The sequence below is a fragment of the Ranitomeya variabilis genome, chromosome 3, assembly GCF_051348905.1.
Source record: "Ranitomeya variabilis isolate aRanVar5 chromosome 3, aRanVar5.hap1, whole genome shotgun sequence".
Lineage (NCBI taxonomy): Eukaryota > Metazoa > Chordata > Amphibia > Anura > Dendrobatidae > Ranitomeya > Ranitomeya variabilis.
The window spans coordinates 49,501,131-49,573,219 of NC_135234.1; the positions used below are offsets into that span (position 1 = coordinate 49,501,131).

The 72,089-nt window shown below is 44.8% G+C and overlaps 1 protein-coding gene across 4 annotated transcripts; it reads left to right on the top strand.

Annotated features, from left to right (window-relative positions):
* Positions 1 to 3,623: 3,623 nt before the first annotated feature.
* C3H21orf91 (chromosome 3 C21orf91 homolog) lies at positions 3,624 to 46,740 on the top strand. Of its 4 annotated transcripts, none has more exons than XM_077294021.1 (5): positions 3,624 to 3,975; positions 14,201 to 14,334; positions 35,757 to 36,260; positions 41,154 to 41,216; positions 43,639 to 46,740. In XM_077294021.1, exons 2-5 carry the CDS (start codon positions 14,208 to 14,210, stop codon positions 43,785 to 43,787), a joined length of 843 nt encoding a protein of 280 aa, XP_077150136.1. In that variant the 5' UTR covers positions 3,624 to 3,975; positions 14,201 to 14,207; the 3' UTR covers positions 43,788 to 46,740. The 4 variants fall into 4 exon arrangements, with proteins under 4 accessions (XP_077150136.1, XP_077150134.1, XP_077150133.1 ...); XM_077294019.1 differs by having other exon boundaries at positions 3,626 to 3,900; XM_077294018.1 differs by lacking the exon at positions 3,624 to 3,975 and adding an exon at positions 4,028 to 4,164.
* Positions 46,741 to 72,089: the final 25,349 nt, after the last annotated feature.

A 72,089-nucleotide genomic window follows, 5' to 3' on the forward strand; every position in this document is an offset into this window, starting at 1 on the left:
ATAACATTTCCTCTGAAGGAGCAAAGTATTTGCTGGGGAAAAAAGAGGCTCTGTCACTTTTCTTACTATGATCAAATTATCCCCAACATCAGATTCATTAACCAAAATAATAAATACTACTCAAAATAATCATAACCACATATAACCCCCTTTGTAACTTAATACCAAAAAGAGAGTCGAAGAGTATTTATGTTAAAATTCTAACAAAATTTATTTAATCAAAAATGATAAAATTAGAAGTACAGAGTGACACTAAGAGCAGGATTATAGGGGATAAGAAATTCTATCTATATAAGGATAGCGATATTAGATTACTTATATTATATAGCAATACACTGATAACATGCTAGAAATTGGTCCCATCAGGGGTCCTGGAGCATTTTGTCACAACCAATATAGCTAATTGCAGAAATAGCAACATCTCCTATAAAGGTAAATGTAATTCATCAGTCAAATCTGAAAATAGAAGGATAGTGCTGCATATATAAGCAAAAAATAAAGTGCAATAGTGCGTACTACTTATATGAATCATAAGTGCTCAAGTGCAGAAGTAACTGACACATAATAAATAGTATAACTTACATAGAATATAGATGGTAAGTAATGAATCCCCGCCTGCCGCCTCAACGCGCGTTTCGCCGATCTTCTTCAGGAGGCATGGTTTGCTGACTTTTCTTACTATGCATAAACACATGTACCTTTGTTATCCAGCCCTCTGGAAAGTCTTTTCTTGCCTTAACTACCTGTCCAATCTATATACAGTACCTTTGTCTAAGCACAATAGACATCCTCGTTAGTACTGCCAGGATCTCTTACTTCAGAAAGGAGCTGCCTGCATTTTAATTAGGATTGTCACTTCACAACTAGTACTAGTCTATTTCAAGAGGCTCAGACTGTCAGCTATTTGTTTCCTTACTGGAAATCTGTGTGAGAGGGAAGGAGGGAGGGGGTGAAAGCTCAGAGATTTTCATATTTTCTGACACTGGCAAATAGTGCTGCAATTTCACCTAATGAGATTCAAGCTTAGGACTCCATACTTTGGTGTGGTGACCGTTATCGGTTACCACAGCTCACACCATTCACTTCATTAGCTGTGGAGTCATGGTAGCAGCACCTAGGTGGAGGAGTCGGGGGTCAGACCCCCACACATGTGATATGGATGCCCTATGAATAAAGCTATATGGGGGCACCACGGTTAATGGGATACCACCAGGACCTACAAATTGGTACACTAACTGGTGAAAAAACAGACTAGGTCCTATAAATGGGGATCACCACAATTCAGATAAGGCATAAATACAAACACATCTTTATTGAGTGACACATGAAAATGACAAACACAGTTAAAAACATTTAAAAAACATGATAATACAATAGCCCCTAATACGGCTGTAACCCACCAAGGACTCTATAATAGGACTAAATAATGCTATATATTGAGTAACCGGCCAAACTGGCCCTGCTGAGAAGTGACTGAGCCCTAAAACAAGGCACTCCCCTGGACAAAATGCAATAATACAGAGTATAAATGACAGATGAAAGCATAAACAAAATAATTATACTTGTACTAAAGTGCCTGCGGGAATGACCCCGGCTAGTGTAGCTCTTATCCCTAGGTCCAAAGTGAAGGACCACACTGCACTACTTGGCCTGAAAATACAGAGCAAGTGAGCTCATAGATATATAATTTAGAAGGTGCCTAGAGCCATAAACAAGCATGACGGTCACAGATATAGAACCCACAGATAACCAAGAGAAACAGCCTGGGAGAGTGGCATGTGAAAAATATATAAAAGCAACAGGGGGAACAGAGGCAGTCAAAAATAGTAACTACCTACTACCTAGAGGCATGTAATGCCTAACCTGTACACCCTCAGATGAGTCCTGATACAGGCTATGAAGGGCCCATGCAGGCAACATGTGAGACAAGGTAGTAGAGGTATACTACCTAAAGGCATACAATGCCTGAACAGTTCAGCCTCCAATAAGAGTCCTAGTGTGGGTTACAGAGAGACCCAACGCGTGTCGCCACCTGCAAGGGTGGCTTCGTCAGGGGTCAATCTGATATGGATGCCCTACCGTAAGGATAGCTCAGTCCTGGAACGCCCCATTAAATATTCCCAATCTGACTCCTGCCAATGGTTTCAGCTAGGGCCGGCCCCAGGTTTATGCAGGTCCCTTTGTCCCCCTTTAACCCCTCTTTGCTTTTAAAGGCAAAACCCTCCAAGAAATGTCCAGGCGTCTTCCGAACCATCCCATTGACTTGTGTTATAAGGTACAGAGCGTCATCCGTGCAGAAGACGGCAGAATGGACCCGTCGCTTCCTATAACCCCTCAGCATTTCCTGAAGATGTGTCCAGCGAGTCGTTATTACATAGAAATAGTTATGTTCATTCTTTTAACCCCTTAGTGACAGCCAATACGTCTTTTAACTGACCTGAGATACAAGAGAATAGCCTCCCCATACAGGTGACAATCCAGCAGCTGTCGGCTGTCAACTATAGCTGACAACTTGCTGCATCAGCCATCATCAGTGTTTGCACCGTCCATATCTGTTTAACCCCTTAGATGCTGCTGTCAATAGAGACAACATCATTATAAATGGTTAACAGAGTGTGGGGGCTTCCTCTTTATCCAAATTGGTGCCCTCAGATCATGATTGTGTGGTCCTGATGTTTGCGATGGCAATTCATGACCAAATAGTGGCCTAAGAATCTAACAGCTGTAGTAATCTGTTCAGAAGTTAGAGACATTTAGGTGATAAAAATATACATTTTCATTTCTGTCATGCCACTTTGCATTAATTTCTGTAACGCACCTGAAGAGTTAATAAACTACCTGACTGCAGTTTTCAATACGTCTGGGGGTGCTGATTTAAAAATGATATCACGCTGGGGGTTTACCAATATATGAGACCCCTAAAGTCACTTCAAACATGGATAAGTTTCTAAAAAAATAAATTTTGTAAATTTTCTTGAAAAATTGAAAAATTGCTGCTTCATTTTCAATCCTCCTAAAATGCTACCAAAATAAAAGAACATTTTACAAATGGTGCTGATGTAAAGCCGACATGTGGGAAATGTTATTTATTAATGGTTTGCTGTGGTTTTACCATCTGGATTAAAGGGATAATCATTCAAATTTTGAAAATTGCTAATTTTTTAACATTTTTCTAAAATTTTTGATATTTTTTATAAATAAACACAAAACATATTGATCTAAATTTACTATTATCATAAAGTATAATGTGTCATGAAAAAACAATCTCAAAATCACTGGGATTTGTTGAAGCGTTGCAGAGTTATTACCACATAAAGTGACACTGGTCAGATTTCAAAAATTTGGCTCCGTCACTAAGGGGTTAAAGGTTTTTTGGATTATTTAGACAATTTCCGCAGCGGAATTCACCTGAAAAAGACATCAGCCATGCCATGTGAAACCAACGGAGCTTGTTCACACATGGCAGGTTTCTGGTTGTTTTTTTTTTCCTTCCAGAGAAAAAACGCACAAGGAAAACAGTGATGAGACATAAAAGTAAAATGCCCACTCGCGCACTGACACATGGGATATCTCTGTTTTGTTACAAATGCGGACGGGCGAATAAAAAAAAAAAAAAAAAAAGTTTAAACGCAGAAAAGGCACGCGGGCGGGCTCAGAACACACGTGGAGCACATGTTCACTAGAGAAGGGGCGGGGCAGTGACGCAATTTTACTACACCTGCGAGAGCCAATCAGCTGGCGGAGGCGTGGCTACGGCGGTTCCCTGTTTTCATTGTCTCTTTCCGTTCGGCTTCGCACAACGTCTCTTTCTGTGACGTAAAGGACAGCGTGTACTTTCCTCGGGAATATACACAAGCGGACTGTACCACACACCATGGCGGATGCGGACAGCCAGCTGAGGTAAACCTCCCGCCGTCTGAAAGCAATATTAATATTTAGAGACGCGATCTATCTGCTTCACGTTGAACTAAACAGGTATTTCCTCTGTAACTTAAGAGGATATCGCCACTCTCTCCCCCTCTGCTGTGTAATGGTTTCGTCTTCGTGTTGTGTGATTGGACTGAACCATAATTGTTCCCTAGTGGGGGAGAGACGCGCGCGCCTTCTGACTTTTCCCACGGCCCTCGCTGTTTCTTCGCCCCGTATGACCACGTATCCGTCACGGTAAATGCGCTAACGTGTTATCCCGGGCTCCGCTGTTACTTATGTTGTGCGCAGTTTGCCCTCAGATGTGTCCGCTGTTGGTATGATCCAGGAGAGTGAGTGGGTGACTTGGTCGGGGATGTCCATGCTGCTTCATCAGTTGTGGAGGAGAAGGCTGCAGGCAGGAGGGAGCTGGTATCCGGTTACAGGTCGGTGTGTTGTGTGACCTGTTGTTACTGGTGTGTTGTCTATGAGCTGGGGACCCTTATGGGCTGGATTCTTCCTTCCTGCCCATTATGGTGCTTTCTCTGTAGTTCTGTGTCTTCCTGTTTGGATACATTGTATCTTTCTCCTCTATGTGGTGACTGTACTGACACAGGGGGTAGATGTGAGAGGCAGGAGCCGTGGCCCCCGGGGGCCCTGAGTCCCCCCAGTGTAGTCTCAGCTTGTCTCTGAGACTTTCTTAGTGGAACTTGGCAAGTTTCCCCATAAAGTGAACTTGTCTGTCGCTCTGTGCCATCTGTACACCTCCCCTCCCCCTCCAATGGTAAAGTTATTGTTGGGCACGGTGGGCAATTTTTTTTTGTTTGATCCTGTCCCTTTAAAAACTCTTAAAATATCGCCCTGGGGCCACGTGACGCTGTGATGTTTCCTGACTTTGTTCAGCCACACAATAGACCGCGCTTTGTTACTGTAAAGGAGCTTCTTCTATCTTTGCTGTTCCATCATGTTCCACCGTTCTGTATCACCGTCCCTAACCCACAATCATCGGTGTTATCTGCCATTACTGCCACAGGCTGGCTGCTCTAGCTGTAAAGAAGCCTTTCCTATTCAGCTGCCTGTAATCAGTGCCCCCTGGTCCTTAGAAAGGTCCTTGGAAGGACTAATCCTGTGCCGTCCTTTGTACTGACCACACATATATTTATACATGTACCTGAGATCCCCTCTGAGACGTCTTTTTTCTAAGCTAAACAAGCCCCATTTTTCATCATACGAGAGACCTCCATCCCTTCTAATAATCTATGTAATAATAATAATTTTTATTTCTATAGCACCAACATATTCCGCAGCACTTTACAATTTTAGAGGAGACTTGGGACAGACAATAGACATTACACAGTAACAGATGACTCGGATGCCAAAAGGAGTGAGGGCCCTGATCACAAGCTCCAGTCTGTGAGTTGCCACCTTTGAACTGACTCTAATTTCTGAATATCCTTTTTAAAATGTGGGGACCAAAACTGGATCCTATATTCTAGATGTGGCCTCACTACTGATGTATAAAGGGGTAACAATACGTTGGGATCACAGGATTTTCTCTTTTTATACACCCTAAAATCTTGTGTGCTTGTGCAGCTGCTGCCTGACATTGAGTGCTGCTGCTCAGATTACTTGTAACAAGAAGTCCTCCTCCTGTTCTGTATCCTCTGCCATGTAGAAAATAATCTGTCTTGGTCCAGTAATTCTAAGTAATTAAGGGCATTGCATTGTCTGTAGCTCCCCCGGAGACTGCATAAGGTCAATAGATCCTGTTCTGGTCAGTGAGGGGCCTGCACTATGTGCTCTGTGTGTCTGGCTGTGCTGGTGGGTGTCTGACTTTCGGGGACCTTCACCGATCCTAAGAACGGACCCCATTTTAATGTAGCTATAGCCCGGCGTTCACACCACTGCTCCATTAATTCTGTATGTGGCAGTACCGTATAGAATACCGGTAAGTAGAGCGGTGGTGCTACTGCCCAGTCACTGCTCGATTGTGACAGGGCTCAGAGCCCCCTTCTTGGGATCTATGAGGGTGTGACCCCTCATCTCGGTACATCCAGTAAGCGGTGGAAAAATATTGGTAATTTTACAAAGTTCTCATTTATTTCATGGACAGGTGGTAACTTGCATTGGAAATATCTCTGTACATACACCATGTGCAGTGCCAACTGGGCGCTATGGCGTTTGGTCACTGACCCCTGCTCTGGTGGGTGGGGGTCCTGGAGATGGGGGTCTGCATCTGTACATGCTTATGATGGTCTCTGCTGTTTCTAATTGTGTTTGTGCCATATATTGGGGTCAGTACATGACGTGCGGTAATGCGGTGGCACATGTGACGGTGGATCGCGTAGAGCGACTTCTGCTAATTGCTTTCATAACGTTGTGTCAGAGTTGTCGGCGAGCTTGGGTTGTGCTGTTACATTATGTCTTATCTGAGTCAGAGGCAGAACCATGTGCACCGAGTGATCTCATGTGTATGTATTGTACAAGTGCGCTGCCAGTGTGCAACTACAAGTCCCAGCGTGTCCTGGCAGCCTGAGCTTTCCGGTGCATGCTGAGAGCAGCTTCACATTGGTGACAAGACTCTCCTGACCTCTATAGATACGTGACCCACCATAAGTCAGTCATCTCCCCCAGGCTCAGGGTCACGGTTCATTACTGCTCAGGACTTGTCGGAGGCTGTCTCAGCTCTGCTAGCATTTTACACTTGATTATTTCTCCAATGAGCTGTTTGAACTTGCAAATTACCGTATACCCTACTGCCCCGAGCTTGCAAATTACCGTATACCCTACTGCCCCGAGCTTGCAAATTACCGTATACCCTACTGCCCTGAGCTTGCAAATTACCGTATACCCTACTGCCCTGAGCTTGCAAATTACCGTATACCCTACTGCCCCGAGCTTGCAAATTACCGTATACCCTACTGCCCCGAGCTTGCAAATTACCGTATACCCTACTGCCCCGAGCTTGCAAATTACCGTATACCCTACTGCCCCGAGCTTGCAAATTACCGTATACCCTACTGCCCTGAGCTTGCAAATTACCGTATACCCTACTGCCCCGAGCTTGCAAATTACCGTATACCCTACTGCCCCGAGCTTGCAAATTACCGTATACCCTACTGCCCCGAGCTTGCAAATTACCGTATACCCTACTGCCCTGAGCTTGCAAATTACCGTATACCCTACTGCCCTGAGCTTGCAAATTACCGTATACTCTACTGCCCCGAACTTGCAAATTACCGTATACCCTACTGCCCGATCCCGGGCCTCATCTCCACAAGAACCTTGGTAAATTCCAGCCTGAGGTTCTCTACTTCTAATAACTGCTGTTACCCCGAATCACATATATCCAGAGTGCGTATAGATGGCGGTTATTTGGGGCGATCATTAAAGCAGATATTACATAATCTAAAGATTATCTTTCTTATACATTGAGTCCCATCATCGGCCAACAACGCAGACTTGAAGGTTTCGGTTGTCGCACATGGCTCCTCTATGGCACTTGGCGTATGGTTTCTGGAAGGTATTATTCGCGTGACCTTCTAGTGGCCATAATTTCTCATCTAACGGACACATGTCAGGGCCCAGTCGCAGGACCCATTATCCAAACTAATCAGACCTATAGTTGGGCTCCTGAGACCTGTGCGCAGGGTGATTGGACCCGTAATGTGGACTAGAAAACATGTCCGCTGCGTGGTCTTGTGAGTTAGCCCTGGGGCTCCTTGTTTTTTTGTGGAACTCCTTGCAGCATGACGTATCAATGAAGATACTAGATAGATAGGATTCTACAGGCACATAATATGGGATTCGTGGGACCCAAATACTTTTTTTTACATGCATGGAAGTTTTTTTGAGAATGATCTAAGTGACATATAAAAGCTGTAAGGCCTCGTACATGTTATGCTAACGTCGTCCGAGCCCACTGATATGGATAGATTTGGTCAAGAATCTAAAGGTCCATTTACATGGACACCAGCGGCACGATACAACCGACGATCATTAAACCTTTCCTGGATGGCGGTCATTTAAATGCGATCAGCTTGGTTTGCGTTCAGCAGTGTGAGTCTTGGTTACACAGTAGATTCACCGCTGAGAACTATGGTAAAAGATCACTTCCTGGCCACACTCCGACTAGACTTGCGCAGTGTGACTCAATTCACTTTGCATTGAGCATGGCTGCACACGTCTAGTCAGACTGTGGCCCGAATTATGCAGATCGCATGCTTGTAGTCGCAGGACTGCTGGCAGCGGAGTATTCTGACAGAGCACAATTCCCACACTGTGAGGCTTCAAGTCTGCACTCAGACCTTTATCACAAACCTGGACAACCCTCTTTAATGATTATGGGGCCCCCAACAGAGTTAAGGATGTCTGATTTCAGATGTCCAAGTCTTTTGTGAAGTCAAAACAGAAGAAAGACCCCCAGATCTGGAGAAAAGGACCGTTTTGCTTTGCGCTACCAACAATGATTTCCAACAGCACTTTTCAAGTAAATGCAAATAAAGAGAAAATAACCAGCTCCCCCTCCAGTGAGTGAGGAGTCAATATACACCGCACACTCTCTTGAGTAAATATGCAAAAAAGTGTTTTTATTAACGAAACATTAGTGGGAGCAAAACTAGATTATACAGATGGTGAGAAGCGACCAGAAACTAAGTGATGCTTCCACCCTCCCGAGTCTTAATCAGGCGGTTGCTTGATCCATAAGTACGGGTAGACAAATAGAGGAAGGAGTCCCAGAAAAATGATGTACGTGCTGCTGGTTAAGGCTAAGCGCCTATGAAATAAGTGAATTATCCAATGGATTGGGGGGAGCTGTGTGCCTGCTGTGACTGTGGCGCTTATCTCCCCCACTGTATATGTAGCACCCGGGCACGCATGGTATGGCGACAGAGGCTGTAGGGCCTCTTGCTAAAGAATCTGACTGCCTCCGTGAGCCCCTGAAAAGGCTCTTCACACGGAGAAACGTGTGCTTTATTTGCAAGAAGCAGATTTTTCTTACCTCTGTCCAATTCCTCTGAATGCCACTTGCAGAAATCCATGTGCTTTTTAGGGAATTGAAACGGTCCGTCACAAGGAACTAATTTTCGGTCGTGGTAAACGTGATGTTGCTGTTATCAAAGGCCTCACCCCACATCTGATGCCTCCTGGATAGAGAAGTTGTTGGCCAAGAGAGCAGTAAATGGTTAAAAGAAAAGGGAATACATGAAATAAATGCAAGAATAGTAAGTAAATCAAAGAAACAAAGGGGTTTATACAGTACAATGAATGGAGACCTCCTACTGGCACCAGACAGGAATAAGTGCCCCCCTGGTCTGGTTCTGTGTCCTCCTCACTAATGCCGGGGGCTGCTGGCTGTGCTGGGAACTACCCCAGTCTAGTTCCATTGTGAGCCATTATATTAGCATCTGAGAGCCCTGGTGGGCAGAAAACCTGTGAAATGCACCTCCAACCCTTTATATTTGAGATCAGTAGGGGGTCTCTGAGGTGTGACTCCTTCCCACCTGAATGTTACCTTAGGGTACTGTCACACAGTGCAATTTTGAACGCTACGACGGTACGATTCGTGACGTTCTAGCGATATCGTTACGATATCACAGTGTCTGACACGCAGCAGCGATCAGGGACCCTGCTGAGAATCGTACGTCGTAGCAGATCGTTTGAAACTTTCTTTCGTCGCTGGATCTCCCGCTGTCATCGCTGGATCGTTGTGTGTGACAGCGATCCAGCGATGCGTTCGCTGGTAACCAGGGTAAACATCGGGTTACTAAGCGCAGGGCCGCGCTTAGTAACCCGATGTTTACCGTGGTTACCAGCGTAAAAGTAAAAAAAAAAAAAACGTACATACTCACCATCTGATGTCTGTCAGGTCCCTTGCAGTCTGCTTCCCGCTCTGACTGTGAGCGCCGGCCGGAAAGTGAGAGCAGATCACAGCGGTGACATCACCGCTGCGCTCTGCTCTCACTGTACGGCGGCGCTGTCAGAGCAGGAAGCAGACGGCAAGGGACCTGACAGACATCAGATGGTGAGTATGTACTGTTTGTTTTTTTTACTTTTACGCTGGTAACCACGGTAAACCTGGTTACCTGGGGACTTCGGCATCGCTCCAGCGCCGTGATTGCAAAGTGTGACCGCAGTCTACGACGCTGGAGCGATACTCATACGACGCTGCGACGTCACGGATCGTGCCGTCGTAGCGACGAAAATTGCACGGTGTGACAGTACCCTTACTCTGGGGCCAAAGTCTATATTTTCTGTAATGTAAAGGGAATGAATGAAAGCCATACAATACCTCCTAGGCCCTCTATACAGCAGTGATGCTTGAAGGTTTGTGAACCCCAAACTGTCAGAATCTCCTACAAGTCCTAAAAGTAGATTGAGAACACAATCATAGGAGGCAAAAATATTAGACTTTGTCATTTCTTTTTATTGAGAAAAATGATTATAACATGTTGGCGAGTTTAAAAAAAAATTTGTGAAATTTTGCTTTCAGTATCGGGTGTGCCCCCCAACCTTTATACACCCTTGTGCATGTTGATGTTTCCTGCACATCAGCTCTGAGGAATTTTAGCCCTTTCTTCCCTATAAAACAGATAATAATAATAATTAATAATAAAAATTATTATTTCTATAGCGCCAACCTATTCTGCAGCACTTTACATTTTAGAGGGGACTTGTACAGACAATAAAAGACATTACAGCGTAACAACAATCACATAAACAGATACCAGGAGGAGTGAGGGCCCTGCTCGGAAGCTTACAATCTAGGAGGAAATAGGGGAGAAACGAGAGGTGGATGGTAACAATTGCTTCCATTGTTCGGTCCAGCCATTATGTAAGAATCTGGTGTTCATGTAAAGCTGCATGAACCAGTTACCAACCAGTATGTGTTAAAGTACAGACATGGAGCTATTAAATGCCTAAAGCATGTGAGAACAGATGATATGAGGAACCTGCTTATGAAGAAAATTTTGAATGGGCAACACAGGGATCGTTAAATAAATGTTCAGGCGGTAGGCCAGTCTGAAGAAATGCGTTTTTTAGGTCACACTGAAAATTGTGGGTATTGGGGATTAATCGTATGCACCTGGGTAGTGCATTCCAAAGAATTGGCGAAGCACGTGCAAAGTCTTGGAGATGGGAGTGGGAGGTTCTGATTATTGAGGATGCTAACCTCAGGTCATTAGCAGAACGGAGAGCATGGGTAGGGGGGTATACTGAGACCAGGGAGGAGATGTAGGGTGGTGCTGAGCCATGGAGTGCTTTGCGGGTGAGCGTGATAAGTTTATATTGAACTCCGGAGTGGGTGGGTAACCAGTGTAATGACTGGCACAGGGTAGAGGCATCGGTGTAACTATTGGTGAGGAATATAATCCTGGCAGCAGCATTCAGGACAGATTGGAGCGGGGACAGTTTGGTAAGAGGGAGGCCGATTAGTAGAGAGTTAGGCTAGGGTCACATTGCGTTAGGGCAATCCGTTAAGCGCATAGCGCTAGTGGATTGCGCTAACGCAATGCTTCTCTAGGGTCCGCGTTCGGCGTCCCCGCTAGCGCAGATCCCCGATCTGCACTAGCGAGGAACGGACCTCGGGCGCGCCGCGGACGCTGCAATCAGCGTCTGAGGTCCGTCACTGAAATGACGGCACATCGCTAGCGCACGCCCAATGTGGGCGGGCGCTAGCGACGCGTTCACCATTACAGGCTATGGCGGCATTAACGGACTACGTTAACACCGCGTTATGCCGCGGTGTAACGTAGTCCGTTAAACGCGGTCACAGAACGCAATGTGACCCTAGCCTTACAATAGTCCAGACGAGAATGAATGAGTGAAACAGTAAGAGTTTTTGCAGAGTCAAAAGTAAGAAAAAGGCGAATTCTAGAAATGTTTTTGTGGTGCTGATAACAAGAGCGAGCCAGTGATCGGATGTGGGGGGTGAATGAAAGCTCGGAATCAAGTATGACCCCAAGGCAGCGGGCATGTTGCTTTGGAGTAATGTTGGAACCGCACACGGAGATGGCAATGTCAGGCAAAGGTAGGTTAATAGAGGGAGAGAACACGAGGAGTTCAGTTTTTGACAGGTTCCGTTTCAGATAGAGGGAGGACATGATGCTGGAGACAGCGGTGGTGCCAGGAGTAAAGGTGTATAATTGGGTGTCATCAGCATAGAGATGGTACTGGAAACCAAATCTACTGATTGTCCAATAGGGGCAGTATACAAAGAGAAGAGGAGGGGCCTAGAGCTGATCCTTGAGGAACCACAACAGGGGGAGATGATAGGAGGAGGAGCCGGCAAGAGATGCCATGAAGGAGCGGTCAGAGAGATAGGAGGAGAACCAGGAGAGAACGGTGTCCTTGAGGCCGATGGAGCGGAGCATAGTGAGGAGGAGCTGATGATCCACAGTGTTGAATGCTGCGGAGAGATCCAGGAGAATCAGCATGGAGTAGTGACTAGTGATGAGCGAGTATACTTGTTGCTTGGGTTTTCTTGAGCACGCTCAGGTGGTCTCCAAGTATTTTAGTGCTCGGAGATATAGTTTTCATCACCTCAGCAGCTGAATGATTTACGACTGCTGGGCAGCCTGAATACATGTGGGAATTCCCTAACAAACAGGCTGAATACATGTGAGGAATGCCTATCTGGCAGCCGAAAATCATGCAACTGAGGCGATGAAAACTATATCTCTGAGCAATAACAAATACTTGGAGGTCACCAGAGCGTGCTGGGGAAAACCCGAGCAACGAGTCCACTCCCTCATCACTAGTAGTGACCATTAGATGTAGCTGTTAATAGATCATTAGAGGCTTTAGTGAGGGCAGTTTCAGTGGAGGGTCAAGAAGAGAGTGCATGTCCCACTCCAGATGATTGATTGAGTCGCTACCATATGTATGCATGGGGACAGACCTGTCAATCACCTGGAGCAGGGGGGAGCCAATCGGAGACTTTGCCAAACTATTCAGGTCTACCCTTGTAGTCCTCGGCTCTTCAAACTGTTTTCTCTGAACCATACGGTACCTGGCTACAGTCATGTGCCCAGTCTGATTCCTGCTGCCTGTGGTCCCGGAATCTAGTGACACCTAGTGCTTTGGGCCATTATCTTGCTGCACGACCCACGAGATTTAGGTCATGGACAGAAGTCCTGACATTTTGATTTTAGAATTTGCTGATGAAAGTCAAATCTCATTATTCCACCCATGATGGCTGCTGTCCTGGCCCAGGTGCAGCAAAAGGGTCCAAAACTCTATACTACCAGCGCAGTGTTTTATAGACAGTATGAGGTTTTTGTGATGGTGTTTTATTTCTCCAAATGTAACGCTTTTCATTTTATCCAAAAAGTTCTATTTCAGTCTCAATCTGTCCACAAAACATTTGTTCCAGTAGCCTTCTGGCTTGTTCAAGTAATCTTTAGCAAACTGCGGACTGAGAGCAATGTTCTTTTTAGAAAACTGCTTTCTTTTTGTAGAAGTGCACGCACCCCATCGTTTTTCAGTGTCTGGACTTATGGATTAGCTAATGTGAAAGAGGCCTTTAGTTGCTTAGGGCTAACCTTGAGTTCCTTTGTGACCTCTCTCACCATTATACGCTTTGGACTTGGCGTGATCCATCTTGGTTGATCACTGCAGGGGGGCTATAATGTTCTTCAGTTTTCTCTAATTATACACAATCTATCTGGCCTCTGCCTGGCAAAGATGTTTTGTAAATTTTGATTCCATTGTTTGCGCATTTGGCTATATTAGAAAATTTTTAGTGCATGGTTTCAATTATAAAAAAAAAAAAAAGAAATACTTTTGGCGTCCTTTTAGACATGTGAGTTAGGCTACGTTCACATTAGCGTTAAGCTAATGTGCGTCGGGTTTGCGTCGGCGACGCAGCGGCGACGCATGCGTCATGCGCCCCCTATACTTAACATGGGGGACGCATGCGTTTTTTTTTGTTGCGTTGTGCCACACATGCGTCTTTTTTGCCGCAAGCGTCGGACCAAGAAAACGCAACAAGTTGCATTTTTCTTGCGTCCGATTTTCGGCAAAAACCGACGCATGCGTCGCAAAAACGCAGCGTTTTGCGTGCGTTTTGCCGCGTTTTTGCGTGCGTTGTGCGTTGCGTCGCCGACGCAGCGGCGCACAACGCTAGTGTGAACGTAGCCTTAGCGCTTTGTATTGAGTCTATTGATTGCTGCTGCACTTGGGCGGACGTCCGCCTTAAGTATCGTTATATTTTTGTATTTCTACCTAACCTTGTAAAGGACACCCTTGTTTTCTGGCTATTATTTATTCCTATGTGACTTTTCTGTCTCAGGGGCACCATGACTGAAGAGGAGCAGTTTGTGAACATTGACTTGAATGACGACACTGTATGCAGCATCTGCAAGCTGGGCACTGACACCGAGACCCTGTCATTCTGCCACATCTGCTTCGAGCTGAGCATCGAGGGTAAGACTGACTTGTCTGGTTTAGTTTGCATAATATGGTATGGATGAGCTGTGAAGAGATGTGTGTGTCCTATGAGTGGAGTATTCCAGGGCCCCGTTTTCAGGATCTGTGGGGGTCCTGGAGGCCAGACCCCATGCGATCAGCGAGTTATGGTCTGTCCTGTGGATAGGGGATGACTTTTGTTAATTGTAACGGCATTGTCCTATTTCTCGTATTGATGAGCTCCATGTGGCGGTATATTTTTGCCTGATCTCCTGTGCCCTAGTTCTCGCCAAGTCTCGGGGCAGTAAATTCCTTAGTATAGCAGCAGGCCTGTGCAGGGATATTAGAGGACAATCCACCACTGGGATTTCTCACTATATCCCAGAATGTGTGCAGTCATTGATTTCTGTAGGCTCAGCAATAACTCGTCAGAATGTTTCCTTCTCTCTGGAAAAGGCCAAATCTTCAATGTGTGATCAGGACGGGTCTGACCCCTGGGAGCCGAGCGATCAGCAGAATAAAAGGGCAGCGGCCTCTTCACTGTTTGTCCGGGCTCAGCGCTGTGACCGGCAGAGCGACGCACACACAATGCTGCTATGTATGAAGAAGGCCCAACATCCAGCCCCCCCACCAAAAAAAAATGCAGGGGTAAACCCAGCCTGTGCTTCATTTATTATCTTCACTCTGAGGCTGTGTGCACACGTTCCAGATTTTTCACGATAAAACCGCGAAAAAAAAACACATCCATTAAGCATCCTATTAAAGAATGCAATCCGCAATTTTTGTGCATATGTTGTGTTTTTTTTCCGCGATAAAAACGCAGCATGTTCATTAATTTTGTGGATTTTTCGCGGATTTCACGCTATTTAATGCATTGGGAAGCTCTGGAAAAAAACACGAAAAAACTGTAGAAAAACGCGCAAAAAAAAGCGCATGCGGACTTCCTGCGGAGAGAGTCCGGTTTTGTTCAGGAAATTTCTGCAAATAATCCTGACGTGTGCACATAGCCTTAAGCTGACCTCATGTAAATATTTAATCCTGGGTGTTAATATTTAATGGTTGCAGCTCCTCTCCCAGTGCCTGCTGTGTAGGCAGACTGTGACAGCGCAGTTTTGGAGCAGATCCTTCCATATTTGGGGGGTATGACGAGCACCACGTTCACACTGTACGCCCCATGAAAACCACAGGCGCTCTAGAAAGTGCTGAACCCAAGATTCATCCCAAATTTTGTACCCCTGTGGCTATGAGTCAGCTGATGTAAAGCTGTATTTGGCAGGATGCCTTGATGATTGAGGGGTATTCCTCCTGAAAAAGCGCTGCTGGAATGGAACATGGTGCACAGCAATGGAAAAATGACTTTGCGGCGCACACGTTTCGCCTTGCGCTCCTTGTACCCGCTGCCGGAGTCCTGCAGCCGGAAAACGTATCATTGTTTGGGTTTGTTCCACTCAGAAGTATAGAAAGTGCTTTTTTGAAAAAGTTTCTTCTAGGAAAAATCGTCTATATGACGCCATGTGCCGCTGTAATGCTGGGGTCAGATTTCATCCATGTTCTCATTTGTGGGTCCATTTTTTATTTTTTAAATGTCCACGTGGCGTCTGATTTTATACATCAATAGTTTAAAATGAGCCCAATCAAATAGTGTCCTAGGGCAGGAATGGCACTGGATCCATAACATTGGATGATGCATGTTGTGGTGTTTTTATTTGTTTTTTTGTTTTGTTTTTTTCCGGCCAGAACTTGAGAACTGCAGTGTTATTTTTTTAAATCTGCAACATTTCAATTTTTCAGCAATTTTTTTTTTTTTTTTTTAACTGAGAAATTAGAAAAAAACAACAGTTTTTGGAGAATTAACACTAGAACTACTAAACTCGTGACCCCCATTAGAACTACTGAATGTAGTCATTTTGACTACTGACTTGTTTTCGTTTATTTTTTGAGTTTCATTTGTGGTTATTTATTAATATTTTTAATGTATTATTGTGAGATCCAACAGTAAGGGTACTGTCACACAGTGCAATTACGATCGCTACGACGGTACGATTCGTGACGTTCTAGCGATATCGTTACGATATCGCAGTGTCTGACACGCAGCAGCGATCAGGGACCCTGCTGAGAATCGTACGTCGTAGCAGATCGTTTGAAACTTTCTTTCGTCGCTGGATCTCCCGCTGTCATCGCTGGATCGTTGTGTGTGACAGCGATCCAGCGATGCGTTCGCTGGTAACCAGGGTAAACATCGGGTTACTAAGCGCAGGGCCGCGCTTAGTAACCCGATGTTTACCGTGGTTACCAGCGTAAAAGTAAAAAAAAAAACAAACCGTACATACTCACCATGTGATGTCCGTCAGGTCCCTTGCAGTCTGCTTCCCGCTCTGACTGTGAGCGCCGGCCGGAAAGTGAGAGCAGATCACAGCGGTGATCACCGCTGCGCTCTGCTCTCACTGTACGGCTGCACTCAGTTAGAGCAGGAAGCAGACTGCAAGGGACCTGACGGACATCACATGGTGAGTATGTACGGTTTTTGTTTTTTTTTACTTTTATGCTGGTAACCACGGTAAACATCGGGTTACTAAGCGCGGCCCTGCGCTTAGTAACCCGATGTTTACCCTGGTTACCAGCGAACCTCGGCATCGCTCCAGCGCCGTGATTGCACAGTGTGACCGCAGTCTACGACGCTGGAGCGATACTCATACGACGCTGCGACGTCACGGATCGTGCCGTCGTAGCGACGAAAATTGCACGGTGTGACAGTACCCTAATGCTTTGGAATTTTTTTTTTTGCAGATTTTTCATATTTTTCTACAGGAAATAACAAAAGTAAACTAAGTAAAACAATAATTAAAGACGTATAATGTTCGTTCATTTTTTACTGGACCTATAAAAGTCTTGATGTTTTAGCTAATTTATACATTTTTTCGCAGAATTATACTGTATGTGAACATGGTTGATCATAAACAAAAGAAAAATGAAGAAAAACACGTAATTTGTATCGTTTTCGCGTCATAAACCATTACATTGCATTATTGCTATATTCATGCATATTGCCCATTTGCAGATAAAAAAAATATTCTTTCTAGCTGTAAACTATAACTACCGTATATACTCGAGTATAAGCCGAGATTTTCAGCCCAAATTTTTGGGCTGAAAGTGCCCCTCTCGGCTTATACTCGAGTCATGATCGGTGGTGGGGTCGGCGGGTGAGCACTGTCATATACTTACCTAGTCCCGGCGATCCTGGCGCTCCCCCTGCCTGTCACACTGTCTTCGGTGCCGCAGCCTCTTCCCCTGAGCGGTCACGTGGGACCGCTCATTAGAGAAATGAATAGGCGGCTCCACCTCCCATAGGGGCGGAGCCGCCTATTCATTTCTCTAATGAAGCGGTGCCGGTGACCGCTGATAGAGAAAGAGGCTGCGGCACCGAAGACAGGCAGGGGGAAGGAGCGGGACGCCGGGAGCAGGTAAGTATGTCATATTCACCTGTCCTCGTTCCACACGCCGGGCGCCGCGCCATCTTCCCGGCGTCTCTCTCTGCACTGACTGTTCAGGCAGAGGGCGCGATGACGCATATAGTGTGCGCGCCGCCCTCTGCCTGATCAGTCAGTGCGGAGAGACGCCGGGAAGATGGCGCCGAGGAGCTGCAAGCAAGAGAGGTGAGTATGTGTTTTATTTTTTTTTATTGCAGCACAGCTATGGGGCAATAATGGACGGTGCAGAGCACTATATGGCACAGCTATGGGGCAACGGTGCAGAGCACTGTATGGCACAGCTATGGGGCAGTGGTGCAGAGCACTATATGGCACAGCTATGGGGCAATGGTGCAGAGCACTATATGGCACAGCTATGGGGCAACGGTGCAGAGCACTATATGGCACAGCTATGGGGCAACGGTGCAGAGCACTATATGGCACAGCTATGGGGCAACGGTGCAGAGCACTATATGGCACAGCTATGGGGCAACGGTGCAGAGCACTATATGGCACAGCTATGGGGCAACGGTGCAGAGCACTATATGGCACAGCTATGGGGCAACGGTGCAGAGCACTATATGGCACAGCTATGGGGCAACGGTGCAGAGCACTATATGGCACAGCTATGGGGCAACGGTGCAGAGCACTATATGGCACAGCTATGGGGCAACGGTGCAGAGCACTATATGGCACAGCTATGGGGCAACGGTGCAGAGCACTATATGGCACAGCTATGGGGCAACGGTGCAGAGCACTATATGGCACAGCTATGGGGCAACGGTGCAGAGCACTATATGGCACAGCTATGGGGCAACGGTGCAGAGCACTATATGGCACAGCTATGGGGCAACGGTGCAGAGCACTATATGGCACAGCTATGGGGCAACGGTGCAGAGCACTATATGGCACAGCTATGGGGCAACGGTGCAGAGCACTATATGGCACAGCTATGGGGCAACGGTGCAGAGCACTATATGGCACAGCTATGGGGCAACGGTGCAGAGCACTATATGGCACAGCTATGGGGCAACGGTGCAGAGCACTATATGGCACAGCTATGGGGCAACGGTGCAGAGCACTATATGGCACAGCTATGGGGCAACGGTGCAGAGCATTATATATGTGGCACAGCTATGGGGCAACGGTGCAGAGCATTATATATGTGGCACAGCTATGGGGCAACGGTGCAGAGCATTATATATGTGGCACAGCTATGGGGCAACGGTGTAGAGCATTATATACAGGTCCTTCTCAAAAAATTAGCATATAGTGTTAAATTTCATTATTTACCATAATGTAATGATTACAATTAAACTTTCATATATTATAGATTCATTATCCACCAACTGAAATTTGTCAGGTCTTTTATTGTTTTAATACTGATGATTTTGGCATACAACTCCTGATAACCCAAAAAACCTGTCTCAATAAATTAGCATATTTCACCCGTCCAATCAAATAAAAGTGTTTTTTAATAACAAACAAAAAAACCATCAAATAATAATGTTCAGTTATGCACTCAATACTTGGTCGGGAATCCTTTGGCAGAAATGACTGCTTCAATGCGGCGTGGCATGGAGGCAATCAGCCTGTGACACTGCTGAGATGTTATGGAGGCCCAGGATGCTTCAATAGCGGCCTTAAGCTCATCCAGAGTGTTGGGTCTTGCGTCTCTCAACTTTCTCTTCACAATATCCCACAGATTCTCTATGGGGTTCAGGTCAGGAGAGTTGGCAGGCCAATTGAGCACAGTAATACCATGGTCAGTAAACCATTTACCAGTGGTTTTGGCACTGTGAGCAGGTGCCAGGTCGTGCTGAAAAATGAAAACTTCATCTCCATAAAGCATTTCAGCCGATGGAAGCATGAAGTGCTCCAAAATCTCCTGATAGCTAGCTGCATTGACCCTGCCCTTGATGAAACACAGTGGACCAACACCAGCAGCTGACATGGCACCCCACACCATCACTGACTGTGGGTACTTGACACTGGACTTCAGGCATTTTGGCATTTCCTTCTCCCCAGTCTTCCTCCAGACTCTGGCACCTTGATTTCCGAATGACATGCAAAATTTGCTTTCATCAGAAAAAAGTACTTGGGACCACTTAGCAACAGTCCAGTGCTGCTTCTCTGTAGCCCAGGTCAGGCGCTTCTGCCGCTGTTTATGGTTCAAAAGTGGCTTTACCTGGGGAATGCGGCACCTGTAGCCCATTTCCTGCACACGCCTGTGCACGGTGGCTCTGCCAAGGTCTGGAATCGGTCCTTCTCCACAATCTTCCTCAGGGTCCGGTCACCTCTTCTCGTTGTACAGCGTTTTCTGTCACATTGTTTCCTTCCAACAGACTTACCATTGAGGTGCCTTGATACAGCACTCTGGGAACAGCCTATTTGTTGAGAAATTTCTTTCTGGGTCTTACCCTCTTGCTTGAGGGTGTCAATGATGGCCTTCTTGACATCTGTCAGGTCGCTAGTCTTACCCATGATGGGGGTTTTGAGTAATGAACCAGGCAGGGAGTTTTTAAAAGCCTCAGGTATCTTTTGCATGTGTTTAGAGTTAATTAGTTGATTCAGAAGATTAGGGTAATAGGTCGTTTAGAGAACCTTTTCTTGATATGCTAATTTATTGAGACAGGTTTTTTGGGTTATCAGGAGTTGCAGAGCATTGTATATATGGCACAGCTTTATATGGAGCATCTATGGGGCCATAATGAACGGTATGGAGTATCTATTTTTAATTTTGAAATTCACCGGTAGCTGCTGCATTTTCCACCCTAGGCTTATACTCGAGTCAATAAGTTTTCCCAGTTTTTTGTGGCAAAATTAGGGGGGTCGGCTTATAATCGGGTCGGCTTATACTCGAGTATATACGGTAATAACATCAAGCTGTATGCAAATATAGTTTGTCCCCCCCCAAAAAAATTGCTGCTTCACACTATACAGTACAAAATAATTGAATAATATGACAATAAAATGTTGTATCTGCTATATACTTGTATGAGTTTTTTGAGCTCTTATGTCTGCATGTGTTCGCTTTGTCTCTTCAGCTGAACTGAAAGTAAACTTACTATCCAGACTACTGTCTACTGCTAGGACCAGAGAAAAACAACACCCTTCTTTAGCATAAGATAAGAGCCTACAGTATTTCAAACAAACTCTTTTCAGTTCAGCATTACACAGTATGCATGAGACAGGGATTGGATTATAACCAAATTGGATTATGTAACCCATGCTTTACACTACACCTCTTCTCTCTGAGGTCAGTGCTATGGTAGGTGACATTGGATAAGGCTACTTTCACACTTGCGCCGTTCGACGCACATCGCAATGCACCGTTTTGGAGAAAAAACGCATCCTGCAAAGTTGCCTGCAGGATGCGTTTTTTCTCCATAGACTTTCATTAGCGGCGCATTGCGACGGATTGCCACACGTCGCATCCGTCGTGCGACGGATGCGTTGTGTTTTGGCGGACCGTCGGCACCAAAAAACGTTCCATGTAACGTTTTTTTGTGCGTCATGTCCGCCATTTTTGACCATGCATGCAATGCATGCATTTTCGCATGCACGGCCGAAACTCCACCCCCTCCTCCCCGCAACTCACAATGGGGCAGCGGATGCATTGAAAAACTGCATCTGCTACCCCCGTTGTGATTTTATTTCACAGGTTGCGTCGGTATGTCGGCCCCACGCACTGCAATGGGTCCGTACTGACGCTAGTGTGAAAGTACCCTAACACAAGGAAAATGTGAAAAGTTGCCATCTGAATTGAACTACATCTATATGAACATCAGGGTAAATAAGATACAGTGAAAAAATTATGCACAAAACTTTACAGCAACATTTAGTGACAAAAGGACAGCAAAATATAGTAGGTAGTCAAAATGACTACCTTTAGTAGTTAAGGTAAATTTTGAAAAAAACCGCGCAATTTTTTCACCAAAATTATTTATTGTCACAAAATCTTTTTTAACATCCTATTCTAGGAAAAGTCACCGAGTCTCAAGCCGGAATTCCGAAAAATGTAGTCACAGAAGAGAAATAAAAAATGAAAGTAGTCAAATTGACTATACCAGTAGTTCTAGTGTTAAAAAACCAAAGCAAAAACTGTACTAAGAGTGTAATGTGGACAAAGCAAACACGTAGTCTGCACCCAGAAATCTCTGCAAGAAACTGACATAAAATGGGTGTTGTGAATACTGCGGTTTCCCATCTCCAAGATCACATCCCAATACATAGTAGGTATAATAATATTAATATTCACAGATACCTCCAATTAGAAATGTAGCATAGTCCTTCTGATTCGCTATGTTGCTTACCCCATGTGCAGGGCATTGTAGTAACTTACCTATCCATGGCTACGGTCACTGATATAGTGACCGATCATTAGATGTTAGTGGCTGTAACCATGGATACCTAACTAACTGCAATGCCCTGCACACGGGGTAATTGACGTAGCAAATCAGAAGAACTATACTACATTTCTAATTGGTGGTATTTGCTAATATTATTATGCGTACTACATATTGGACAGTATTTTGGAGATGGGAATACACCTTTTAATGCCAAGATGGGAAGTTATCGTGTACCTGACTGTTTCAGCAAGAGCAGCAGGAGGCAAGTATGCATTTTTTTTAATTTTTTTATTTTATATCCTCTTATGCAGAATTTTGGCATCATAAAGGATTTTTTTTTTTATCTTAACCTTTTAATATTTATTCGACACCTGCCAATCTTAAGTGTTACCCCAGTTTCACACATCCAAGTTTCATGTGACGTGGTTGGGTTTGGAAATCCTGGTCTGTATATGAAATGTGAACGAGGGCATAGTTATTCCCAAACATTGACAATAATCACCTTCCAGACCTCTATGACCCTCATCGATCCCGAGAACGGGGCACTGAAATGTCCTGTTGGCATGGAGTGGTGGCCATGTGCTTCTGCTCCGTTCATTGTCTATGGGACTGGCACTGACATCTGAGTCCTGTACTCGGCTAATCCTGCCGGCAGTCAGAGGGTGCATGGAGCGGAAATCAGTAAGTCGTAACCTATCGTGTGCTGGGCGACCTCTTTTTAGGCTGCGTTCACAAGTTGCAGATTTTGCCAAAAGTGCAGCAAACCTAAAATGTAACACACAAACGCATTGTACAACTTCAGTATAGCGAGTATGTCCGCAGATGGCGGTGAGGGGCCCGTGTGTGGGGCATGTAACGTTCCTGTTGTGGCGCCATTTGCCGGATCCTGGGCTAGGACACATTAGACTCTGCGTTCGTTCGCCTCCTATTTTGTACGATGTGGAGGAATGTCGCCGTCCTCGGCCTCACGTCTCCAGATCTGTGTAATCGGGTGTATAATGGGAAATTAGCAGCGAGGGGGACGTTCTGCCGATCCGACCTAATGAGCTGCGAGAAGACCCCCTGTGGAAATGGAGGCGCTGTTATCTGCTGGATGTACGGCGGCCTTGTTTCTGTTTCCGAGATAACATTTACCATCGCACATTAACGCTCTGATGTTTCCACATTCGGGTCTGTTTTGTTTCACTTGGTGGATATTTATTTTGTTTTTTTGTTATTTTTGTGTTTGGGGGAGAAATATTTTCTTTACAGCTCGGGCTCCCTGCAGAATCTGATGCTTTTGTGGGTCAGTCCATTCTCTTACCAGCTAGTCTTCTAATTTATTAATCCGGTTTGGTATCTAGCACTATGGTAGTTGCCAATATATCCACGACCAGTCTCATCCATGCAGAGGAGTCCTGGGAAACCTTGCAGTATCCAATATGGCAGCTGTGACTGAGGCTATATTCAGTCACACAACTTTCCCAGACACGTGAATTGCAGGCCTATTTTACAGTATATGGAGAAAATGTGAAACGCGTCGCTCGGGACTGTTGCTGTTGCGTAGATCATATACCCATCATGCAATGCTCCGGGACCCCCATGGGGGGTACTCATCACTAGTTTTCCAATGTGTGCTGATATTGTCACATTATCGCCCGAGTCTGCGCCCTTTATTCTACTCATCACCTGTGAATCCAGATCAGCAGTGACACCTGTCCCCCATAGAAAGCAAGAATTCATTAGATCTTCCTCATCTGCAAGGGGACATTACAAATTAAGACTTGACATGAGCGCGGAGGGGTGCAGTCTTGAGGAACGGAGCCTCGTCTTCCTAACCAGGGACTTCAGGTCGTAACGCAGAGATGGAAGCGGCAGGAGAAAGTTTCCCTTTATGGCATCATAAGCGTTTTATGGCTGATTCCTCACCGGCCCGGCACTGCACAGATGCTGCCGCCTCACCTGAGTGCTCATGCGTCCCTGATGGTGACGGCGCTCAGCATGCTCATTTACAGCAAGTGACAAGAGGCTCGTCAAGACAGACATTGTGTTTCCTAAATCTCAAGCTGGATTTTTACCAAAGCAGTTGAACTCCTTAATGCGCAATTCACATTTTTATTGTTCCCTACACTAAAAATTGAAGGAAAAAAAAAAACTGCAGCAAAATGAACTAAAAATCTCCCTGCTTATGTGAAATGTGGATTGCTATAAGAATATATGATATAATGCTGAAGGTGTTTTCTGAGATTCAGATAAATCTAGGACGCCGCACTGGTGTGCCTACGTTCACACCACCCAACGATCGTGCAGTTTTTTGCAAATGATGTCCTTCACCACAGTTCCATAATCTACTTATTGTCCGCCATTTCTTCTGAAAGATCATCCAAGCTGGATAACGTTTCATACAGATTGTTAACTTATGATCCTTCAATATAAACTTTAACTCACAGTGAAAACTTTTATAGTAACCGTACCAACCATGACTTCAAAAAATGGTTCACATGCAGTAAACCATGTTTCCTTTTGGGAAAAATATATTTTTTTTTCATAACCCAATGAGATCCATGTGGAGGAGAGGAGGCAAGCAATGTAGAAAGACTTCCCAAGTCCCTATGGCGAAGACTAATTGGGCTCCTTTTTATATTGAAACCCTGGAGACCTGGTCATCAGGGCTTTGGAGTCCGACTCCTCAATGTCCATGACTCCGACTCCACCAAAATGGGCTCCAACTCCACAGCCCTGCTGGTCATGACTCTAGTACATCTTTCTTTGCCAACCTGGCAGAATTTATAGAGACCATGTTCCCATTGAGGTTATTGATGCACATTAAAATGGTGGCAAGACCAACCTGAATTGGGCTTTCTCTGTCCAGGAGGGCACTTGGCATCTACATCCTTTTCTTCTTTGTACAACGTTGCCTCCTTGTAGATCTTCAAATGTTTGCATCTTATGTGAACATGTTTGGTGCATGCTGAACGTGGCTGTAGGCCGTAATTCACCAGATGGAGGCCAAAAGAGTGTCCATTTATGGCTTCTCTTGGGCTGGTACAGTGTTCAGGATTGCCTTAATTTCATTACTTATAAAATGGAGGTTTTCTGACTCTATGCTAGTGCACTAGAAGGGGAAAGAAGAGGATAGAAAGAATTTAAATGTTTGCTCTTTTGAAGGTGTGTGAATATCTTGGCTTCCACATGTTTAGAGTCAATGCAATAAAATGGTTGGAGGAGGAGGACTGGCACAGATTAGAAGTCACTGCCCAGTTTGAGATCTTTCGGGATCAGGCCACCTAGGCATTCATCAAAGTTCAGTCTTCACTTCCTACGTTTTGGCCCTCTTAGTTCAGCCAACCAATTGGAACCAAGATGCCTACATCAGACTCTCGCCTCCCATAGAAGCCTTCAAAAAGAACCTGAAGACCCACCTCTTCTGACAAGCCTACAGCAGTGATCCTCAACCTACTGAACTGTCGCACAACCAGCTCTATCCTCTCCTAGTGTATCCTCACCCATCCCCTGCAGACTGTGAGCCCTCGCGGGCAGGGTCCTCTCTCCTTCTGTACCTGTTAGTGCCTTGTTTTTTGCTCATGTTTATTGTATTTGTCTATATTTGTCCCCTTTCCGCATGTAAAAGTGCCATGGAATAAATGGCGCTATAAAAATGTATAATAATACTGAGATGTAGGCAACCGTGTCGCACTGTATTCTTTAATGGATTCCTGGGCTTAGTTAATGGCACATTTTTATGTCTATTTGTGAACTATTTACCCCTTTTTTTTTTTTTGGGCTCAAGTGAACGGTTGCGTTGGGTGGAGATGTTGACACTGAAGGACCAAAAGTGTAGCCCTGTTTTGTCTTCCTTCAGTAGCAAAAACTGTTTTTCTTTAATGGCTGTCAGAGGGACTGGAGACCCGTGCAATTCACATAAGGTAGAGGAGGACCTCTAGTACGAATCACACGGGGTAGAATTGCCTTTTTGTTGTCCACTTGCTACTCTTTTGATGCAGAGTTCTGTACTAAACTACATGAAATAGTTGTTGTGGAGCCATAACGAGCCGGTAGCTGTGGGAACCCGGCTGTGATACTAGGGGCACTGGCAGCTGCACAAACTCCACTGAATAGATGTCACTTGATGGAGCGGAAAGCCTAAACTCGCTCTTAACAGCTTACAACGTGAAATGCACAAACATAATAGAGGCTAAGCAAGCGGCCGACCGCTCGCTGATTCCCGCTTGTTAAAGCGGCATTTGTTGGTGTAAATGACGAAGGAAACTTCACGCTCAAAAGCTCCCCCTCCGAGACCTCTGCTGTGTGTGCCCGGGTTAAGTGATGGCGCTTCATGCTCCCAGAGAGCAGACAGACGTGTGCTTAATGTTGTATTGATTTATGCTCCAGGGGAACATTCTGCAACACAATAAGTGGAATTTAATTCTATTTTTCCTATAATATGTGTTATGTTTATTCTGCTGTGCGCTGACCGCATGTTGTCATACAGGTGACTATAGCATGGCATTTGGAAGCCAGGGTTAGACATCGTGACAAAAACATGGCGACACGTCTGTCCACGGGCTATGCCCGGTATTCTGTCGCCTTTATTTCAGTAGAGCATAGCTGCAGTACCAGACACCAGTCATGGAGAGGTGTGGGCGCTGTTTCTGTAAGATGGTAGCCGTGTTTTTAGAATATTACCGGACTCCTACATTAATAATGATGATGATAATGATAATAATAATAATAATAATGACTGGGCTCAACTTAAAGAGGTTTTCCTATGTACAAAGTTAATTTTAATTAACCTTTTAATCCATAGATCTTGGAATAATAAGTTCCACAATTGGATGTGTTTTAAAATAATGTTCCTGTGCTGATATAATCTCATAAATGTGTCCCTGATGTGTACTGTGTAATGGCCGTGTCTGACCGTGTAGGAACATGGTCTGATCATACCACAGCTCCTGGGCAGGGGAGGAAGCAAAAGAGAGGATACAGACAGGACAGCAGGGGATCACAGCTGATACTGATACTGAGACTGAGACTCTTCTCCAGGCCCTGGGAACCATATAATTGTTAAGAAAAAGAATTAAAATAAAAAATCGTGATATATTCACCTTCCGATGGCCCCTGGAGTCCTCTCAGCTGTGCATGCGGCGGCTGGGTTGCTGTGTGCGAAGGACCTGGGAAGACGACGCCGTCACATGAACGTGACGTCATCCCAGGTCCTTCGCACACAGCAACCCAGCCGCCGCATGCACAGCTGAGAAGATTGGGTGATGTCGGAAGGTGTGAATAACTATTTTTTTTTATTATTATTATTATTTTTTTTTTTTTTTAACATTAGATCTTTTTACTATTGATGCTGCTATGCAGCATCAATAGTAAAAAGTTGGTCACACTTGTCAAACACTCTGTTTAACAAGCGTGACTAACCTGTCAATCAGTTTTCCAAGCGATGCTACAGATCGCTTGGAAAACGCTAGTGTTTTTTCGGGAATACACATGCCAATTCCGCATGCGATATACCCGCGGCAGGAGTTGCGGAATTGCCGCTAAAATTTCCGCAGCAATTCCGCAACGTGTGCACTTAGCCTTATTGTTCAAAGATCTATTGACTAAAATGAACTTTGTTCTTTGGAAAACCCTATTAAGGTGGGCTAACTGACGAAGCGCGCCCATCGGTTTTTATCCTCCTTAATATATTGCAGTCATCATATTACATATACATAGCACTGTGTACTTACAATTGCTCATTTTGCCTTTCTACTCAGTTATTTCTTCTTTACTCCCTCCTGACAGGGACTCGTACAGGGAAAATTAACCTCTTGTTTCCTCATAGAGCTTAGAAGGATTCAGGCAGTCCATTTTTATTCTCGTGATGTCATAGACGTAATGGAAAACAGAAGAATTTGTTGGGTAGAAAGGCAAAGTCAGCAATTGTAAGTGCTCAGTGCTGTATAATATGGGGATTGCTATATATTGAGAGGATGAAAAGTTTGGGAGGATGAGTGCTTCGTTGAGGTCTTATCTTTTAAAATGATTAGTATAGCACTAGGGTTTGTGTGGGTCTGACCTCTTAGCTCGAAGTCGGTTATTTTTTTTTGTGCTAAGTGAAGCATTTTTTTTTTTGTGGTTTCCACTTCTGTGAAAGAAAAAAATGAAATAAAATGCACAGACATGAAAAAAATCTTTTGTTTGTAGGAACAACTTGGTCATTTTTAAACATGTTAATATTGCTAATATTAATTTCCTAGTACTAGAGGACTACTTTCTGGAGATCAGTCATTCCCCGTACTGCAGGCAGTGACTCCATCCATCCTCAGGGATTCTTCAGGCCACTACTGAACGAGGACATTTCACACGGCAGCAGAGTATACAGAAGTGATTACTGGATGATGCATGAACTTCATTATGTCCTGTCTGACAGATCACACAATGCCGCCATTTGCTCTTTTTATGATTTATAGCTCCAGAACCATGTGATGTTTGTTGGAAAGGTCTTGTTAAGGGCATTTCAGAGAGTAAAGGGAATCTGAGAGCATTTAGGGTATGTGCACACGTATCTGTGAGGGCTGCTGTTTTCCCTGCGGATTTATTCCGGTTTCTATTGTGGTTTCCTCTGCGGGTTTACACCTGCAGTTTTCTATTGGAGCAGGTGTAAACACACAGCGGAATCCGCACAAAGAATTGACATGCTGCGGAATGTAAACCGCTGCGTTTCCGTGTGTTTTTTCCGAAGCATGTGCACTGCGGATTTTGTTTCCCATGGGTTTACATTATACTGTAAACGTATGGGAAACTGCTGCGGACCCGCAGCAAAATCCGCAGCTTGTGCACATACCATTAAGGACAGAGCCGCTGATTCCAGCTCTGTCACTTACCTGGCTGTTTGTTGTAAGATCGCAGATTATCAGTAGTGGACTAGTAAACCTGCTGCCATGCAGTCCTCCATATTCATTCGTCTGTGTAACCCTGCCCACTACTGATTGGCTGCATCCTGTGTACACTGTGCATAGGCAGAAAGCTGCCAATCAGTGCTGTGGGTGGTGTTATAGACAGCTCAACATTAAAGAACTGCTAGATCTGCTGAGAAAACTGTTTTTTTGTTTTTTTTTCAAAAGTACAGAAACCAATAAAGTGAATGTAGTGAAATATGTATAGGTATGAATGTGTGACTATTAAGTAATTTAACATCTGTCCTGAGACTACAGGTCTCACAGGGGGTTACAGCATATGGTATCCTGAGAAGGCTGTCTACTGTCTCCAATCCCGCCAGGGGGCCTTGCTAAGAACCAGGAAGAAGGGGAAACGTTTCACACCTTCTGGCTCTTTTGAAGAGATGTCAATTACAGCCTGACACTATCTATCTGTGAGAAACTTGCACAAAGAGTTTCAGAGAAAATAATATATTCATTGGTGGAGTGGCCATGGTCCAGCCGCAAACCAGCAATTATAATATCAACCTGAGAGGCTGGTCTAGAAATTTGACCTCCAGGTTGATGCTGTAAATTAGGCCTACACACAAAGAACGATGTTCACAGACTGAGGGACAGCCATGCTGATGTGATCCATTCCATATTCGCTCCCCCCCCCTCAGGGAGCAGAAAGCAGACTACAAAGTTAGATATTTCTGTAAGCTTTCTCCCTTTTATTAACTGTTTTGCATATTTGTATGTCACTTTTTATTTCCATATTTTATACCCTTTTTATTGTAAGCACTGTACCTTTTCTATTAAAGCTTAAAACTTTAATAAGTCTGAACCTTGCATGTTCTAAAGAATCCATAGCATATTTGTGTGTGATCCTTATGATTGGCGGAAAGTAGTAGTAATATTTCCCGTGTGTTCGGTGAATGGTGGCAGCGTATATGAGCGGGTGTGTGGCCTGTCGGGGTGTGATTTATGCTCCCATTACAGCATAGGACAGAGGTTGAATACTGGACTGAGAGGAGATGGATTAACCCTTGCAGGTGCAACCCCAAGTCACGTGCTGAGAAACTGGTACGTGACAGTGAGTGTCAGATCACCCATCACTGTCAGGTGTGCCAAATGTTTCTTCATAACTTTTGATGCATGTCTTAACTATACATGTACCAAAAATTGATATCTAGGCTTACTACGAGCAGGCATAGTTTGCACAAAACCTTTCTTGCAAGTCTTTGGACAAGTGTATCCCTACTTGCTAACCAACTTGTGAAAAGTGTCTAGAAATGTAAAAGTGAGACTAATATTTATGCCCTTAATGTCTCGCATGTATGGGGCCCTCATCTGTAGGGAGAATTGGGGTTTATTGACCACCATTTGACAAACCAAGGCAGCTGTATATAGGAGAAATTTTCTATAACATGGAGAAGGTCTTCTCTCCTGAAATCTGTATGTGTGATGTCCTCTATGAAGCAGAGACTTTGGTAAAGTCGTAGATGAGGAGACTATAACAGGAGGAAGCTGCGCTCAGCTGGCCGCTGCTCGGCGGTATTTGTCCGCTATCCACTTAAGGATGAACCAAGCCTCCAGAAATCTGCTTTAGCAATATGTTCGGAGCCGGAGATGCACATTGCACGCCCGAGGCTTGCTTTTCTTCTTTCTCTTCTCCAATTTGCAGCATACGTTTTTTAGCACAGCTGACCGGTTTAGTGACAAATCTGCTGTCCGCCTGTCTATTTCAGTGTGCGAAGACGGCATTTAAGGAACATCTCCAACTAATGTGGAGCAACTTGCCTGGATAAATAAACGCACAGCTGTTTTATGTGTCTATTTGTCCGGCAAAAGCTGACTTTCCAAATGTGATGACCACTAAAAAGTCTATAGAGGCTTTTTCTCCTCTTTCTCCTGTCAGTGTACGCCTAGACTTACTTCCAAAAGCTTTGATGTTCTGAAATGACATCAGATGGTCCCTCAGGTTACAATATTTGACTCTGGGTCAGCCATTGAAAGTGATGAAACTTGAGACCATAAATTCTACAGAAAACTAGTTATTGGTTCAGAGGCTCCAAAATAAAAAAAGCCAAAACAAAAGACAAGTAACTTATACAGATTGAAAGTCGTCTGGTCTTGTAATTTGTCATTCAAGGTGTTGGTCACGTCCTAATGCTGAAGAGCTGCTCGCTCCCACACTCACTTGTGGGATTTTGCCGAATATCGCGAGTATCAGACCGGCTGCTGGAGATCTGTTAGCCACAAAACCGTAAGACCATGTATTCATAGCAATATGTATTGCATGTGAATCAGCACAGTGCTGACCACAGAGATGAGGAGGAGGTATTCCACACTTTTCCTTTTCTCAAGCCATACTCTTGAATATATATATCGTCTCGCGTCCAGAATGCTTCAGCCCCTTTGTTACAGTCATTGGTGGAGGTCTTGGGACTGAATCCGCACAGCTCAAAGGATCTTACTTATAATAAATAAGATGTCAAAAGTTTTTAAAATCCTTGGTTTTTAATGGAGGCAATTTTTCTGTTTTGGGAAGGAAATTGAATAAAACAGTCTATGAAAACATTTGGCCACTTGACTTTTTTAGAGCCTGAATGTACGTGGCAGAATGAGTTACCAGTGACTTAATTTGTAAAGTGCTGCGGATTATGTTTGCGCTTCTTAAATGCAATTATTATTCGCCCGTCCATAACCACATCTATGTAACCTTTGTTCTGCTTGTCTTCTCGGCTCGTTTGTAGCCAAATTGGTCATAAATCAGCTTAGATAGTGTAGGAGAAGCGAGCTAAGGGTTGCAGACCCTGCCACGGGACAAGATCCCTCATGGACTTGGCCATGAACTCTTGTTGCTCCTGTTGGATTTATTTTTTTGTTAAATGTTCTTCTAGGTGAAAAAAAAAAAAAATGCCTCTAATGGTGTCCATGTCTTTAAGTTTATTCCCATCTCGCTCCCTCTCGCTGTCCACAGCACAATCCATAAGAAAGCTAAGGAGGTCTCCAGTCTATAGGTTCCTGTGGTCTGTGGCTGCTGTAACGTAAACCTCTGAAGGCGGTTAACAAAATTTCGGGAAAGATGTCCCCCCACCCCCCAATAATTCTGCATGGAAAAATAGAATGCAAAAGTTCTGCAATTAGAAAAAATGCATTCATTTTAAGACTGACGATGAGTTTGGTGCACATCAATGTTCTCTGAAAGTGACCTAATTTTTTTTTTTTTTTTTTTTTTTTTTTTACTCTTTCCCGTCAGACGTTTCATGTCCACATTCCCTGTCAAGAATTTCAGTTCCTTTGCAAAATCGGCTAATAAGCATGAAATTAAAACCTGCTCAATCCTATCTTGGCTCAGCAGTCCTACCTGCTTTAGAACAAGCCAGTTTTTCTGGGGAAAAGTCTTTCAAGAGTCTTAAATATTCTCTAAGTCCCAAAACTCGAGCTTTTCATTAGCGAGCGGGTGATCTGCGGCCAGAGCTCTCAATGCTGTTTGTATCGGAACACTTACCTCTAATCTTCAGGAAGAAGGAGGCTTGAAACGAAGCTTCAATAGTTTAGCCATTTTTCATAAGTGCAGAAAGTCAATTGTCTGATGTCCTTAGTGAGAACTTCAATGGAGTCTTTCCACATCACAGGTGCACGAAAGGAGAAACCTCACACCTCCTATATGAGATAAGACAGGGAAACATTTGACTATGGCTGAATTTTGCCTGATGAAATACAGCCCCAGTTATCCTAATATAAAGTCTGGGAAAACAGACTGAAATTTAAAGAACTACCGAATAATCCTCACTATAAGAAAGGAGGTATGGATGGCCCCAATTGTTCCTAATTTTCCCTTTAATATGTGAATATTTTGTCTCCTCACAAGTACCGTATATACTCGAATATAAGCCGACCCCCCCCCCCCCCCCAATTTTGCCACAAAAAACTGGGTAAACTTAATAAACTTAATGACTCCAGTATAAGCCTAAGGTGGGAGAAATGCAGCAGCTACTGGTAAATTTCAAAAATAAAAATAGATACCAATAAAAGTAAAATTAATTGAGACATCAGTAGGTTAAGTCTTTGAATATCCATATTGAATCAGGAGCCTCATATAATGCTCCATACAGTTTATGATGGGCCCCATAAGATGCTCCATAATAAAATATGCCCCATATAATGCTGCACAAAGGTTGATTATGGCCCCATAGAAACATTTTCCCCACATAATGCTGCACAAAGGTTGCTTATGGCCCCATAAGATGCTACATAGAAACATTTGCCCCATATAATGCTGCCTAAAGGTTGCTTATGGCCCCATAAGATGCTACATAGAAACATTTGCCCCATATTATGCTGCATAAAGGTTGCTTATGGCCCCATAAGATGCTACATAGAAACATTTGCCCCATATGATGCTGCATAAAGGTTGCTTATGGCCCCATAAGATGCTCCATAGAAACATTTGCCTCATATGCTGCTGCGATTTAAAAAAAAAAATAAAAAAAATTACATACTCACCTCTTGTCCTGAGCAGGTGGGGACACCGGCACTTGCGATATTCACCTGTCCCCGTTCCTGTGCCGCTCTGTCTTCAGTCACTGCATAGAGCCGGTTCAGGCAGAGGGCGGCGCACACACTAAACGTCATCACGCCCTCTGACCTAAACGTCACAGCCAGAGGACGCGGAAGACTGAGCGCGCGCTTCGGTGGAACGGGGACAGGTGAATATCGCATGAATCACCTCCCCCATTATACTCTCCTTCCCGGCGCGGTCCCTGCTTCTCCGATGCAGTGGCGCCGGCAGCTTGTTCCGGTGTTCAGCGGTCACTGGTACCGCTCATTAAAGTAATGAATATGCTGCTCCACCCCTATGGGAGTCAAGTCACATCCATATTCATTACTTTAATGAGCGGTACCAGTGACCGCTGAACAGGAAGAGCTGCGGGCGCCAGAGAAGCAGGGACATGCAGAGACACGCCGGGAGCAGGTGAGTATGATGGACAGCTGCCCCTCCCCTGCCGACCTCCTGGGACAATGACTCGAGTATAAGCCGAGAGGGGCACTTACAGCCTAAAAAATGGGCTGAAAATCTCGGATTATACTCGAATATATACGGTAACCTCTTATGTGAGAGTCTCAGCTGTGATCCTACTACAGTGGCCACCAAAGGGCAAATGAGGTATTACAGGTGATCATCGGGATAGTGATAATTACACACCAAGTCCATCAGAGCGAGCTGAGGAGGTTTAGAACAGACCCATGGGTATTTTGTAAATTGTTTCCACGGTTACTACATTTCCTATGTGGGAACTCACCGGAGGACATAATATTAGCATGAACCCATATCAAGATTGTTGTTGTATACATGGCCAGAGGGAACTGATAAAAATCCTTCTGAAAAATGCATGATTGACAGCCCCCTTTAGCTTTGCATTTCAGTTTTTTTCTGTTTTAATGATGGTGGCATTATTTGTAGCGCTGACTACCTTCCAACCACAGGTTTGATATCTCTCATCTGTCTTGTTTGTACATGCCTCTACTAGATTGTTCTCTCTCAATACAATTATTTCAGATCACACCCAAGTTTTCTTAGGTGTACATCAAACTGACTGGTGGGATCTCACCGGCTAGCTCCCTATCAATCTTGGCACTAAAAGTCCTATGTCGTGTTCTGAATAGAAAACTAATCATAGTCACAAAGAGAACCTACAAAGATGGCATTTGATCAGCCTAATTTATCCAATTTGGTTTCACCCTGCCAAGGCCAAAATGTTTGCAATCCGAAGGATTACATTTTTGACCGACCTTTATAACTTGTATGAAACCTTAAATTCTGGAGATGAAGGGGGTGACTAAGAGATTTTAAATGGTTAGACAATAAAAAATAATGCCTTGCTTGCCTAGAAGTAGTTTCTGGTATTGCAGCTCTACTATCTTTTATTGAAGCCGGACTGAGATACTGGACACAACCCATGGACCGGTTTGGCAATTGTGGTTTTTCTAATCTTTTACGACTCATTAGATCCTATTTGCTCCAAGTGAAAAAAGGCAATCGAGGCATTCTCCTATCTCATATACTGATTACCTATTTCTAGCCATCACTCTGATGGGTGCCAGCAATAATGTCTTTACAATTTATAAATGATGGTCAGCCAATATTCGCCATTTCGTCCTCCCACATTATTGATGATTTGTAGACCTATTGGAAACTGTATGTCATTGTTTCCTATTAGCAGCATCCTCCAGTTGGTAGCTTGCTAATCCATTGGTAATTCCTGAGCTGATGTTGGCAGGAGTGATGAGCGATCTCCGATAAGGGGTCATCCATGCATGCGCTAATAGTATCCGAGCACGCCGAAGATACTCTATGTTCCAGTCTCCGCAGTTGCATGGCTCACCGCTGTTCGACAGCCGTAACACATGCAGGCAGGGCTGTGTAGCCGGTAAGCCAAACCTCCGACTCTTCAATTTCCGTGAGACCAACTCTGACTCCACCAAAATGGGCTCCAACTCAACGACTCCACAGCCCTGCATGCAAGGATTGAATTATTGACCACACTCCCCATGAAGAACGTGACACACACACACTTAGTATTGTATAGGGAACGTGCCAGTGTTGTGGTGAGTGTTGGACACAAGAATGGCCCCAAGTTACGTTTGTATCCACCAAAAAAAAAAAAAAATGTTGGTTCATATACTGATTAACTTACCGTATGTTCTTTTTTTTTTTTTCTTCTTAGGAATAGCAAAATGTGATCTTCTTCACACCAGATCGTTACGAGGCCACAGGGACTGTTTCGAGAAATTTCACCAGATTGCAAACCAAGACTGTTCCCGCTCCAAGCTTACCAAGAGCCCCTATGAAGAAGTAAAGACTATTCTCAGCAAAAAAATAAACTGGATTGTCCAATATGCACAAAACAAGGATTTGTATTCTGATTCCGAGTGTCACAAGAGCGCACATCACAAACTTTACAAATTCAGACATCTGAACGACAGTGGTCCGATCCCTCAGCACGACTCGCAGGTCCCCAAGTATTCCGAAAAGTGGCTGGATACTGGGGCTGGGGGTATATCCACGTGTGCAAAGAGGGTTTTGGAAAGAAACGGCAGGGATTTTAATATGAGCATCCTACATAGTACGCTGTGGCCAAATTCCTGTAAAGAAAAGCCTGATGAGAACTCCAACCAGCCGTCTGCACCCAACGTTCGCAGAAGACACCAGCATTACAACAAAGAAGAATGTACGTATCTATTACTGTGCATCTTGTTTCCATTGTGTTAGAGGGCAAATGGGGCCGGAAGTGTTGTTGTGTATATAATCTCCTCCATATTAAACCCCTTTAGACCTTAGATTCTGGAGATAAGGTGGGATTGCGAAGGTTTTAAATGATTAAACAAAAAAAGTGCCCTCCTTGCCTACAGGTAGTTTGTGGTGTTGCAGCCTCACTTAATATAGTGGAGCTGGACAGAAATAGTGGATACAACCCATGGACAGGTGTGGCAACCATGTTGTGTTTTGACTGGGAGGAGACTTAATGGCTGTCTACTTGTATCTGAAGGGCTGTCACACTGTAGAGGGATCATCATTCTCATTTGCACAAAGAAGGACTAGAAGCAATAGAATGAAACTGAAAGGGAGAAGATACAGATTAGATATAAAAAAAAAAAAAAACTTTTTGACAGCTAGGGTGATCAATGAGTGGAACAGGCTGCCACGAGAGGTGGTGAGTTCTCCTTCAATAGAAGTCTTCAAACAGAGGCTGAACAGACATCTGTCTGAGATGGTATAGTGACTCCTGCATTGAGCAGGGGGTTGGACCAGATGACCCAGGAGGTCCCTTCCAACTCTACCATTCTATAATTCTAAGTGATGACATACTGCTAGCATATGCCATCACATTATGGTGGGTGAGTGTTTGAACTTTTTTACCCAAACCGATCCTTAGAATGGAGGGGATGTAATACTAGCCACCTGGGAACTGCAGCGTGGTAACATAATGGGACCAAGAAGGTCCTGTGCTGGGAAAGCTTGGAAGTAGAGGCTACACTTCACCAGTACACTGTTTGCGATCAGTAAGAGTCTAATAGACTCTACCCCGACCCAACATATAGCCGTGGCACATCCTAACTATCAGATGGGAGAATCCTTTTCTGGTGGCCATCTAATAAAAAAGAAATGTAAAATTGCCCCTATTATTTTTATGGTTTTGCAACTCGTGATCAAGTTCTTCAAAGAAGTATGTTCTGTCTTGAGCATTCTTCAATCGGCTCCATGAATAGTCTTTTTATGACAGTCAAAGGAATTGACATTTGGTTTGAGCGCGCAACTTTTGCAGTCACTTGTTTGTATGTTTTTGTGTTTTTTTTTTTTATATAGGACATCCCATAGTTTTTTTTTTACTCCATAGATTCTTGACAAGTTCATGATGCGGGAAACATTTCTTGTTTAGAAGATGATTTTTTTTTTATTACAGGCCATAAGGTACATCAGGGGTCTCCAATGTGTGGCTTAGGAGCCACATGTGGTTCACGGGTCCATGATGTGGCTCGTGACAGTCTGCCAGCTTACTGCATTAGCACCAGGTCTAGCAAACAACTATTAAGAGCAGGTCTTCAGATGGTGACGTGAGCATCCCGCACAGAAGAGCAGATCTGGATATGCATATGCAGGGGGGGTAAATGTAGTAAACAGGAGGCAGAATTTTACTACCATTTAGAGGGGGGTGTATTGAATTTGTATGTGATACTGTGGTGAATGTGCTTCATGCAAGAATGTCAAAAGTGGGTTAAGTGGGAGCCCCTTAATGTAAGTATCCTGCCAATAAATCGAGGGGGCACAGGATTTTGGTGTGCTTTGTGTGGGGAAGCTTTGGCTGTCGTACCGGGACTGTGGGATTCTTGGTGTCACTATGGTTGAAGTAGGATCAGTCCCAGTGAATGTGGCTCACCACCGCCTAAATGTGACGCGCAAGATAAAAAAAAAAAAAAACAGTTTGAGGACTAGTGATGAGCAAATGTGCTCAGATGAGGTGTTATCCATGCATACTAGGGTGCTATCAGTGTCTTTGGCGTCTTTGAAAATTACCGTATATACTCGAGTATAAGCCGAGATTTTCAGCCCACTTTTTTGGGCTGAAAGTGACCCTCTCGGCTTATACTCGAGTCATTGTCAGGGGGGGCAGCGGCGCGGTAACATACTCACCTGCTCCTGGCGCGGTCCCTGCATGTCCGATGGTCTCCGGGCAGCTCTTCCTGTGTTCAGCGGTCACGTGGTACCGCTCATTAAAGTAATGAATATGGACGCATAGTCATTACTTTAATGAGCGGTAGGTGACCGTTGAACATAGGAAGATGCTTCCGGAGACCATCTGACAGTGAGACGCTGCCAAGGACCGCGCCGGGAGCAGGTGAGTATATCGGGGGAAGTGAGCATTGCGCGATAGTCACCTTCTTCGTTCCACCACTGCGCGCTGCTCTGTCTTCCATCCTCTGCACTTACTGTTCAGGTCAGAGGGCGCGATGACGCCATTAGTGTGCGCGCCGCCCTCTGCCTGAACAGTCAGTGCAGAGGATGGAAGACAGAGCAGCGCGTGGAAGGTGACTATCGCAAGTGCCGGGGTGAGTATGTGATTTTTTTTATTTTTTTTTTTAATCGCAGCAACAGCATATGGGGCAAGTATGTGGAGCATCATATTGGGCTATAATGTATGGAGCATCGTATGGGGCCACAATGTATGGAGCATCGTATGGGGCCACAATGTATTGAGCATCGTATTGGGCCACAATGTATGGAGCATCGTATGGGGCCACAATGTATGGGGCATCATATTGGGCCATAATGTATGGAGCATCGTATGGGGCCACAATGTGTGGAGCATCGTATGGGGCCACAATGCATGGAGCATCGTAAGGGGCCACAATGTATGGAGCATCATATTGGGCCATAATGTATGGAGCATCGTATGGGGCCACAATGTATTGAGCATCGTATTGGACCACAATGTATGGAGCATCGTATGGGGCCACAATGTATGGAGCATCGTATGGGGCCATAATGTGTGGAGCATCGTATGGGGCCATAATGTATGGGGCCATAATGTATGTAGCATCGTATGGGGCCACAATGTATGGAGCATCGTATGGGGCCACAATGTATGTAGCATTGTATGGGGCCATAATGTATAGAGCATCTTATGGGGCATAATGTGTGGAGTATCTCTTGGGGTATAATGTGTGGAGCATCTTATGGGACCATCAACCTTTATACAGCATTATATGGGGCATATTTGTATGGAGCATCTTATGGGGCCCATCATGAACTATATGGAGCATTATATGGGGCTCCTGATTCAATATGGATATTCAAAAACACTTAACCTACTGATGTCTCAATTAATTTTACTTTTATTGGTATCTATTTTTATTTTTGACATTTACCGGTAGCTGCTGCATTTTCCACCCTAGGCTTATACTAGAGTCAATAAGTTTTCCCAGTTTTTTTGTGGCAAAATTTGGGGGGTCGGCTTATACTCTGGTCGGCTTATACTCCGAGTATATACGGTATGTCCCCGCAGCAGCATGTTCCGCGGCTTTCGAACAGTCGCAAGACCTTCAGATGCAGGGACTCTTAACATATTCGAGCATGCCAAAGACACTCGGTTAACACCTGAGCACGCTCGCTCATCACTATGGAGGACCACTGATGTAGAGTATAAAATACCAAGTAGATGTTCCTCTAACAATCAGGCAATTTGTATGTCAACTTTAGAGATAAGTATGGAGTTGCACATTCCTAGTCTGGCACCCAGTCCGGTTCTACGTACTAGCCGACCTTCACATCTGTGAATGGCATCTTCATGTCGCTGGGTCTAATAAGGGTGCACTTTGCTCAGGATGCTGGTCGTGGAAGTGAAGCCTGGCTGACATGGAGGACCAGACTAGGGCGGCACAAATATGGCTTCTCTATAGTTGGCATAGGAGATTCGACCAGTGACCAAGTAATTACCTCTCGCTGTCCTCCTGCGATCTAGGCACAGCGTTATTAGGAAGATTCTCACCCCCATGTGAGGACTATCCACACTGGGTACTGAAGATAGTGTCATTCTCTCTCCGTCGTAGTGGATTATTCAAGTTTGCTCATTGCAAAGAATAATCCAAGGTCACATAATCTTCTTCAAAACCCTGCAACCCTCTCAGCTGCCCTAGGATGTTTGCTTTAAAAAATGGTTCTTCTGATTGACAGGAAGACAAATAGATGGTGACTTGTGTACGGAGCATTATCTCGATTTAGTAGATCATACATTTGTAGATTTGCGTTTGCCAATTGATCAGTATAAATGCAGGGGATTATTCTGCAAATATTAATGTGTAGCTTTGTGTTCTCCAACCTGAGGGTCTTCTGCGTGAGGTCCATTCCATCATGGCGCGGTAATGGCTCAGTTCGGAGGACTTCATGGTTAGGCTTTTAGAGAAGAGGTGGGAGTTGTATACCTCCGATCCTCTGCAGATCTGCACCACTTGGTATGGAGAATTTAACACCGGTCTGCAAACGTTCTCTCTCCTGTGGAACTAGAAGTACTGAAGGCAGCAGACTCCGGTGACCAGGGTTGTACTTCATAGTTGTCCTCTAGATATGCTGAACCCAGACTGTTTTGCTGCTGGGACCCCCAGGGATTTCCAGCTAGAGTTACATATTCGTCCCTGGATTACAAAGCTTGACTGCTATCTTCCAGAAAATGGTACCACACGTGTACGCAGGTTGTGTGTGACATTGGCACTATTCACTTCAGGGGACCACTCTGCAATACCAGACACATCCTATGGAGGAGTGTGGCGCTGTTTCTCAGACTTTAGTCACCTGAAAGCTGGTTTTATGGTCTCGTTAACTTTAAGTCTTCGCGGCACAATTATTGATTTTGGTTGTAGCGTTGGCTCCCAAAGCTAATTAACACCGAGGTACACACAACTACTTAGTCTTTTTCTCCTGCCACGCTATTTACTTGCTATAGTGGTACGCTGTTCTGAGCCGATCCCAATCAGAGATTTTCTTATTCTCATTTTGTTGGATGTTTTCAATTACTTGGATTACTGCGGTGACGGTAATTGATTTTTGTACGTTTCTCCCTCGCTTCTAGTGAGCTCGATGAGCAGAGAAGAACTGGGACGATTAAATGAGCATCTCCTCCGGCAACTCCAGGGTAAGTCTCAATATCGAATGACTGGCGCATTCTCAGGAGGTCCGGTAACACTTCCTCTACCTCCACGTTCCATAAATTTAGTAGAAATACTGTTGTTTTTTGGTTGTTTATTTTAATAGCACTTTCTTTTCTGTATATTGCCTTAAAAAAAAACTGCTTGGCATTAAATCATTATGTCAGCAAGTGCGGCTCAGCCCTTCCGTGGCAGCTGCAGATGTGCGGTAATCTAAGCTGCCGGCTAAGTATAGGTTACAGTAAAGCTGATCAGCGCCTGATGGCATTACAGCCGTATTTTTAGACTACACTTTACAAGCTCGAGCGGATTTAGCGCCATTAAGTGGCACATTTTATTGGCCCAACCATTTTGTAAAATGCATCAGATAATCAGCTCGTAAAGCTTCGTCTGGAGGTCAAGATCCTTGTATGAAAATAATACGTTTCTAAGGGGTAAAGTTTCTCCTTTTTTTAAAGGTGTGTTTTCAAGTTTAGAATTTATCCCTTGGGCGGCGTGGTGGCTCAGTGGTTAGCGCTGTTTTTCTGCAGCGCTGGGGTCTTGGGTTAAAATCCCACCAAGGACACCATCTGCAAGGACTTTGTGTGGATTACCTTTGGTTTCTCCGGTTCCCCCCCCACATTTACTGATGGGGAGTCGGCGATGATGGGGACGGCGGTGATGATTGTTGTAGGAAAGTGCTGCAGAATATGATGGTGCGATATAAGCAAAGGATATTAAATCGCCTATTGACTGGATAAAGGATAACGTTCCAATCGCTGAGGGTCTAGGACTCTGGTCAATCATGCGCACTGTAGCTCCATTCATTCTTCATGGGAACGCTGGAAATCGCTGAGCCCTGCACTCGGCTCATCTTCGTTGCTCCTATTAAAATGAATGTGCATATGATCGACCTCCACTCCATTCACAGGGAGCTCTTCAGAGTCCTGGTTCTTGTTGTTGGTGGCAGCCACAATAGTTGGACCCCTCCGCTATCGGAAAGTTATCCACCGTACTATATATAGGGGATAACTTTTAAACTTAAGAACATCCCTGTAAGCATAGTGCCAAAATGGTGTGGGATCCAAAAGGAGAAAATTAGAAGACAATAGTGCAAAATAGGGTCTTACCCGAATATAGGGTATTAGAACGAAAGGTGCAGGGATGTGCCCACCTGGTAGGGTTGTGTGCCGAAACACCAGAGAAAGCGCAGTAGAATGGCTGCTGCAGATCCAGGATACATTCAATGGAAGGAAAACCATAGAGGATGGATCTTTAACTGCGCTGACGAAGACACCGTATGATGGAAAAGGGGATCCAGGGTGATGTTGGTCAACACGTTTCAAAGTTCACAGACTTCTTCATCAGGACAAAACATGTGGTTTTGTCTTGATTACTAATAAAACGTTGATTCTCAACACTTCGATGCCTGGATCTCCTTCTTCAGCATATGGTGTCTTCAGCTACACACGTAAAGATCCATCCTCTGTTTTTTCCTTACAAAATGATGTGGGGACATGAATGGATCGTGCAATGATGCCTAGGAAATAAAGTATGCAAATAGCCTCTTCACTGAGGTCTCAAATACTGTCTATAGTAATCGGCAATATCAAACCATTAGTGATGGAGACAATTTTGGCCTTTAAAGGGATTTTCCCCACAAACAAAAGTACATTTTAATCACTAGATATTGGAATTATAATAATTTCCACATTTGGATGTTTAAATAAAATGTTTCCTGTGCTGAGATAATTTTATAAAGGTGCTCCTGCTGTGTACTGTGTAATGACAGTCATCGAGTGAGAGATTTGTACAATCAGCCGTTCCCATTTCCACCATCATTCTAATAATTCCTTTACATGGCATCATTTACACAAGGGCACGAGCTACCGACCAGGGCCAGTCCTCCATCTGTCAGCTGATCTCTTACACCAGATATAGGTTAAGAAGGATCGCTCCTATAAATATATATTTTTTTTTCGGAAACACTTGCCGGTGCATGTATTGGCACAACCTTGGCGGGGCCGAGCAGTTCTGTGCACCTTCCCATCTACTTGTATTCCCGTTTTCCCTCCCAGAGCTATCAATCGTGGAAGAGGATAGAGGAATTGGATACAAAACAAGGGTATAAAGGTGCACGCAATGACTTGGCCACTCCGAGGGTGCACCGAGCATCAGTGCTTGGTTTGAACAGTCATTTTATAGAATAAAATGAGTGTTTATACAGCATTTTTTTAACATATATACGGAAACGTAAAAGGTTGAAAACTTCAGAATTTGCCCTTGGTACAAAGTCACAATGTCCTGTGCTCTGGCTTTGTATATGATCCCGCATGTTTTAGAATGTGGATAGAACATGATGAATTTACCATGTACTTGGGACAAGTACGATGTATGACAAACTTTTCTTCTTATTTTTTTTTTCCACAGATGTGTTTGAAGACCTCAGCTGTGTACTACAGGAAAAAGACACTCTGTCCTCCGAGCTCCACGTCCGTCACGTCTCCATAGAACAGCTGCTAAAAAACTGCTCCAAGCTTCCTTGTCTCCAGATGGGACGGACAGGCATTAAGAGTTAATATGACAATCAATGACTAGCGGATGGGACGCTAACCTGCACAAGGAAGACCCTGGCGGTCTCGCGTAGATCTCACGCGGCTCTATACTGTCCCAGAATATGACTTCTGACAAGCGATGAACGTGGACGCCTGTTGGTCGGCATTTCTCTACTGCTTTTCCTTAAAAACAAAAAACATTCCAGTGGGGTTGAACGAAAGGGATTGGTAGCGATAATTCAGCCTGGGATAGCCTACAATGGTGTGTCTCCAAAATAAAGAGGGGATTGTACGTAGTTCAGGAGGGCTGAGCCCGTCTCCTCACCAGCAAGAGTTGTCAATTGAGGTTCTCTTTTGGGTCCACCGTCTAAACAGGCCACTTGTCTTACCAAATCCCGTACATCTAGGCAATAATGCCAGCTTTTGCTCCTTGGGGAAAGGAGAAGGGGGGAAACTTTTCAGATAGATTTTCTAACACTGGTCAGTATTGTGACAAATCCTAAAACTATAGTGCCTACTTGTAAAGCGAATGGACTAAGGACCACAGCGGATGGGATGATGCATCATTTCTATAGGCATTTATAGTTGTACATCGATCTTCCAAGAAGCAGCCTCTGAGTATTATCTTAAAATGAAAAATCTCGCCACTTGCAGACGACGGACTGTTTTTTGTTTTTTTTTACTATTTTGGATTTTTTTTTCTTATGGTTTAAAAAAAAAAGTAAATAAAAAAAATAATGAAAGAAACAAAATTCACTATGGCTTGAAAACGCATACATTTTATTGCTAGAAACTAAAAAAAGAAGTTTACAAAGAGCCTTTTTATGAGCTACTGTTTTTTACAAATAAATATTTTGGGTACTATATTAATAGTTCTATAAAGTTTGCTTCATGTATGTATTCTGCTTTGCACACAATGTTACCATGTCTGACCGGGGGTGGGATGGGGGACATTGTTATATATTGATCTTTTTCTTTTGTTTTTTGTCTTTTTTGCGTTCTTTAAATGGCTTATTTAATAATTTTATTTTTTTTTGTAAGGTGTAGTGACTCGCAAAGTGTAGTATTTTTAAAGCGGTCATTCACTACTGGACAACGTGTTTCTGTGGGTTTCCTCCCACATTCCAAAGACATATTGATAGGGAATATAGATTGTGAGCCCCGATGGGGACGGTGATGATGTAAGTAATATAACTGATAATTAATAAATATTCCCTTATTAATAGGGACAGGGAAGTGAGAAATAGAAATCATTACTCCCTTTCTTCACGCTCGAATAAAATGTGAACGGTGCAACATTTGGCTGAAGCGATCATAGTGTTCATGGAGACTTTTTATTTTATTTTTCCCAATAATGAGTGGGGGGGTTGCCATCTATTGCACACCCCTTAAATTGTATGTTTTGGGGTTGTTGTTTTTTTTTATAGGAATTTCCACATTGGTGCTGTATGATGAGGATAGACCATGAATGTCGCAGACCTGGAGAACCCCTTTTTAGAAGTTATAAACAGTGATGTGCTCGTTACTCGAGCGTCCTCAGGTATGCACCAAGTATAGCGGGGGCTTGAACATACTTTTCGAGCACGCCAGAGACCCCCGGTTAGCACCTGAGCATTCTCGGATAACACCTTATTGAGCATGCTCGCTCACCACTTATAAATGTAGGAACTGACCCATTCTGATCTGAATATAGAAGACTTATTCCTGAAGTTGGTCGAAAAGCACAAATGAATTCCAGTAGTGACAGTGCACTTCCTCAATAACAAGCGACCTTCCATCTTCTTGAAATCTATGTCCTGTGACAGAGTATCCAGAGTCTCTCTCTAAAAATTCAGAAATCCACGCTCTAAGCGTAAATTTGGGTCTGTCATAGACGTTTAGCTAAAAGGGCAATTGATTTTTACTTTCTTTGTACTGTACAGTATGCACTGTAGACACAGATTTTACAAAAAAGCCGTGCACCGAGATCTATATGTATTGGTGCTTTAGGTATGACTTGTGATGAGATCATCATGACATATATTCTATTTTTGATCAGTAAACTGTTGCTATGCAATATCTTTTCGGTCCTGGTTTAGACTGGTGGATGCAGTGTTACCAGAACTTTTAAAAATAAAAAAAAATTCTAAAAAAATAAACTTTTTTTTTTTTTTTTGCTGCGGCATTAATGTACCGATATGTTCATTGCAACTCAAGTGGCCACAGGGTAGCAATATGATTTCTATCTATCGGTCAACTTAATAAACTCAATCATTTCATTTACTTCTAGATATTTTCATCACTGCCAAAGAAAAAAAGAATTCATGTCCCTTTTGGTTATACTTTTGTATCTTTTTTTTTTTTTGTTTGTTTTTTTTTTCTAGTGTGAATTTAGAGTAGTCTTTTAGAATTTTTTTTATTATTTTTTTTAAAGATTTTAAGCTTATTTATTTTGAGAACCTTGTGTGTTGCGCTAATTATGTAGCTAAAGTTTGTAATATGTTTTGCCTGTCATGCTTTCATATTGCCCGGTCCAAGGGAATGTTACAGGACTGTACGGACATCATTAATAAAAAAGAAGCAAAAAAAACAAAAAAACGGGGGTGTTGCCCATTGTAACCAAACTCTAGCTTTCATGTTGCAGTGATTTGATTGCCACAGACACCACCACCGCTTTTTTTTTTTTAACTTGCGGCCGGATGTTTTCATATGTATATATTGTTTTTTTTTTTTGTTGTTGTTTTTGTTTTGTTTTTTTATAAGATCTTTACACTGGTGAAAGCTGTGCTTTTCCGTAGCCTTGTCGACAAAAATTCTTAAGACTGATTTCACTTTAGGAAAGTGAAACTTTTAGCTTGTTGGTTTTTTTTTTGTTTTTTTTTCATTATTTTCTTGTTTTGAAATGTATTTAATCTTATTACTTTTTAGCTTTGTGTAATAATGTCTGCAATTTTTATTTTGTTTCTTTCATGTTTGGAATAAAATATATTTTAATATTGATGTGTCTGAGTCACATTTTGGATATACTGTTATTTTTGTACCTGTGATCCTTTAATCCTTTTTTATTTAGCTGCCTAGGACCCCTGCTCCTCCAGGGGCCCCCAGCGAGTGGCATACCGCTAATAGCCCCCGTGTGGTGTGCTGCTATGGGGCCCAACGCCATCCCCCCCATCGTTCATTCAACTTATCTGCATCATAGACGCCGATACAGTTGAAAGCAGTGATGGAGGAGAGAGCGTCAGATGACTCTTCCCTCTCCCATCACTCCCCCTCTGCTTGTGACTCAGCGGGCGCTCGAGGACGTTACTTCATCCTGTGCCAGCAGTGCAGCTGATGAGACTGGAGTAGAGGCTGCAGCAGCATGGGGAACAAGGAAGGAGGGCTGTGTGTGTGTGTGTGTGTGTGTGTGTGTGTGTTGGTGGAGCTGCACTATACACTGTGTGTGGGGGGAGCTGCATTGTACTATATGAATCTGCATTATACTGTATCGCTGACCATCTGTGTCCATCATTTTTTCCTCAGCCGGAGTAAGGAAGCCGGAAACAAGCGTCAAGCGACTTCAATGTTGTCGATCATGCTTTGCGTTGTTTTTGGTTGGCATGATAGACTTGTCAGTGGAGTCAATTTTTAAAACTCGTGGACAACGGGGCTCGAATGAGGTTTACCCTGGATGCAATGCTAACATAATCAGCGAACGAGTGACCCTCCGACTTTTGGAAAGCTTTTTCGTTCTCTTGAAGACTACCCTAATTGGAGAGCATGGATGTCATAAAGAAGCTCCATGCATGGTGCATCTCCTCCAGGAAAGCCAATCCCCCCCCCCCCCCCCCCCCAACAGGAGAAGTGTTTAGGATTTAGCGTGTCTGGCGACGCTGACATCCTCTGTCATCATCTTTTGTTCACAATTAAGCAGCTCAGATCGGAGATCCATTGAGTTCATAAGTCACTTCTTATGATTTTCTTCACGCCGGCTCCAGATTTATGCCGCTTTACCCCAGCCTTTTTCTCAGTATGATAATTAGCTAATGCAGGCTGTGCTGATCTGTGATGGGTTTAGCACATAATTAGGATGATGCCGCCCTGCTCCTGCCGCTTCCATTATTTCATTCTTCCCATCTCATACCAAGTAATAAGCACTTTCCACATTTACTCGTTTCCTAAATTATTATTTTTTTTTTCCTATTAAGTTTTGGTCCCTGACAATCGGGTTCTCGTACAAGTTGAAACCTTTTTTTGGAGCCCATCTTCCACATGAGTCAGGTTTATAGCGTCTGTCATCTGACAAGTCCTGGATTATGCTGCTTTCTGCTTCATTTAGTCTAAACCGCTGAAGATGGTCTTGCGGAAGAGTCAGGATTACATACATGACAAAATGTGCCTTGTTTGGCTACAGCTCAGAATTCTGGGCATTAGTCATGGAGAATTATGCTACAAAAGTTCTTTACATACATTATCGTGAAGATATCATCATAAAATAACCCATTGTTTAAAAGGAATGTCATAGAAAAAGAGAGGAAAAATTCTAACAGTTGAAAAAAATGTAACATATCAGTGTTTTTTAACGTTTTACTTTTTCAATATTCACATGTTTTTAATGGTATAAAATAGGGAAAAAAATGTTATAAGTTTTGATGTTTTCAACTTCTAAACACTAAGGGGAGCAGCTGCTGAAATTTACTATGAAAATGTAATGTACCGCTAGCTCACATTACGACTGCTGTAAATGTGGGTGGGGTCTGGTCACGTGTGTGTGACATCACTCCTCCCCTTCTGGCGTTTGCAAAAGGATCAGGGAGGAAGAAGTTTAGGATCACAGTGCGGAGACATTTTGTTGGTGACTGCTCGCCGTATCCCATGCTGGGATTAGATGCACAGACTGAATCATGCGCTTGGATTAGATGCGTGGGCTGTATCACACATGATGGGATTGCCTGTTAGTATAAAGGACAGTACAGGAAGGGAAGAAGGTGAGCTGTGACATCACCTACAGTATTATGAATGGTGGATCTTGTGTTATCTACTGTATATAGCTGTGTCCTCTGTCACTAATCCTGTCTATGATGAGAAAGAGACTACTGAAAAGTCGGAACTGAAAGCCGAAGTCTAGGTTTAGTGGCCAGTCTGCTTTGTTTTTGTTTTTTTTTTCCCTTGAAGATGCAGCTATTTCCAGGTCACCACCTGACAGCACCATGGAGGACGTCCTTCTCATCCGTAGTGGGACAGGAAACCATGAGAGTTCAAAAGGACCCTCCCCCTTCCACCCTTCAGTGTTTTTCCTGTCCCACTGTGGATGGGAACGACGAGAGATTCGTCTGTCCCTACAGAGCGTGTGGATCGGGGGGCTCGGCCTCTTCCTTCCCGCTGAGTATACTCTGTTGCTGACACCCAAGTGATCGGGTCCCTCAGCCTGTACCAGTGCAGCGCTGCTCCTGGTAAAAGGAGGTCGCTTCCCCCTGGGGGGGCTCTCGACCTCAGAGGATGTTCCGCAACGTACCTGGTTGTCACTCCTGCAGGGGCGCAGCCTTAGCAAGCGATTCCGGAGCCTGGTGGTACGCTGAGTTCTCGGGACGCTGGCCGGGCGCCGAAACATGGCGGCCAGTAACTTCCGGTTCACCGCGCCGTGCGTCACTTCCGGGTCACGGCCGGGAACAATGGCGGCGTCCTCTTTGCTCCTGGTGAGGAGTGGGGACTAAAGGTATAAAAGGTAGGTAAATGCGCAGCGGCTGTGACGGCGTCTGCTATGGAGGATCCAAATCCTGTGGCTGCGGTCAGCGCTGAGGGGCCGGGGTCCCAGACACATGTGAGTCACCTCGTGAGGTGGTTTATTTCGGCCCCTGTAGAATATCCCTTTAGCGATATTATTATTTATTTTAGGGGCGTTCTTCATCGGGAGAGAAGAAAAGGAATAGGAAATGTCCTTTATGTGCCTCCAAGCTTGGCATCTCCTGGCAGAAACCGCTCTGTGAGCCCTGCACTGCCCGTATTGTGGGGGAGGAGCAGGCCTCCCTAATAACAAGTATGAGGGCCATGGTTAGAGAAGAAGTGCAGGCTTCAATATCTAACCTTTCTACTCCCGTCGACCCAGTCTGATTGCCAGGATCTTCCCAGGTCCAGAAAGAGACAGAGAGAGTCTGACCTGTCATCTGAAGACAGTTCCTTAGACTCTGAAATGGAGGAAGAGGAAGTGTGCAGAGACCCTCCTCAGAGGGGAAAGAAATACTTGTTCTCTTCTAACGATATAGAAGAGCTTCTGGGAGCGGTGAGACAGACTATGCAGGTCGAGGAGCCTTCAACCTCCCAGTCTGTCCAGGATGAGATGTTCGGGGGCCTACGTTCACAAACATCAAAGGTCTTCACGGTTAATGCCCACATTCGGTGAGTCCGAGCCGGTTAGTCTCTAACCTGGTCTCAGTTAGCAGCCATTAACCTCTTCATCACCTCTTCCCGCAGTTCAATGATTTTAGAAGAGTGGGAAGAGGCAGAGAAGAGGATCTCCATTCCAAGAGATTTTAGGCTACGTCTCCCTTTTGACCATGAGGAGGTCAAAGATTGGGAAGATATACCGAAAATTGACATCCCACTAGCAAAAGTGTCAAAGAGAACTGCTATACCATTTGAAGACTCCTCGAACTTGAAGGAGCCTATGGACAGGAAGGCAGATGGTCTCCTTAAAAGAGCGTGGGAGAGTTCAGCCGCAGTGATCCGCACAAATATAGCGGCAACATCTGTGGCGAGAGCAATGCACCTATGGGTGGACGACTTGAAAGACCAATTGTCAGCAAAAGCCTCTAGGGAATCTATTGTAAAAGCTATTCCTTTGTTAAAACTAGCAACGGGGTTTCTCGCAGATGCTACAGCAGAATCTGTGAGATTCACGGCTAGAGGCCAATTATTATCAAATGCTGCCCGAAGGGCTATATGGTTAAAAAGTTGGTCGGGGGATGTCCATTCAAAGAACAAATTATGTTCCATTCCCTTTTCGGGGGGCAGGGTCTTTGGACCTATATTAGATGACATTCTGGAAAAAGCTGATGAAAAGAAGGGGTTTCCAGAGGAGAAAAAGAAAAAATTCCAGTCCTTTCGTAGGCCCTATTACAGTCAAAGATCAGACTATAGGGGTAAGGGTAAGCAAGGGAGATGGAGCTACCAGAAAGGGGGAGAAAATAGAAACCGAAATAGAGATCCTGGTCCCTCGAACCCTAGGTCAGAGTTCCGGAGAAAATGACGCCACCAGGATAGGGGGACGGTTGCTAAACTACCTAGAGGAGTGGGAGAAAATTACCACAAGTCCATGGGTCCTTCAGGTTATATCTCAGGGGTACAGGATAGAATTCAACTCCCTTCCCCCAGAAAGATATTTTGTATCCAACGCCCGTCTCTGTTCAGTCTCTCCAATGTGGTCGGACGTTCAGGATCTCCTCCGGATGGGGGCGATATCTCCTGTTCCTCCTCACCAGATAAAAACAGGTCACTACTCGGGTCTCTTTTCTATAAAAAAAACCTTCAGGAGAATCCCGAACCATTATAAATCTCAAGCCTCTAAACAGATGGCTACAATACAAAAGGTTCAAGATGGAATCCATCCGCTCCACAATTCCCCTTCTAGGAAAAGACGTGGTAATGTGCACTTTAGACTTAAAAAGTGCGTATTACCACTTGCCAATATTTCCACATCATCAGAGATACCTGAGATTTGCAGTAGAGAAGGAAGGAGAAGTCTTCCATTATCAGTTTCGTTGCCTTCCATTTGGATTGGCGTCGGCTCCAAGAGTTTTCACAAAACTCATCATAGAGATCGTGTCTTATCTCAGGAAACGAGATATCACAATAATTCCATATCTCGACGATTTCCTGTTGGTAGCAGACTCTGTAGGGCAACTCAAGATCGATTCTCAATTGGTGATCTCCACACTGCAGAAATTAGGATGGGTGTTGAACTGGGGAAAGTCACATCTAACTCCAAGATCAAGAAGACAGTTCTTAGGTGTAGTGCTGGATTCGAAGATCAGAAAATCATTCCTTCCGGACAAAAGACGATCCGATCTGATAAAGAAAGTTCGACAGTTTGCAAGGAATCGAGTGACAATAAGAGATGCGATGAAGATCTTAGGCATCATGACAGCTTGTATCCCATGTGTCAGCTGGAGTCAATTCCACTCCCGTCAGTTGCAAAGGGCGGTTCTAACATCATGGGACAGAAGACAGTCTTCGTTGGACAGGGAGTTTCTTCTGTCTCATCGGGTCAGACAATCCCTACGATGGTGGACGGTGTCAGAAAACCTTCGGATGGGTGTCCCTTGTGAGTCCAGACTCCGGCAGTCACGGTAACAACGGACGCGAGTCAGCAGGGCTGGGGTGGCCAGGTACTCGGAAGATTCTTCCAGGGACAATGGAATCTGGAAGACGGCAGCAATTCCTCAAACCACAGAGAGCTGCATGCGGTTTGGAAGGTTTTGTGTTCAGCCCGGTTCCTGCTAAAAAACAAACACCTGAAGATCTTTTCGGACAACATGACGACGGTGGCCTTTCTTCGTCATCAGGGAGGACCAAGGCATCCGAAGCTACAACATCTGGCCGATCAGATTTTCACCTGGGCAGAAAGATCGGTACTTTCGATTTCAGCGGTTCACTTAGAAGGCTCAAAAAACCAGATTGCGGACTTTCTGAGCAGAGAGGAATTGTCACCCACAGAGTGGGAATTAAACAGCAAGATCTTCGATACCCTGTGTCGACGCTGGGGAACCCCGGAAGTGGATCTTTTTGCGACCAGAAGGAATGCAAAAGTAACAGCGTTCTATTCTCTGAACCCTCAGGAGAACCCGACAGGGGTAGATGCCCTCTCCCAGTCATGGAGCAAAAGTCTGCTGTATGCCTTTCCCCCTCTAGCTTTAGTGCCGAGGGTCCTCAGAAAAATATTCGAAGACCGAGCTCGAGTGATCTTGGTGGTTCCCTTCTGTCCCGGAAGAAGTTGGTTCCCTCTCCTAAGAAAACTAGCAGCAGACAATCCTTACCATCTCCCGGAGTTAAAGGATTTACTGTCTCAAGGTCCGGTTCTTCATCAGAACCCAGGGAATCTGCAGTTAGCTGCATGGATCTTGAGCGGCAGATCCTAAGAACAAGAGGCCTATCAGAAGGATCAGAAGGAGTAATTTCCATCCTACTAGCAAGTAGAAAACCAGTGACTTCAACAATTTACCTTAAGATCTGGAAAAAAATCTGCAGCTTTTGTGGAGATACAACAATCGATGTTGATTGCCCTAACATACCTAAAATTCTTGACTTCTTACAGCAGGGATTCAGGAAAGGGCTTAAACCAAGTACTTTAAGAGTCCAGATATCAGCCCTCAGTGCGTTTTATGATACTTTCCTGGCCGCTCATCCTTGGATCGCTCGGTTTTCCAAAGCGGTTACGAGGCTAAGACCCCTAATCAGGAACACTGTCCCTCCTTGGGACCTTAACTTAGTCCTTAATGAGTTATGTAGGGAGCCCTTTGATATTAAGAAGGATATAAATATTGCTAATCTTTCCCTTAAAACAGTTTTTTTGGTAGCCGTTACATCGGCCAAAAGATTAGGGGAGCTCCAAGCCCTATCCATCCAGAATCCTTATCTACAGGTATTCGACGATAGGTTGGTTTTAAGACTTGACCCAGGGTTCCTTCCCAAGGTTGCCTCACTTTCCAATATAAATCAGGAGGTTGTACTTCCATCTTTTTGCCAGTTTCCTAGGAACCAGAAAGAGTCTTTTTTCCATAACCTAGACGTCAGGGAAACAGTACTTAAATATCTAGATATGACTAGGGCCTGGAGGCAAGATAGTAATCTCTTCATCCTTTATGGGGGTCCTAATAAAGGGAAGAAAGCCTCAAAATCCACCATAGCCAGATGGACTCGATCCGCTATTAGTGTAGCCTATCAGGCGCAGGGAAAGAACCCACCAGAGGTCCTGAAAGCTCACTCGTCTAGGGCTATGTCCGCTTCCTGGGCAGAAAAAGGGGGGGCTTCAATTGATCAAATTTGCAGAGCAGCATCTTGGTCTAATATTAGCACCTTTTCAAAACACTACAAATTAGACGTAGTTTCTTCCCAATTAGCATTTGGCAGGAAGGTGCTTCAAGCGGTAGTCCCACCCTAGTACAGGAAGTTTCCTTTGGTACTTCTCCATGGTGCTGTCAGGTGGTGACCTGGAAAACGGTAATTAGTCTTACCGATAATTGTATTTCCAGGAATCCATCCTGACAGCACGGATAGTTCCCTCCCTAATATGTGTTATACTTATGTGAAGTAACATTTGTACTAAACTTGTTATGTTCAAAATAAATTTTTTCTGTTTGCATCCATCCAGACGTGTTACTTTGAAAAATCACTGAAGGGTGGAAGGGGGAGGGTCCTTTTGAACTCTCTTGGTTTCCTGTCCCACTACGGATGAGAAGGACGTCCTCCATGGTGCTGTCAGGATGGATTCCTGGAAATACACTTATCGGTAAGACTAATTACCGTTTTTTGTTTTCCTCGTCCCTTTACAACCGCTATAACCTAAATTATTGAAGTCTTTAAAGCTATAGGTGTGTGCACTGATTCTTTTTTGCTCAGTTTTTGGAACAGAGACTCCCAGTTTTTAAGGAGTTTTGAAAAAAAAACTGCTTCAAAAACTACTCGAAAAAGCCAAAAGCTGTGATTTTGGGGGGTTTTGTTTTTTAGGACTTTATTTTTGTAGTAATTTAAAAAAAAAAAAATTATACCAGGTAAATGAGACCATTACAAAATATATCAGTCTCTTAAATACATTTTATATGAAATGCAAAGGGTATTTAAAAAAAAAAAAAAAAAAAAAAAAAAAAAAGATGGATTACGTGGTAGAGAAAAAAGACAATATCACCAGAGGAAAGAAAATAAAAACATTATTGTACAAGAAGGACCATGAAAATAATTAAAAAGGAATATAGTGACGAATCACGGTAGATAATGTCTACATTTACATCACGATTAGTACAAACCTGATCCAGAAAATACCGTATATACTCGAGTATAAGCCGACCCGAGTATAAGCCGACCCCCCTAATTTTGCCACAAAAAACTGGGAAAACTTATTGACTCGAGTATAAGCCTAGGGTGGAAAATGCAGCAGGTACCGGTGAATTTCAAAATTAAAAATAGATACTCCATACCGTTCATTATGGCCCCATAGATGCTCCACATAAAGCTGTGCCACATATAATGCTCTGCACCATTCATTATGGCCCCATAGATGCTCCACATAAAGCTGTGCCATATATACAATGCTCTGCACCATTGCCCCATAGATACTCCACATAAAGCTGTGCCATATATACAATGCTCTGCACCGTTGCCCCATAGCTGTGCCATATAGTGCTCTGCACCGTTGCCCCATAGCTGTGCCATATATATAATGCTCTGCACCATTGCCCCATAGCTGTGCCATATAGTGCTCTGCACCGTTGCCCCATAGCTGTGCCATATAGTGCTCTGCACCGTTGCCCCATAGCTGTGCCATATAGTGCTCTGCACCATTGCCCCATAGCTGTACCATATAGTGCTCTGCACCGTTGCCCCATAGCTGTGCCATATAGTGCTCTGCACCGTTGCCCCATAGCTGTGCCATATAGTGCTCTGCACCGTTGCCTCATAGCTGTGCCATATAGTGCTCTGCACCGTTGCCCCATAGCTGTGCCATATATATAATGCTCTGCACCGTTGCCCTATAGCTGTGCCATATAGTGCTCTGCACCATTGCCCCATAGCTGTGCCATATAGTGCTCTGCACTGTTGCCCCATAGCTGTGCCATACAGTGCTCTGCACCATTGCCCCATAGCTGTGCCATACAGTGCTCTGCACCATTGCCCCATAGTTGTGCCATACAGTGCTCTGCACCATTGCCCCATAGCTGTGCCATATAGTGCTCTGCACTATTATTGCCCCATAGCTGTGCCATATAGTGCTCTGCACCATTATTGCCCCATAGCTGTGCCATATAGTGCTCTGCACCGTTGCCCCATAGCTGTGCCATATAGTGCTCTGCACCGTCCATTATTGCCCCATAGCTGCTGCTGCAATAAAAAAAAAAAAAACACATACTCACCTCTCTTGCTTGCAGCTCCTCGGCGCCATCTTCCCGGCGTCTCTCCGCACTGATCGATCAGGCAGAGGGCGGCGCGCACACTATATGCATCATCGCGCCCTCTGCCTGAACAGTCAGAGCGGAGAGACGCCGGGAAGATGGCGCGGCGCCCGGCGTGTGGAACGAGGGAAGGTAAATATGACATACTTACCTGCTCCCGGCGTCCCGCTCCTTCCCCGGCAGCTGGTCTTCGGTGCCGCAGCTCTTCCTCTGTCAGCGGTCACCGGCACCGCTGATTAGAGAAATGAATAGGCGGCTCCGCCCCTATGGGAGGTGGAGCAGCCTATTCATTTCTCTAATGAGCGGTCCCACGTGACCGCTCAGGGGAAGAGGCTGCGGCACCCGGAGACAGTGTGACAGGCAGGGGGAGCGCCAGGATCGCCGGAACTAGGTGAGTATATGACAGTCCTCACCCGCCGACCCCACCACCGATCATGACTCGAGTATAAGCTGAGAGGGGCACTTTCAGCCCAAAAATTTGGGCTGAAAATCTCGGCTTATACTCGAGTATATACGGTAATCAACAGTGATGGGTAACAAAATGAGCAGAATACCACGAAAGAGGCAGAAATATATATAATGGGTAAGATAAATAGGGCAGAAATGGGCTAATATCAGACCAAAAATGAATATTGGCAGTAGGACATCATATGACTAAATACACTGCTCAAAAAAATAAAGGGAACACTAAAATCCCACATCCTAGATATCACTGAATTAAATATTCTAGTTGTAAATCTTTATTCATTATATAGTGGAATGTGTTGAGAACAATAAAACCTAAAAATGATCTATGTAAATCACAACTAATATCCCTTGGAGGTCTGGAGTTGGAATGATGCTCAAAATCAAAGTGGAAAATGAAGTTACAGGCTGATCCAACTTCAGTGGAAATGCCTCAAGACAAGGAAATGATGCTCAGTAGTGTGTGGCCTCCACGTGCCTGTATGACCTCCCTACAATGCCTGGGCATGCTCCTGATGAGGCGGCGGATGGTCTCCTGAGGGATCTCCTCCCAGACCTGGACTAAAGCATCTGCCAACTCCTGGACAGTCTGTGGTGCAACATGACATTGGAGGATGGAGCGAGACATGATGTCCCAGATGTCTTCAATCGGATTCAGGTCTGGGGAACGGGTGGGCCAGTCCATAGCTTCAATGCCTTCATCTTCAGGAACTGCTGACACAGTCCAGCCACATGAGGTCTGGCATTGTACTGCATTAGGGCCAGGGCTAACCACACCAGCATATGGTCTCACAAGGGGTCTGAGGATCTCATCTCGGTACCTAATGGCAGTCAGGCTACCTCTCGCGAGCACATGGAGGGCTGTGCAGCCCTCCAAAGTAATGCCACCCCACACCATTACTGACCCACTGCCACACTGGTCATGCTGAAGGATGTTGCAGGCAGCAGATCGCTCTCCACGGCATCTCCAGACTCTGTCACGTCTGTCACATGTGCTCAGTGTGAACCTGCTTTCATCTGTGAAGAGCACAGGGCGCCAGAGGCAAATTTGCCAATCCTGGTGTTCTGTGGCAAATGCCAAGCGTCCTGCACGGTGTTGGGCTGTGAGCACAACCCCCATCTGTGGATGTCGGGCACTCAGACCATCCTCATGGAGTCGGTTTCTAACCGTTTGTGCAGACACATGCACATTTGTGGCCCTCTGGAGGTCATTTTGCAGGGCTTTGGCAGTGCTGCTGTTCCTCCTTACACAAAGGCAGAGGTAGCGGTCCTGCTGCTTGGTTGCTGCCCTCCTACAGCCCCCTCCACGTCTCCTGGTGTACTGGCCGGTGTACTGGCCTGGTGGGTTGTAGAGTCCGTCTCATGCTACCACGAGTGTGAAAGCACAACCAACATTCAAAAGTTGTGGTACATTGTTCTACTGTTCAGAAACACCTGCACAAATATAGCCTTCATGGAAGAGTCATCAGGAATCATCCTGCATCCTGAACATAAATTCAGTGTCCGAAATATGCAAAAGAACATCTAAACAAGCCTGATGCATTTTGGAAACAAGTCATGTGGACCGATGAGGTTAAAATAGAAGTCTTTGGCCACAATGATCAAAGGTATGTGTGGAGAAAAAGGGCACAGAATTTCAGGAAAATAACATCTTGCCAACCATTTAGCATGGGGGTGGATCAATCATGCTTTAGGGTTGTGTTGCAGCCAGTGGTACAGGGAACATTTCACGGGTAAAGGGAAGAATGGATTTACTGAAATTTCAACAAGTTCTTGATGTAAACATAACACTATCTGTCATAAAGATGAATATGAATAGATGAATAGGATGGCGTCTACAAATGGGTAATGATCCTAAACACACGGCAAAATCTACAATAGATGACCTCAAAAGGCCCAAGCTGAAGGTTTTACATTGGCCCTCACAGTCCCTTGATCTGAACATCATTGAAAATCTGTGGCTAGACCTCAAAATAGCAAAGGATGCAAGATGATTCAGGAATCTCACAGAACTGGAAGAATTTTCCAAAGAAGAAGAGATGAAAATCCCTCAAGAAAGAATTGAAACACGACTCTTGGCTGGCTACAAAAAGAATTTACAAACTGTGTTACTTGTAAAAGTACTAGGTGCTAACCATGCAGAGTGTGCTAAATTTTACATCAGCCCATTTTCTTTTTTGTAATTTTTTAAATCTAAAAGATGAAAAAATGTATATATTTGCCTAAAATACAAAGGAAATGTGTCATCTTTAACTTTAGGCCTTTTAGAGATCATTTCATCTTCAACTTCTTTAACTGTTCATAGTAACAGAAATTTTAATCAGGGGTGCCCAAACTTTTGCATGCCACTGTACACACCTAGCCCAGCCCCCCAAAAAGGAAACATTCCAAAAATGGCATCTCTCGGAACGCAGTAATGAGAAAATTAAGATATTCAGTGTCCCAATTATCTGTGCTGTGGTACCCCCGGCTGGATTTCTCTCTCTACTTTACTTCTTTTCACTGACTTGTTGGTAGATAATATTTTTCTTGTCTCTGCAGATTGGGATTGACTTGGAGCTTTCACTCTGCTCATCTCTGTGCCCCCCAGTCAGTGTGTGAGAGGAATCATGATAATTGGGTAGAAGGTCAGCGTCCCCAAATCACTGCCAGACATTTACAGATTGATTACTGTAAAGAATTCTTCTCCCTGAGTTGTGCGACAGCCACGAACAATCATCAGTGAATCTGTATCAATCCTGACGGAAACCTCAAACTGACAGACTATTGCGAAGTATGTCCCTGTTCTGTACCTCAAGAGAAAGAAGGCAGATGTTTTAATAAAAGAAATACTGACACCAAACTGCAGGGGGCGCAACAGAGATTATGTATACAGATAGGGCAATTAAATATAATAATTAAATGAAATAAACAGTTTTGTGGCAAGGATGCGTATAGCTTCATGATTAAATGAAGGTTCTAAAGTGGCCGTCACCAATGTGGATATTGGATCTCACTTCTGAGACACAAAACCTTCTGCCTTAATTTTTTTTTATCATTCGCCGTTTTTGTCATAGAATCACCAAACATTAACGCTATCCATGTTGTAGAGACACTTACAGATGAAGTCATATTTTAACATAAATTTACAGGGAATCTGTCAACAGGTTTTTTTCTACGGAATCTGAGATCAGTATAATGTAGGGGCAGAGACCCTTATGTGTCACATACTGGACTACTTGGTGCAGTTTTGATAGAATCCCTCTTTTCTCTGCTGTACATGTAGCAGTGCCCAGAATGCTGAGCTGTGTATAACCCCTCCCACACTTCTGATTGACAGCTTCCTGAGTACACTGTATATTGTCAGCAAGCTACCAATCAGTGGTGGGGGCGGGGTTACACAGATTATCTGGACTACCTAGCACATGACAACTAGTCCGGCAGTGATAATTTCCTGCTGACAAAACACTGATTTCAAAACTACAGAAAGTACTAAGCAAGTGACACATAATTGGAATCGGGCTCTCTGTCCCTACTTGATGTTGCTCTCAGGTTACATAGCAAAAGTCTATTGACAGATTCCCTTTATATGAAAATCATTAAACTCTTATTTCATCCCTTCACAAACTCCATTTGCTCATAGTTTGAGCAAGTTTTTTCTGATACCTACTTTGTACATGACAAGTATGTTTTCCAGAATCTTACGAAAGGATCATTTAATTCACAATAAATTAGATCAAATTTTGAGTGGGTCAGAAGTTTACATACACCAAGATTCCTGTGCCTATTTAACTCCAGAAAACCATGTCATGGCTTTAGTAGCTTCTGACAGACTACTTGATATCATTTGAGCTAATTGTAGGTGTACAAGTGGCAGGATTTTAAATAGAATCTGTCAGTTGTCGACAGCACGATATAGAGAATGATGGGTGGACAGTACAGGTTACAGGATGATCTGTGGACAGCATGGTTTAGAGGATGATCTATGGACAGCACGGAATAGAGAACGATCTGTGGACAGCGCGGTTTAGAGGATGATCTGTGCACAGCACGGTATAGAGGATGATCTGTGGACAGCACGGTATAAAGAACAATAGGAGGACAGCATAGTATAGAGGACGATCTGTGGACAGCACTGTATAAAGAACAATGGATGGACAGCACGGTATAGAGAAACATGGGTGGACAGCACGGTATAGAGAACGATCGGTGGACAGCATGGTATAGAGAACGATCTGTGGACAGCACGGTATAGAGAACAATCTGGACAGTACTGTATAAAGAACGATGGGTGGACAGCACGGTATACAAAACAATGGGTGGACAGCACAGTATAGAGAACGATCTGTGGACAGCACGGTATAAAGAATGATCTGTGGACAGCACAGTATAGAGAATGATCTGTAGACAGCACGGTATAGAGAACAATGGGTGGACAGCATGGTATAGAGAGCAATCTGTGCACAGCACTGTATAAAGAACAATGGGAGGATAGCATGGTATAGAGAACGATCTGTGGACATCACTGTATAAAGAACAATGGGTGGACAGCATGGTATAGAGAACGATCTGTGGACAGCGCGGTATAAAGAATGATGGGTGAACAGCACGGTATACAGAACAATGGGTGGACAGCATGGTAGAGAGAACGATCTGTGGACAGCACGGTATAGAGAACGATCTGTGGACAGTATCGTATAAAGAACGATGGGTGGACAGCACGGTTTACAGAACAGTGGGTGGACAGTACGGTATAAAGAACAATGGGTGGACAGCACCGTATAAAGAACGATCTGTGGACAGCACGGTATAAAGAACGATCTGTGGACAGCACGGTATAAAGAACGATCTGTGGACAGCACGGTATAGTGAACGATGGGTGGACAGCACGGTATAGAGAATGATCTGTGGACAGTACGGTATAAAGAACAATGGGTGGACAGCACGGTATAAAAACGATCTGTGGACAGCACAGTATAGAGAACGATGGGTGGACAGCATGGTATAGAGAACGATCTGTGGACAGCACGGTATAAAGAACGATCTGTGGACAGCACGGTATAGTGAACGATGGGTGGACAGCACGGTATAGAGAATGATCTGTGGACAGTACGGTATAAAGAACAATGGGTGGACAGCACGGTATAAAAACGATCTGTGGACAGCACAGTATAGAGAACGATGGGTGGACAGCATGGTATAGAGAACGATCTGTGGACAGCACTATAAAGAACAATGGGAGGACAGCATGGTATAGAGCAGAGGTGTCAAACTGCATTCCTCGAGGGCCGCCAACAGGTCATGTTTTCAGGATTTCCTTGCACCTGCACAGAATGATTCCAGCACCTTGTGGAATGCTAAGGAAATCCTGAAAACATGACCTGTTGGCGGCCCTCGAGGAATGCAGTTTGACACCTTTGGTATAGAGAACAATGGGTGGATAGCATGGTATAGAGAATGATGAGTGGACAGCACTGTATAAAGAACAATGGGAGGACAGCATGGTATAGAGAACGATGGGTGGACAGCATGGTATAAAGAACGATCTGTGGACAGTATGGTATAAAGAATGATCTATGGACAGCACAGTATAGAGAACAATGGATGGACAGCACGGTATAGAGAACGATGGGCAGACAGCATGGTATAGAGAACGATCTGTGGACAGCACGGTATAAAGAACGATCTGTGGACAGCACGGTATAGAGAACGTTCTGTGGACAGCACGGTATAGAGAACGATCTGTGGACAGCACTGTATAAAGAACAATGGGAGGACAGCATGGTATAGAGAACGATGGGTGGACAGCATGGTATAGAGAATGATGGGTGGATAGCACGGTATAAAGAATGATCTGTGGACAGTACGGTATAAAGAACAATGGGTGGATAGCACGGTATAAAGAACGATCTGTGGACAGCACGGTATAGAGAATGATCTGTGGACAGCACAGTATAGAGAACGATGGGTGGACAGCACGGTATAGAGAACGATCTGTGGACAGCACTGTATAAAGAACAATGGGAGGACAGTATGGTATAGAGAATGATGGGTGGACAGCACGGTATACAGAACAATGGGTGGACAGCACGGTATAGAGAACGATGGGTGGACAGCACGGTATACAAAACAATCGGTGGACAGCATGGTATAGAGAACGATCTGTGGACAGCACGATATAAAGAACGATGGTTGGACAGCACGGTTTAGAGGATGATCTGTGGACAATACGTTTTAGAGAACAATCTGTGGACAGCACGGTATAGAGAATGATGGGCAGACAGCACGGTATAGAGAACGATCTGTGGACAGTACGGTATAAAGAACGATCTGTGGACAGCACGGTATAGAGAACGATCTGTTGACAGCACTGTATAAAGAACAATGGAAGGACAGCATGGTGTAGAGAACGATGGGTGGACAGCACGGTATAGAGAACAATCTGTGGACAGCACTGTATAAAGAACAATGGGAGGACAGCATGGTATAGAGAACTATGGGTGGACAGCACGGTATAGAGAACGATCTGTGGACAGCACTGTATAAAGAACAATGGGAGGACAGCATGGTATAGAGATCGATGGGTGGACAGCACGGTATAGAGAATGATCTGTGGACAGCACTGTATAAAGAACAATGGGTGGACAGGACGGTATACAAAACAATTGGTGGACAGCATGGTATAGAGAACGATCTGTGGACAGCACGATATAAATAACGATGGTTGGACAGCATGGTTTAGAGGATGATCTGTGGACAATATGGTTTAGAGAACAATCTGTGGACAGCACAGTATAGAGAGCGATGGGCAGGCAGCACGTTATAGAGAACGATCTTTGGACAGCACGGTATAGAGAACGATCTGTGGACAGCACTGTATAAAGAACAATGGGAGGACAGCATGGTATAAAGAATGATGGGTGGACAGCACGGTATAAAGAATGATCTGTGGACAGTACGGTATAAAGAACAATGGGTGGACAGCACGGTATAAAGAACGATCTGTGGACAGCACGGTATAGAGAGTGATCTGTGGACAGCATGGTGTAGAGAACGATCTGTGGACAGCACGGTGTAGAGAACAATGGGAGGACAGCATGGTATAGAGAACGATGGGTGGACAGAACGGTATACAAAACAATTGGTGGACAGCATGGTATAGAGAACGATCTGTGGACAGCACAATATAAAGAACGATGGCTGGACAGCATGGTTTAGAGGATGATCTGTGGACAATACGGTTTAGAGAACAATCTGTGGACAGCACGGTATAGAGAATGATCTGTGGAGAGTACGGGATAAAGAACGATCTGTGGACAGCACGGTATAGAGAACGATCTGTGGACAGCATGGTATAGAGAACGATGGGTGGACAGCACGGTATAGAGAATGATCTGTGGACAGCACTGTATAAAGAACAATGGGTGGACAGCACGGTATACAAAACAATTGGTGGACAGCATGGTATAGAGAACGATCTGTGGACAGCACGATATAAATAACGATGGTTGGACAGCATGGTTTAGAGGATGATCTGTGGACAATACGGTTTAGAGAACAATCTGTGGACAGCACAGTATAGAGAGCGATGGGCAGGCAGCACGGTATAGAGAACGATCTTTGGACAGCACGGTATAGAGAACGATCTGTGGACAGCACTGTATAAAGAACAATGGGAGGACAGCATGGTATAGAGAACAATGGGTGGACAGCATGGTATAAAGAATGATGGGTGGACAGCACGGTATAAAGAATGATCTGTGGACAGTACGGTATAAAGAACAATGGGTGGACAGCACGGTATAAAGATCGATCTGTGGACAGCACGGTATAGAGAGCGATCTGTGGACAGCATGGTGTAGAGAACGATCTGTGGACAGCACGGTGTAGAGAACAATGGGTGGACAGCACAGTATAGAGAATGATGGGTGGACAGCACGGTATACAAAACAATTGGTGGACAGCATGGTATGGAGAACGATCTGTGAATACCACAATATAAAGAACGATGGTTGGACAGCACGGTTTAGAGGATGATCTGTGGACAATACGGTTTAGAGAACAATCTGTGGACAGCACAGTATAGAGAATGATGGGTGGACAGTACAGTTTAGACAATGATCTTTATACCGTAAGGTTTTGAGAACGATCTATGGACAGCACGGTATAGGGAGCGATGGGTGGACAGCACGGTATAGAGAACGATCTATGGACAGCACGGTATAGGGAGCGATGGGTGGACAGCACGGTATAGAGAACGATCTATGGACAGCACGGTATAGGGAGCGATGGGTGGACAGCACGGTATAGAGAACGATCTATGGACAGCACGGTATAGGTTGCGATGGGTGGACAGCACGGTATAGAGAACGATCTATGGACAGCACGGTATAGGGAACGATGGGTGGACAGTACAGTTTAGACAATGATCTTTAGAAACTACGGTTTAGAGAACGATCTGTAGACAGCACGGTTTAGAGAAGGAGAAGCAGCAGCAGAGAATATGCATTCTCTGCATATATACAGATCGTTCTCTAAACCGTGCTTTCCACAGATCGTTCTTTAAACCGTGCTGTTGACAACTGACAGATTCTCTTTAAAATTTTCATCAGCTCGTCCTGCTCTATAAAATCCAGCAGGCAGATCAGGTATACTTTTCAATATGATGGGTTCCCTCTAAGTTCTTCCTTCCAGATCTACTTGCCTCTTTGCTTGCCATCATGGGAAAATCAAAGCAACTCAGCGAAGACATCAGCAAAAGAATTGTGGAGCCTCACATGTCTGGTACATCCTTCAGAGAAATTTCCAAACATCTTAAGGCACCATATTTATCTGTTTGAGGTGATCATTAAGAGTGGGGATTCACAAAACGGGGCACCGAGAATGGAGCATAATCTGGAGAAGGGCACTAAGGATTGGGGACACCCGGAGAAAGGATACTAAAAGACAAGATATAGCTGGAGAAGGGGAACTAGACGGGATTGGGATGAGAGGATAGGCATCAGACAATGTGAATCTGAAGCAAAGGCATTTGAGGTAAAATAACATACACACCACTATACTACCAGTAGGCAAGTCAGAAAAACAAGGACTGGTACCAGTGTTAATCTAATGATGTGGCATCTGGTAGCTACACACAGAAAACATTGGGCGGGGAAAGCTGTTTTTCGTGAGGTTGCAGCAGGCTTCTGAGCCAACCTGGTGACTTTCCAGCTAATCTGAAGTATAGAAGTTGTCCGCCTTTTCCATTAGTCTCTCGGATATTGCAGTAGAGTTGGTAGGAATGGAATTAGTGCTTACCATTCCTGGCTGTAGATGGATCCTGCAGACCTACGTTACTTTCCTAATCTTTCACAGCAAGCAGTTTAGCAAGAAGTTGCAGATTAACACTTGACTACAACATCAGACTACACAAGATTTATTTGTAGTCTGTAACCATAGAGACAAATAAGTCTGCATAGGAGCTGATCACACAAAATGATAGCAGATTCTTAAGGATATTTTCCACCCACAACCCACTTTTTGGCAGCCTTTCCCTAAGTACAGTAATAGTGAGAATATTGCCAAACAGCAGAAAGGTGGTTGGAGCAGTCCGGCGGTTATGGATGGGCTGCCAGGCTCCAAGTTCTTATAAGTTGTAAACTACAAGATATTCGCACATAAAGCACACAAAAATCAGGTGCTCGGCCATAAATGTTGGATCTATGGCGGTCCTTAGCATGTAAATGAGTTCAGTACCCATTTAAAGGGAACCCGTCAACCCCCCCCACCCCCAGGCGTTTGAAACTAAAACAGCCACCTACCTTGTGCAGCACTCCATTTAAGAAGGAGCTCCGCAGAGCACTGTCTTCAGGTTCCAGATCCCCGTTCTCAAGATTGCTGAGGGTCCCAGAGATTGGACTTGAAGCAATCAGTAAGTTATTCCCTATCTTATAGCTTCATTTTCGGGGGAATAACCCTTTAAGTTAAAAAAAACTGTGATTCAGTACCAGTTACAGCCACATATGTAGAGTGGCACTGTGCTAAGTGCTGCAGTGTAAGGGCACCAGCAACGTAGGTCTACACAAATTTCACATTGATGGTCTACCAAGCATCTGTGATCAATGTGATTTTCTGGTAATAATAGAAGACTTGTCCATAAATTTCTGCAAATTTAAGATATATTTTGGCCATAATGTAGGTCATTTCCATCTATGTTCATTTCTGTGGCATTCTAGATCTAGGAACTGGTCCCACCACATCTTTGGACTTTGTACTGGTGGTCTGATAAACATGGTGTTGTTGCGTTAATGGGCTAAGACTTTTCATGCGGATGTTTGCCATGGAAATCCCATCTTCCAACAGTGAGACAGATTGCTGGAGATCCCTACGAGAGCAGAGGGGGTCCTAAGTTATAAACAAGAGCTGCACCTCGTATAGGAACAAGGAGGAATATCAACATGGGACACCATTAATACGCAATTTGATGGGACGATACCACTAAACAGTTCTTCTTAAGTGTTTATTTCCCTCTTATCTAGAGGAGAAGTGACAGATGTAAATAAGATGCTAATCACCTTCAACAAAGTCTTCTCCTCATGGTGGTAATATATTCTATTCCCAAACATTTTTTTCCTGTCTTTTACTGTAAATTCTAATCCTAACCCCTCCAGCCCTCACCGGTCTCACCATAAACATATGTCTTGGCTGACAACCAGCACAAGTGTCTTCACGTGTCTTCCAAATATCTCTTCTACTACTTCTCTCCTTCCAGAAAAAGCTAATTTGTATAGTTTTCCCGCATGGAGCATTGCCAATAATCTACTATATAATTGTCTAAGGGTCACTTCCGTCTGTCTGTCTTTCTGTCACGGATATTCATTGGTCGCGGCCTCTGTCTGTCATGGAATCCAAGTCGCTGATTGGTCTCGCCAGTTGCCTGTCATGGCTGCCGCGACCAATCAGCGACGGCTGCAGTCCGATTAGTGCCTCCCTACTCCCCTGCAGTCAGTGCCCGGCGCCCGCTCCATACTCCCCGCAGTCACCGCTCACACAGGGTTAATGCCAGAGGTAACGGACCGCGTTATGCCGCGGGTAACTCACTCTGTTACCGCCGCTATTAACCCTGTGTGACCAAGTTTTTATTATTGATGCTGCCTATGCAGCGTCAATAGTAAAAAAATCTAATGTTAAAAATAATAATAAAAAATCATTATACACTCACCTTCCGCTGGCAGCTTCCGGTGGCAAGGATGGTATGCGCGAAGGACCTGCCATGATGTCACGGTCATGTGATCGCGACGTCATTACAGGCCCTGCGCGCCTGCGCGAGAAGGACCTGCCATAACGTCACGGTCATGTGACCGTGACGTCATGGCAGGTCCTTCTCACGCAGGCGCGAGGATGCTGCGGTACCATGGGACAGGCAGGGACAGCGTCAGGAGCGCCAGGAGCAGGTGAGTATTTCATACTCACCTGTCCGTGTTCCATCCGCCGGGCGCTGCTCCGTCTTCCCGTCCTCTTGCAGTGACTGTGCAGGTCAGAGGGCGCGATGACGTATTAGTGTGCGCGCCGCCCTCTGCCTGAACAGTCAGTGCGGAGAGACGGGACGCTGAGAAGCAGCGACGAGAGGTGAGTATGTGATTTTTTTTTTTATTATTGCAGCAGCAGCATTACATGTGGCACAATGCTGTATGGAGCATCTATGGGGCCATAAACAACTGCATGGAGCATTATATGGAGCATCTATGGGGCCATAACTGCATGGAGCATTATATGGGGCATCTATGGGGCCATAACTGCATGGAGCATTATATGGGGCATCTATGGGGCCATAACTGCATGGGACATTATGTGGGGCATCTATGGGGCCATAACTGCATGGAGCATTATATGGGGCATCTATGGGGCCATAACTGCATGGAGCATTATATGGGGCATCTATGGGGCCATAACTGCATGGAGCATTATATGGGGCATCTATGGGGCCATAATGAACTGCATGGAGCATTATATGGGGCATCTATGGGGCCATAACTGCATGGAGCATTATATGGGGCATCTATGGGGCCATAACTGCATGGAGCATTATATGGGGCATCTATGGGGCCATAACTGTATGGAGCATTATATGGGGCATCTAGGGGGCATAACTGCATGGAGCATTATATGGAGCATCTATGGGGCCATAAAGAACTGCATGGAGCATTATATGGGCCATCTATGGGGCCATAACTGCATGGAGCATTATATGGGGCATCTATGGGGCCATAACTGCATGGAGCATTATATGGGGCATCTATGGGGCCATAACTGCATGGAGCATTATATGGGGCATCTAGGGGGCATAACTGCATGGAGCATTATATGGAGCATCTATGGGGCCATAAAGAACTGCATGGAGCATTATATGGGCCATCTATGGGGCCATAACTGCATGGAGCATTATATGGGGCATCTATGGGGCCATAACTGCATGGAGCATTATATGGGGCATCTATGGGGCCATAACTGCATGGAGCATTATACTACGTGACTGGGCAATATACTACGTGACTGGGCAATATACTACGTGACTGGGCAATATACTACGTGGACATTCATATTCTAGAATACCCGATGCGTTAGAATCGGGCCACCATCTAGTCCTCTATATTTATCCAGTCTTCTTACAGGGAACCTGTCACCTACTTCATGCTGCGCAAACCTCAGGCAGCATCAATCAGCGTCTAGTGCACCTTGGCAGCCAGATATGTCTTTATAGTTTCATAGTTTTTTTAGGTTGAAGGTACACATAAGTCCATCTACTTATAGCCTAACATGTTGATGTAGAGAAAGAAAAAACCCATGGGGCAGATATTAACAGCTCCATATCAGGGGGAAAATTCCTTCCCAAACCCACATACGACAATCACACTAGTTCCCTGGATCAACGTCTCATCACAGAATCTAGTGCCTATATTGAGTAATGCTTTCAACAAAGGCATCCAAGCAATCCTTGTCCTTTTTGTAATGACTCAACCATTACATCATTGGTAGAGAGTTCCCTAAGCTCACTGCTCTTACAATAAAGAATCCATAATCTAACTGCTCTTACAGTAAAGAATTGCCGTCAGTGAATATGATTACACCTTCTTTTCTCTACACGTAGAGGATACCCCCTTTCATTCCGGTCACAAGTCTCGTCCAGCCATGTGTCCATTAGCTGTCGTCTGGTCACGTGTCCGGTATCTGTCGTCCGGCAATGTCTCCATTATCTGTTGTCTGGCCATGTCTCCGTTATCTGTCATCCAGCCATGTCACTGTTATCTGTCGTGTGGCCACGTCTCAGTTATCTGTTGTCCAGCAATGTCTCCATTATCTGTCGTCCGGCCATGTCTCCGTTATCTGTCGTCCGGCCATGTCTCAGTTATCTGTTGTCCGGCCATGTCTCAGTTATCTGTTGTCCAGCCATGTCTCCGTCATCTGTCGTCTGGCCATGTCTCTGTTATCTGTGGTCTGGCCACGTCTCCATTATCTGTCGTCTGGCCATGTCTCTGTTATCTGTTGTCCAGCAATGTCTCTATTATCTGTTGTCCAGCAATGTCTCTATTATCTGTCGTCTGGCCATGTCTCCATCATCTGTCATCCAGCCATGTCTCTGTTATCTGTCGTCTGGCCATGTCTCTGTTATCTGTCATCCAGCCATGTCTCCGTTATCTGTCATCCAGCCATGTCTCCGTTATCTGTCATCCAGCCATGTCTCCGTTATATGTTGTCCAGCAATGTCTCCCTTATCCCCACCATATCATAATTTTCTTCCCACATTATTAATTCTATTTCCTCCGTCCTGTTGCTGAGGCTTGTGGCATTAGTGTACATGCACTTTAAGTCTTTCTCTGTACCTCAATTCCTGCTTAATCTGTTGACCCCCCAATTTCATTACTTATGCCCAGCTCACTATCTACACTATCATCCCCAGCAGTACAGTAATTGCCCTGCTTCACAGCCTCTAGATTAAACTCCTCCAACTTTCCAGTCATTTTTCCCCTCAGCACAGCGGCCCCCTCCCCCTTGAGGTGCATCTTATCCCTAGCATAGAGCCTGCAACCAACAGACAAGTCACTTCTATTGTGGGATAGGCACCTGCACAGTCGTACCACTACTTCTATAGGTAATTAGTACTGACAGACTCCCTTTAAGGCTGGGGTCACACTTGCGTGTGCAATGCGAGAGACTCACTCGAGTCTCTCACCTCATTACATGGCACTGCTGCCGGCATTCTGGACCGGAGTGTTCGGCTGCATGTATTTCTATGTAGCTGCCCGCTTCAGTCCCGAGTGCCAGTGGCAATGCCAGGTATTGATATGTGGCACCCCTGAGGGTCCAGTCGCCACAGAGGTACTGCACCTCATCCAGAGGTGTGGTATCCCACTCTCAAGTAAGGAGGGGGTACTACCCAGGACTCTAGCATTCACACCCAACACACACCATTTCAGTCGGGGGAACCTGGGCATACCCTTAGGGAGGATGACCTCATCCCAGGCTGGATAGGACTGGGTGGTGGGAGTGGATGGGGTAGGTAGGAAAAAGAGGAGGAGCTTAGAAGGCGGCAAAGCCAGTGTGCGAAAGCAGTTGGTCCTGGGAGACCAAAGGAGAAGGAGTGAAGAAAGTGACTGAGAAGAGAAGTGTGAGGGAGAGACAGAAGGAAAACCCCAGGAGGACAGAAGGGGTCCTAGGCACACGGGAAGTGCAGAAGCCACCCATGGGGCCCGCATCCACGCCGACCGTAGTCGGGTGGAGGGACCAGGTCACAGGGGACCGGCCCCAATATAGTGGAAATCTTCAAGGGTTCAACTAAGAAACCAGAGGTTGTGGCATCTGTAGGAGTCACAGCCACATCCATCCATAACTTGCTAAAAAGGCAGCTGTATAGAATCCAGGGGCTCAGGTTCGTGGCTGCTGGCTTGGGACATTGTGGGTGAGGCGCTGGGCAGGAGAGGTGGAAGCCAGCGTAGTGAGACAACGTAGTGAGAGGAGTCCTGAAAAAGTGCAGTTTACCTGGGAGTTTGCTGGGCCACTGACCTGAAGGACACAGCACCTGGCTGGCGTTTGTGGACTGGAGAACTGTGAGTAAAAGTGGAAGCTGCACCTTAGTGTGTCCTTTGAGTTATTGCTGTGTAGGGGGGTGGTGCTGTTATGGACAGTAAGGAACACGCTGCCACTTTAAGAGACAGCACCCCCTTGTCTGGTGTGATGGAATGTTCTGCCCCCCCTGCAAAAGACTGTGTGAATGAACTGCACTGTGCTGAGGGGAGGGGTGGAGCCTGGACAGGTTGTGTGAGCTGAAGCTGCTGCAGAGAACTTTGTGCTTGTAGCTGTAAAAGAGGACCCACACCCTGGGACGGAGTGGACTCGTGAAATTGGACAGACTCTTCAGGTGCAGCAAGGGTGGCTGTCCTGTGCTAGTTTGAGAAGCCTCGAAGATACCGAGAAAGGGATTTACAGTTTCCAGGAGCACCTCCCAGACCCAGAAGCAAGGAGAAGACGACGTTTCATGGAGATGGCAGAGATTCGTGTGCAACACCGTACTGGACTGTTGGGGGCCCCCAGGGACTTGATCTGTGTCCCCAACATCACCGTGAGTTTGTTCCTGTTTTGTGCACATGTCAGGGCCTAGTGTAGGCTTCAACAGACAGAACACGGCAGCCGTGTGACCTGCTTAGTAAAGGCCAGGGAGGCTATACATAGAATAGCATCATTCTTTGATTATTGTTTACATTTACTTGTGTGACGTATATTGATT

Coding starts and splice junctions, on each gene's coding strand:
- C3H21orf91 (XM_077294018.1), top strand. CDS start 4,031: ATGGTTTCGTCTTCGTGTTGTGTGATTGGACTGAACCATAATTGTTCC. Junction 4,165..14,200: donor ATGACCACGTATCCGTCACG/GTAAATGCGCTA, acceptor TTTCTGTCTCAG/GGGCACCATGACTGAAGAGG. Junction 41,217..43,638: donor TCTCCTCCGGCAACTCCAGG/GTAAGTCTCAAT, acceptor TTTTTTCCACAG/ATGTGTTTGAAGACCTCAGC.